The sequence below is a fragment of the Macadamia integrifolia genome, chromosome 6, assembly GCF_013358625.1.
Source record: "Macadamia integrifolia cultivar HAES 741 chromosome 6, SCU_Mint_v3, whole genome shotgun sequence".
Classification (NCBI taxonomy): domain Eukaryota; kingdom Viridiplantae; phylum Streptophyta; class Magnoliopsida; order Proteales; family Proteaceae; genus Macadamia; species Macadamia integrifolia.
The window spans coordinates 4,800,003-4,871,287 of record NC_056562.1 but is presented as its reverse complement, the minus strand read 5'-3'; the positions used below and the strand labels follow the sequence as shown (position 1 = coordinate 4,871,287).

Sequence of the window (71,285 nt, the reverse complement as noted above, 5' to 3'; positions counted from 1 at the left end):
GAATAGCTCGATGTGGAGGCATAGACTTGGGCACCCTCTCCTTAATGGCTAGTTTTTAAGAACGAGTTCTACCAAATCCCAGCAAGTGATATCAAAGCTAGGGTGTGGTAGCTCTCCTTAATGGCTAGCTTTAAAGGATTAGTTCTACCCGAGACTTTTCTGTGTGTGAGGTGTGCTTATCAAATGGTTCCATGCTTTTTTAGTTCTAAAGAAAAAATTATAAAAATGATTGGGATTTTCAGTCTTGCTTGTGGTGGTGCAGGTTATCCCGAGAGAGGCCAAAGAGTATGCGATTGGTGAGGTCAAGTATTATATTGTGTTGGTCACCAGTGCCATTGCTTGGCAGTTCCTTTTCACTGGGATGCTTGGAGTAGTCTATTACACCTCTTCTCTCTTCTTTGGAATTTTCTCCTCGGGTCTCCTTCCATTTGTACAGATTGGAGCTGTCATAGCCTTTCATGACAAGTTTACTAGTGAGAAAGGCCTTTCTTTAGGGTTGTGCCTTTGGAGCTTTGTCTCTTATTTCATAGGAGAATACAGAAGTGCACAGAAGAAGTTAACCATAGTTCAGGAAGAGGAAGAAATTGTATGATTTTGCCCTATCATAAAGTGTTAGTGAAGCCCCCTTTTGTGCCTCCCCTTTCTTTAGTCTTTGTGTTCTTTGCCCTCTCAGGCCTGGTCTTCCCCCCCCCCCTTTTCTTTTCCTTCCCCTTTGTGTATATTTCTTTCCTTTGTTTTACTGTATTATTTATTCATCCAAAAAAAAAAAAAGTTTTAGTGAAACCCCTATTAGTATCTTTATTATTGCTCAAGAGAACACAATATTACTAGAGAACCCAATTGTTTACCAGTAAAATCTTTTTCTTTTGGTCAAATGACTTCAAACTAATATCAATTTAATCAGTATAATACAAAGTCAAATTGCATAGAAGAAGAACAAGAAAAAAAAAAAAAAAGACACGCACACACCCCAAACAAACCATATCATGCAAGGCCTAATCAATTAAAATGTAGAAACACAAAGTTATTGCAACCTTACAGCCACATATAAATCAATGTCAATAGCCTAAACACAGGAGACTCATAAGAACCACAATTGCCACTAAACCCAGACCCGGATTGGCAGCATTTGCTGGTTGACTGCTTTTAGTTGTTGCCCCAGCAGGTGCAGTGGCAGGAGCCTTTGCAGTGACAACTACTGCCACCACTGGAGGTAGCGGTGGATCGATGACATCCGCCACATCAAGTGGCGGAGCAGGGGCTTCTGCAGGTGGCAAGACCTCTGGTGGAGCCAACCCAATCAAAGTACCGGCTTCGGCTGGTAGGATAGTGTAAGGGAGATTGGCGTCAGGATTGGAACATGGGCTTCCTGCAAATAATAATCAACCACAATCAAGATAATTGAAATCATAGAGAGAAACCTCGAGGGGACTTATAGAAGTTGTGATACTTACTCATGAATGCAGTTGCAGTTGCGGGGTATTCTGTTATTATTCCATCAACTCCGATTGCAGAAATATAGGTTGCTATCTCCACCATTGGATCTGAGAAGAAGTCAATGGCTATTGCTGTATACTCGTTTCTGAGACTCGAAACATAGACGGAGATATTACCAGCATGCATATCATCGACAATGTGTGTGAAACCTGTCGTAACGAAGTCTGTAGTTTGGACCATTGAAGGCCTTTGAAGGTTAACTGCATCTGCAAACTTCTTGATCTGCTCTACAATTGGCTTAGGTGCACTACTTGTTATCTCTTTTATGTAGAGGACTCTCTTGTAAGTTGGGACTTTTTTGAACTCTTGAAGCACTGCACTGTCATCTGATTGAATTAGAACTTGTTGAGTGACCTGCTTGTCAAAAGTGGCATTGCTCAAGGCCTTTGCAACAGCATCTGTTATGCTAAGACCCTTCTTTGATGCAAGGTAGGCAGCATTCTGAAAAGAAAAAAATTAAAAAGAAGGGCAGGGAAAAAGGGGGGGGGGGTTGATGTTAGTATTCTTGGCAAAGGTTTCTCATGATCAGTGGCCGGTCGAGATAAACTTGTCTCAACCAACCAAATATCTGTCATGTGAGATTGGATGAGACCCAAATTTTATGGAAGGGTAGATCCTAATATCTCCTGCCTATATGTTATTAAGGTATGATTAAACTCACCTCAATGCTAACCAAGATTCCGGTAACTGCCTTCGCCTTTGCCATCTCAAGGAATTCGTTGAGCATAAGGTACTTACCCTTCCCCGTGTTTGCTGGATTTCGGACCAAGCCATTATTAGCTGAGGGGCTAATAAATTGAGCTGAAATGAAAAAAAAAAAAAAAAGAAAAAAAAAAAAAAATCAAACATTAATTCATTTCCCTAAAACCTCCACCATGTTAGGAATCGATAAATTTCAGTTTTCTACACTACTCATGAGAGAGAGAGAGAGAGAGAGAGAGAGAGAGAGAGAGGGAAATGTATGAATCTATGTAGTTACTGGTTGGCCTTCTGTGTCACTAGGCAATAGAGATTGAAATCTACTTGTATTTTGCTAAGTATGCTTTATCTCTCCAAAAGTTAAACCAATGGCATCTCTACCCAAAATAACTCTATCGATAAATGGCTTACGTTGCAGAGTCTGAATCTCACTCCATGTGAGATCAAATGTGAATATTCCTTTCTGAGATTGAATTTCAGGAATTGTGGAAGCTCGAGGCAAGAAAGTAGTCATCACATTTGATTCTCCTGTGAGGTCTGCTGAATTAAAGCAGAATGCCACTCCATCTTTTGACATCTGAACTGAACAATCTATTATGTCTGCTCCATCATCAATTGCTTGCTGATAAGCAAGATCAGTACTGCCTGGGAAGACTCCACTTGCTCCATTTTTACTTATGATCAAAGCTTCACCAGAAAGGGAAAGAAAGTTAAAAACACAAATTATTGTAGTGTAATTGTTCCTTTTTTTTTCTTTCCCCTCCCATGTAAATTAAGCAAATCAGAAAGAAAGGCTAATGATTAGTAGTCACCTTTGCTGTTTCTTTTGTTTTTCTTGGTATGAGCGAAGCAATCTACAAGATAAAGGTTAAGTGTGAGAGCAGAAGAGTACTGGAGGAGTTCATAAAAGCTTCTTCCCTTCTTTAGTTACTTTCCAATGGTAATGAGCTAGGATCAGATTAATAACTTAGAAAGCTTGATTAAGGGTCACATATTCTATATCTTTTTGTAAGTGAATCATTCAGTAACATAAATAGTAGAAGAGTAAACAAAATCTCACCGATGGATTCGGATGCAGTGGAGGGGAAGTCAGTAAGAAACCCATCAACAGTGAACTGATTGTTGTCAATGAATTGCAAGTACTCAGCTATAGGATCATAAGTGTAGTTAAAGCTTGCAGGAAGATCATTTGCAAAACCAGAAGCATAAACTTCTAGTCCTAGTTTATGAGCATCAGTTACGAGGCTAGTCGGTCCCTCTAAATAGTGGTTAGCATCAACAGGCCAAATGTAGTCCTTGGGGACAAGTATACCAGACACCAAGGGCTTGATTGAAGACAGATCCGCCAAGATTGAACCATACTTTTGCTTTGTTGTGGGTTCAACTAGATCTTTATCTAGGAAGCTGAAGATTAACTTTGTCTTGCCTGCATTAAACTTGCTCATGCTTTTCAAGAAGCCAATTTCAGGGGATGATATGTAATCGATACCCCTTCTCCTTGTTGCCTTTTGAATGTATGATGCCACACTCAGCTTGTGTTGGGTATAGAACATGTCATACTGCAAAACCAAAAGATGGGGAGTGTGAATTATATAGAGAGACAGAGACAGAGAGAGAGAATGAAAAATGGAATGAGCATCAGTACCTGCACATTCAACCAAAATTGAGGGGGTTTAAGCCCTATTACATCTTCAACTGCACTTATTGGAAGGATACCATCGAATAGACTTGGTCGAGAGGCGAAGCTTTGAGTCACTTTGGAAAAAATAGCATGACAAAATAGAGTAGCTAGTCATTCTTTAGTTCAAATTTTTACTTGACTAAAATAAATATATGCAATGGTAACAAGAAATTCATAACTGATTATAGATATATTTTTCAAGAAAATTGATGGTTGGTATCACTAATTCACTGGATTCAGAAGGGAAAGAATCAGTACAAACAACATCTAACTTAACTTTGGTTTTCAGAACTTAGTGATTTAAAGATATTGAGAACTTTGCTAAATATCTGAAGAACTTGAAACTGTTTGAAGCTGTAGAACAGAAGGAAGACTAGACTTACATGTTACATTGTTAAATAACAGATCGGATGTGAAGTCCAAGGCAAACCACCCATGAAGATCTTTCCCATTCACATTGTAAGTTTTTCCTCCTTGGGGATACGTAGATGCTATAGTTGTGGAATTGTCAAGCTGTATCTCTGATTGACATAGTCCTTGGCCATCTTTTGTTAATTGTAAATCACAATACAAAATCACTTCAGGCAAGCTTGTTGACACTGCAAACTGGTAGGCATAAGAGCTAGAGTCAGGAAAAATCCCTGTAAATCCACCTCTTGCTATTACCACTGGACTATCACCTGCAATAAAGTATCAGCAAAAGAAAAAATCTTGTTATTTTAATGTATTACTTGGAATCCTAAGTTGATCTGTTCTTACTACTTTCAATTTATGAATATAGATACTGTTTATGATGAAATTGATGATTACAAGATAACCAAGGTTACCAAGTTTTTTCCAATCTATAGAGAAAAAATGAAATGCGATTTCTCAAATTCCTCAAGACTCATATTTCTGTTCTAAAAATGCCACCATCTAGACCAACCTTCTCTTGCATTAGATGGTTAAAAATAATCTGATCAGGCTAATTCATCGCGTCAGAAATTTCAACGGGAATTATTTAGAAATAGAACAAGGAGAAAAGGTGTTCTGGTCAGCAGAGCAGCAATGAAACATCATGTTCTAGAGCAATAGATCATGTAAATTAAATAAAACTCCCCACCCCGTCCCCTGTTTACAAAACGATCGAAAGAACCACCATAATGCTGTATTATTTCCTTCAATATCTCATGACGTTTTCTTGTCATGTACAATTGAAATAAGAGAAAAAAAGATGATTACTCTGGAAAACCCTTTATTGTACATGGTTGAAAATACCCATCCCCATTAAATTGCTGTAGCTTTAGAGAAGAATCATGTAATTTTTGGGAGAGGAAAAAGGTCATGGATTTTGGGGATGAATCAAAATTGAATGAAACTAAATGGGTTTATTTTCTTAAAGAAACATAAAAGAGGATTTTTTCAATCAGGAAAGAAGAAAATGAATGTTACCATTAAGTGTCTGCCAGTTTTGTGAAGGTGCAGCTGGTTGTGTCTTCTGTGAAGGAGACCTCTGTGCTGCAGCCAAGTTGATCACCAAAAGAATGAAGAACAATAACTGTCCCATTTTATTCCTGAAATCAAAATTAAAGAGGAAATTTCTGAAAGAAATCTCCCTCAGATCTTTTATCATTCCCCTTGTTTCTGCAATTGGAATCATAATTAAGAAAAAAACCCTTATTTCATTTCTCTGATCTTAAAAATGGGTTGATCGACTCTTTCTCTTTCAATCTGTTTCTGAAATTAAAATTCACAATCAAACAGAAGACAACCTAGCCTTAGTTTGAATCAGTTAGGGGGAATGAAGAACATAACCATTCCCCAGAGGAAGTCTCTCAAGGGAATGGATTAGAAAGAGAGTGAGAGATAGGTAAGCGAGAGGAAGAAGGAGCAGCTATGCCCAAAAACTTCCAACACAAATCTCGCGTTAATGGTTGGTTGGTAAGGATCGACTGTCAAGACCCAATTTTTATTGGGTTGCCGCATTTTTCTTTTGCCTTCAAAGAAATATCGGTTTTATGCGTTTGGCGCCATAAAGTGAAGCTGAAATTCAATAACGGCTTAACGGTTTTTCAAAATCAAACCCAAGTGTCATTACCTATACTGCACATGTGGCGCAATTTGATTAATTTGTGAAAGGAAAAAAACAACCATAATCCATCTAATTAACACTTTCTTTACCGTTTTCCTCTCTTTATGAAAAATTTGTTAGTTAATACTTTCTTTGTTAATTCGTTCTTAGATTTTTGGTACCCTTAGTTTTTTTAATAATTAACTATTATTTAAAAAAAATAATTTCTTTATTTATCTCAATATCTTTAATTCCTTTAAAAATCAATCCATTTATTTGTCTCAACTCTCAGTATCTTTATGACTCCTAAATTTTCTCTTTCAATGTATTTATTCTCTTTTATTCCTTTTCTTCCACAATTCTTTTTCTCTCACACACACCTCTCCCTAAATAGTTCGCTACAAGATTTATATCTTTTTAATAAATGAATCCTTAATAAAGTAGGAATTAATATAAGAAGTAATTAAAAAGGAATTCACCAACTTGGAAACCCGTCTCCCTATCCCTTAGCTCCCCTCATATATTACATGAGATTATTCCTTGACCTCAAGTTTGGGGAACAAAACGAAAAAGAAGCTATTGTAGGGAGACCTCAGGATTAAGAGGGTAGAGAATGATACCAGGGTCGTTTCCCTATTGGGCGTATTGAGGTGTGTGAGTTCATGCATAGGTGCAATTGTAAGTTAGTCTACTTGAGAGAGAGAGCGGATCGGATTCACGTACGAGAATGTTTTCGTACGCCCTTAATTCATGGATATGACATCTCGGATATGACATCTCTACTCCGTATCATCACAATTTTGTTATTATTCGATCATTTTCGGCATATAATGTCCTTGTCTTTTCGCTTTTGTTTTCTCAATGCTGGTTTTGTGTTAGATATCTCTCAGGAATGTTCACTTTGTACATGCCAATTCATTGGGACATTGGCATTTTCTGCCAGATTATGGTGGTCAGTTTGATGAAGCTTTTGAAGATTTTAGGAGATGCTGTGCTACTAACTGCCTCTTCTTACTATTTGGATTGTAGGGTCTTATTTACAGTCTCATGTCTCAGAAAAAAAATTGGTGGCATCTTGTCAGAGAAGAAGATTCTAGGATCCAAACATGTAATAAGTAATTATTTTCTTTATTTGTCTCAATATCAATCTCTTAATTTTCTTTTAAATTACTTTCCTTGTTTGTAGTCTATTATTTGTAGTCTCGCCCCCACTTCGCATATGCGGGAGCTTTGTGCACGAGTATGCCTTTTTTTAATTTATTCCAAATTAATCTCCTTATTTATTGCAAACTACCACACCCTCCTTTCAATTGATTAATCAATCCAATCAAATTAGGAGAAATAACGATTTCATCCTCCTCTTCCTTTTCATTGGAGCACCTCTCTCCCTCTGAGCAGCTTTGTTACGTCCATTGCATCTTCTGCTATCACTCCTCCCCCCTCATTTCTTGTCTTTCATTCATTCCCACGACCAAACCACTTACACCAATAGCACAATTAGGTTATTAGGGTTTCTTTCTTTCTTTCTTCTAATTCTTCTCTTGCATGTGAGATTTCTCTATTTGATGTAGGTAAGTGTTCCTTCCAGCAACTTGTTCAAAACGGTTATAATCCGATGTGGTCACTGCACCAACATTCTCTTCATCAACATACATGGTTTACTCCTACCTGCAGCAAATCAGCTTCACCTAGGCCATCCTTTCTGCTCTCCTTGTCACAATTTCATTGTATACACAAAAGGGAATAATCAAGTCTCGTCCAACACAGATCTCCTAACTGTCATAATTAATTTCGTGCATGATCGCAGTGGTGGAAGGTCGAGAAAGTGAACCAAACTAGTACACACTCTGGTCGAGCACATCCGACGGAGCGACAACTAAATGCATCTTGTCGTATATTTTTTTTATCCACGTATATCTTCAATCTATTATAATTACTAGAAACATTTGAAAATAGGTCCGTCAGGTGCTTTGATCTGCTTCTTCCTGTAAAGAAACATTCTTTATTGTTTCTATGGTGACTTTTCTGGAAAAGAACTAGGCTATTAACACTAACAACTATAATTCATTCTTCTTGTTGTTTTTCTATTTGTGACAGAACTCTCTGAAAAGAAAATATTGCGATAGCTTTGGATTTAAAGTGTTATTGAACCCAGGTTGGGTTTTTGCTACCTTACAAAGTTATACTTTACACTGGAACTACAACTGATCCGAATCTTGGTGATCAAAATATGAAGTGAATTGGAAGTTATCCATAACTTAAAAAATCCAATCATATTTTGTGTGTGCGTGTGTGTTTTACTGTTCATGATTATTTGGACACTTTTGGGAGAAGAAAAAGAAAATTTGAATGTGTTTTTCTCATTTATTGTTTAAAGAGTGAATAAAGCATTGTTTTTGTTGAGGAATTCATATCTATTATTTCATTTCTGGAAGCTACATATAATTGGAGGAGCCTCACAAAGTTTTTGGTACCAAGACCCAAATTGCAAAATCAAAAAACCACTTGCTTCATCTTAGAAGTGGTTTGTCGATTGATAGTATTCAATACTTATCGTGCATACTTATAAGTTTATTATAGTTTTTTTTTTTTTTGCTTATTTGGGTTGGTGATCAAACTGGACAAGCTTGTGGGAGAAGGGGTAATAATTTGCTTTTTCAACCAAATTTTTTGTGATGATACTAGTACTACCCTATTAATTTCTCTCTTGAAAAAGAAAAATTAATGTTGGAAAAGTATCTCAAAAATGGGCAAACTTATCTAAATTTAAATTTTCTATCATTATTTAAAATTTAAAATTAACATAATAATCATCTTAAATTACTAATTGCTTCAATGAATATCATATATGATTGACATACATTTAGTTTGATGTAGACATTTTGCTCTCTCTCTCTCTCTCTCTCTCTAAGACCCACACGTGCACTTATAAACTAAACAAATCTAATCATTTTTTTAAAACACTATTGAACTGATACACTACTTCAGTAGTAAACTTATATTATTGAATATGTTAGCAATGATATAAACTCAAAATTCATTGACACGTGATTTCCAGTTTTATATTTTTTTTCATATATTTATGTATTTTTTATTTTTTTTACCAATATATACATGTTATTGTATTTTGAAAAATAAAATAAAAATTGTGACTTGCCTTGACTAGGTTTGACCAGAATATCTATTTTCCTACTATGAACTAGGATAGAGTTTGAAACCCTTGCCAAGGAAGCTGGGTTTCGTGATGTTCAACTCATTTGTCGTGTAATTCACCTTTGGGTCATGGAATTTATTAAGTAAGATGTACAAGTTTTTCCTAGTTTTGATTAAGCACATATTTCTTTGTGTGATCAATCTTTTGGGAGATGATTTATCACTTCTTTGACCAATCATTTCTTGTATAGATGGGAATCCTTGTAGTATCATTATCTTTTATCAATGGCATGGTGGCAATGAAAACATCCAAATTCTCTCTCTCCCCTCCTTCTATGTTTGGGTGGCCATCAATCCTTGCACTCTTTTTCTTCCTCTGCAACTCCAAATTAAAACTTTAAGGTTATTTGAATCTCAGCTAATCCAACTCATAATGATTCTATTTCATCATTCCTAGCCAACTGAGCCATCTTTCTAAACCTCAACAGACAATTTCAATCTTTTCGACTATAGACATCTCATTTTGTCACCCAGAAGGCACTCACAACATTGATGACGCTATGAAAAAAATTTAGCTTTAGCAACGTTTTCACAAAATGGAAAGGCATGGAAAGAGAAAAAAATGGGACAGTAAGGTCATATATCAAGGATAGAAAGAAAAAAGAGGAGTATGATAAACAGGTAAAACCACTTGGAGCGGAACCAAGTTTTTTTTTTTTTTTGCTAATGACAGGTATCCAGGCCTTCAGCCTGACTAGTCCCGCGGGCCCATACTGACCCTACAACCACATGGACAGGATCATACCGGGGTTGAATGAGAACCATGTAAGATGATGGAGGAACCTAATGACCAAAACTAAATGCGGAATTAAAATTTTGGTCTACCTCCTCTCGGACCGTATTATCCTGCCATAGCTGAATATTGGTGAGATCTTCTTTATTTTTTCTTCTACTCTTTGACAGATTTGGTGTGAGAAAAAATTATCTCACACACTAGTCAAAGAGTAGAAGAAAAACTAAAGAGGATCTCACTAATATCTAACTATGGCAGGATACTACGGTCCGAGATGAGGTAGACCAAAATTTTAATTCTGCATTTAGTTTTAGTCATTAGATTCCTCTCATCATCTTACATTTTTCTCCTCTCAATTCTTGTCTTCTCAATGGGACGAGACAAGATGCGTTGAATAGAAAGAAGGACTAAAGCCCTTATTTATATTAACTATACTACCCCCTCCCATTATGGTAGATAGCCAGTTATATATAATTACATCACATTTGTTTTATTTAACATATTAATAACATATTAATTATGAAAAAATTTATTTAATTAATATGTTAATTATGACCTAGTGGCAAAGTAAGGCCACATCAGCCAACATTCTCCCACTTGGCCTAGATTGCCATATACCAAACAAATGATTAAGTTCCAAACTTTACGTATGGCCATACTAAACTTAATCTTATGGAGAACCTTGCATTCAAGATGAAAATTTTAACTCAACGAATCATGGCGGTCCAAGTTTTCAATACTCAACTTTTTCCTTCCACGTATCCCGATAAGTCATCATTCTCAACTTGAACCATTATGTGATTAAGTTTAAACTTTATAGAATTAATCCCATGATTAATTCTGAGTTGACTCAATGGTCTACTTTAATCTAAACTTTATTGCCTAATGAGCATAGACATCTGTTATTCAGAACAAATGTGCACTACTATAATTGAATAACAGGAAAATCAAACTAACAACAACTTTATTGATACTTTAGTCAGAATCAAACTTTATATTGTAATTTCTGAAAATTACAATTATATACACAATGATTTGCTTAAACCCATGTTCCTTACATGATCTACAAACACCTTAGGTGCAAGCCCTTTGGTAAATGGGTCAGTAATTGTTACTACCGAGAATCTGTATAAGGTTGAGCGCCGATCTTGCACAAGCATAGAAGGTAGAGGCCCGGAGGTGTCTTCGGGATTAGTCCTCCGATGCCCAAATTAGAGACCCACAGAATAGTGTTTTCACAGGAGTAATGTTGTGAGCATATTGACTTACCCGTTTTGTCTTTTAAGGTTCCTCCTTATGGGATTACCCCTTTTTTGAGTTCTATTGGGATACGTCTTCCTACTTTCGCGGGGAATATTTTCTACCCCGGTATCTTCTCCTCCTCACTTCATTAGAGTCCTCGCGACCTCTCTCAGTTGAGGGGGACTCCAGTCTCCCTCTCCTTCTGGTCTCCAGAGTTATGGTCATAGTGGATATAACCTCGGTTGGGCGCCATGTGTCTTTCCCTTGGATGCCGCGTGTTCTTGCTTCACTGGGTGACTAATTTGAGCATATCAACAACCCCCTTACTCCCACTAGGAGGCTCTTCCAGTGGGAGTAACCACATCTTCTGTCATTTTCCTTCTCTTTTATATGCTCCTTTGGCCTTCTTCCTTTGGCTTCAGCCTTTGTCCTGTCTGAGACAAAGACCTTCGGTAGGGTCTACTCGGCCTTGGCCTGGGCCCCCAACCGAGATGTTGACCTTCGGTCAGGTCTGCTCGGCCTTGGCCTAAGCCCCCAACTGAGGTTTTAACCTTCGGTTAGGTTTGCTCAGCCTTGGCCTAAGCCCCCAACTGAGGTTTTGACCTTCGGTCAAGTCTGCTTGGCCTTGGCCTGAGCCCCCAACTGAGGTGTTGACCTTCGGTTAGGTCTGCTCGGCCTTGGCCTGAACCCCCAACCAAGGTGTGGACCTTCAGTCAGGTCTACTCAACCTTAGCTAGAGCCCCCAATCGGGGTTTGGACCTTCGATCAGGTCTGCTCGACCTTAGCCAGAGCCCCCAATCGGGGTTTGGACCTTCGATCAGGTCTGCTCGACCATAGCCAGAGCCCACAACCGAGGTGTTGACCTTCGATCAGGTCAGCTCGACCTTGGCCTGGGCCCCCAATCGAGATGTTGACCTTCGATCAGGTCTGCTCGGCCTCGACCTGAGCCCCCAACAGAGGTTTGGACCTTCGGTCAGGTCTGCTCGGCCTTGGCCTGAGCCCCTAACCGAGGTGTGGACCTTCTATCAGGTCTGCTCGGCCTTGGCCAGAGCCCCCAACCGGGGTTTGGACCTTCGATCAGGTCTGCTTGACCTTAGCCCGAGCCCCAACCGAGGTGTTGACCTTCGATTAGGTATGCTCGGCCTTGGCCTGGGCCCCTAACCGAGATGTTGACCTTTGATCAGGTCTGCTCAGCCTTAGCCTGAGCCCTCAACTGAGGTTTAGACCTTCGGTTAGGTCTGCACAGCCTTGGCCTGAGCCCCCAACCAAATTTTTTGGGGTCTGAGGTACGGTACTTCGCTCATGTGCTTTGCTCGAGTGTGCTTCAAGAATCTTGCACAGATGACGTGTACTGTAATTAATGAGGTTGGGGAGTCATATCGATGCACCTTTGCCTACAAATAATGCCACTTTCTCTCATTTTGTCATCTTCTCCTCATTTCTTAGACCTTTCATCCTTCCTCCTTCGTCCTTCGTCCTTAACCGTCCTTCGATCTTCGGTTTGGCCAGAGTTATTTCATAAGTAAGTTAATGTCTAGCTCTTTAGGTAGTGGCCCCTTGTCTTCCGAGGGTGTTGTTTCCAGGCATTGAAGCCCCGGTCGGATTTGAGGGATGTCCTTAGACTCGTCCTCCACACCCACATCTTTGGGTGTTTCCTCTTCTTCCACCGCCAGTGACATAAGTGGTGAAGGTATCAGGGAGGGGTTCTTGAGTCCCGAGCCTAGGTAAACGAGTCCTTGGCAGTTAAGGCTAGGAATGTTGTGTCCACCATGACCAAAGAAGAGCCAGTGGAGCTTCGTGCTTCCTGTAGTATCCTGGAGGAGTTCGTCCTTTAGATACCGAGGCCCGAGGATAGAGCTAGCTACCGGAACCCTGAGGAGCTTTGCTTCTATCGGGATCCTTTAATGCTGGGCTTCGGCTTCCTCTCTATCCCTTCTTTAGCCAAGTTTTTCGACACTATGGCATCTGTCCAGCCTAGCTGACCCCGAATGGGTGGTGACAGGTTCTCAATTTCATAATCTTCTTCTCTCGGATGGGGAGACCCTCTCCCTTCCTCTCTTCCTCAATTGTCTATCTCTCAGTTCCAGTAAGGGGGATTCAAGTTGGTGCTACTTCTGCCCTAGGAAAGACCTCTGGCTTTTGAACCGATACTCGACCTCAATACATGGTTGGAAGTTAAAGTATTTTTTTTGTGAGGGTGCTCGAGGGGTTCCCCCTTGGTAATACTTGGGACATCCCTAATCTAAAGGATATGAACTCTGTACCTACCCTCTTTGGGACAGATGCAGAATCACTGTCAATGGCTAAGGACAAGACACTCCATTGGCCTATCGAGTTCAGTAGCCTCCAGTCGGATGCCTTTCTGTTCCTGTTCGGGCTTAGCCCAATGAGTCCTAGGTTTGTCCGAGACTATTTTTGCTTCAGATTATCTTTTTCTCATACTGATCTTGACCATCTTTATTGCAGTGCAACTCTCTAGAGCAAAAGCCAGGGCAGCCGCGACTGAGAGGCAACCCAGCTGAGGGAAGCCAGGGCCTGAGACGCACAACAAAGACAACTGCAGAAGGGGAAGAGAAGGGGGGCTTCTACTTCCAATGCCCTCTAGAAGAAAAAACCCAGAGCTGACGATCCCACTGCTGAGGCCGTTTAGGGTCTAGTGACCCCTAGTCGCGGTATATCCCCTCCCTGGGCATCTTCTCCTAGTATCGATTTTCAAAGCTCGAGAGTGAGCCAATCTCATGCTGAAGTTGGATTTATCCCTTGATAGTCCATCAAGGAGGGTGAGACACTTTCCATCGGGCGAGTTGCCCGAGAGCTTGTGCAGAAGGGGAGCCTACCATAAGATGCCGTCGAGGCCCAAAGCCAGGGGACCAAGGCCATGGCCACCAGCACTTGTGTGTTTATGGCAGCGGTAATCTTCGGCTTTCAAATTTGAATTTTTTCCTTTTTCATTGCATTTTTTTTAACTGTTGATCTCTTTCAGGCTCAGAATCAGGTGGGCCAGCTGACTATCTGGGCCGAGGCCTTGGCCAAGGACCTTGAGGTGTCCGAGCGTGAGAAGTCAGCCCTCAACAAGGAGTGTACTGTCCTCCTTGAGAAAGTAGAGCATCTAGAGGTCGACCTCCTCCACACTCAGTAGGAGTGTAATCATAAGCTTAAGGAGTTGGAGGCATAGATGGCTATGAGGCTAAAGGAAGCCGAAGCCCGAGCTGTTGAGAGCTATAAGTCTTTTGAGGACTTTCGACAGGTGGTCAAGCGTACCATCGCCCCTGGGTTTATCATGGGTGCTACCGACGTTTGAAATTGGGTCCTCGAACATCACCCCGAGATATCTTTCGAGGGGACTGGCCTCATCTTCAAGGAAGAGGGCGTCGGCCAGCTCCTACAGCCACCGAGATCACAGATGGTAGAACAGCGACAAAGAGGGAGAGGGGGTCTAGCTATCTCATGAGGTCCCTCCGACTCCTAGGCGTGGAGACTCTGACAAAGATGTTGCTGACCCTATCGAGGACAAGGCCACCCCCTAGTGGACGCTCCATAAGGCTCTTCTTCTTCTTTTCCTCTTTTTTCTTTTTTTTTTCTTTTTTTTTTACTTTGGCCTTCGGGCCTTTTTGTAACTTTGGCCTTCAGGCATTTTTGGAACTTCGGCCTTCGGGCCTATTGAATGAACTAAGAGATCTTGCTTTCCACATTGTCTTCATTCCCTTTCTCTTTCTTGCATTCCCAACATTTAGTCCCGAACCTATAGGACCGTCAGGGGGCCTTTGGCCCATAGCTATGGATGAAAGCCGAAGTTTTTATGTTAATTTTTTCCTAGTATAATTTATGCTTCGGGCTATCCAAACAACAGAGAATACCTTAGTATGTTTCTTAGTCTGATGAAAGCCGAAGCACCTTCATAAGTAGTTCAAGTCTTGGGTTTCCACTCGGCTTCAACCAAGAATATTTCTTTCGTGTCCAAAGGTTGAGGGACGCGCTGAGGTATGGACCTTTGATTAGGTTATCTCAACCTTGGCCTGAGCCCCCCATTTAAGGGAAAGACCATAAACTTTGGCTTGTACCTTCTGTCGGATGTGCTCGGCCTTGGCCCAAGCGCCCAACAGGGCCTTGGACCTTCGGCCAGGTCTGCTCGGCCTTGGCTTAAGCACCCGATCGAGGTACCCTTTTTTATCCATAACTATTACCCGGAATTGATTACCGTAAACCAACTTGTTTATAAAAAATCCTCTGAAACACTCAGGGATGGAACACTACAGATTGAAAGTGTTTAAGAAGCATCAAACATTCAAGTGTAAGAAAGAAAAACGACTAACAAAACGACTAGGCAAGTGTGTAAATATGCACACCACTGCTACTGATAGAATTTTCTCAGGTTCTTCGAGTTCCATGATCGGGGTACCTTTTCTCCCCCGTAGTCTCCAGGTGATAGGACCCTGGCCGTATTACCCTGGTGACTCTGTAAGGTCCTTCCCAATTTGGAGTAAACTTTTCTTGATGCTTCGGGTCTAATATCTCTGCCCTTCTGAGGACGAGGTCACCCATTCTGAACTCGTTCCTTTGGACTTTAGAATTTTAATGCCTCGCAACCTTCCGCTGGTAGACAGTGATCCTTTCTTGCGAGGCTTCTCGTAGTTCATTCAGGAGGTCTAAATTAGCTCGAAGCCCTTTATCGTTTTCTTCTTCATCATAGTACTAAACTCGATGGGTCATGGCTCCTACCTCCACTCGGAGCACAGCTTTGGTGCTGTAAGTTAAATTGAAGGGTGATTCTCCGGTGGTGGATCTTTCAGTCGTGCGATAAGCCCAAAGGATGTTGTGTAGCTCTTCTGCCCATAACGCCTTGGCATCATCCAGTCTTTTCTTTATTCCCTGGAGTAGGGTACGATTGGTTACCTCCATCAATCCATTAGTCGATGGGTAATTGATAGATGTTTTTCTGTGGTCAATGCCGAGGGCCTCACAAAACAAACCAAAATTTGGGTTAGCGAACTGAGTTCCATTGTCCGTTACTATCACCTAGGGGATCCCAAATCGATAGATCATTTCCCTCTCAAAAAAGTCCCTTATATTCTTCTCGAATATCGTAGCCAGTGTTTCGACTTCTGCCCACTTCATGAAGTAGTCTACCATCACTATAACAAACTTTCTTTGCCTCATGACTAAGGGGAATAGGCCTAGGATATCCATTCCCCACATGGCAAATGGTACCGGGCTTGACAGGGAGGAAAGCTCGGTAGCATGCTATCGAGGGACGGGGGCAAACATCTGACACTTAACGCACTTCCTGACGAGCTCCTCTGCATCTTTTGTCATGGTCGGTCAGAATAGGCCCTACCTTAGCACTTTATGGGCTAAGGCTCGGGCTCCCAGATGTTGGCCACATATCCCTTCATATACTTCTCGGAGTGCATATTCGACATCAACAAGGTTCAGGCACTTGAGGTATGGTGTGGTGAACCCTATCTTGTATAGCATCTCGTCCTTCAATAGGAACCATGCTGATTGCATTCGTACCTTCCTCCCCTCATCCCTATCCTTGGGGAGCACTCCTTCCTTTAAGTACTTTATTATGGCATCTATCCAGCTAGGGTTGTTCTCACCAACGGGTAACACCTCTTGGGGTCTTTCGGTGCTTGGGTGAGGTAACACTTCAAAATACACCGATCATCCGAGGTTCGTGAAGTCAGAGGTGGCCAACTACGACAGTGCATCTGTACTGGCATTCTCTGCCCGCAGCACCTGCCTTACCTTGAACTCCTTGAAGGCTGCCACTTTCTCTCGCATCATCTTCAAGTATTTGGCCATCCTTTGTTCCTTGGCTTCATAGTCACCATTCATTTGTCGCACCACGAGCTGCGAATCACTATGCACCACTAACTCTTGTATCATCAAAGCCCGCACTAGATTAATTCTAGCTATTAGTGCTTCATACTCAGCTTCATTGTTGGAGGCATTAAAGTCGAATCGTAGGGCACACTTGATCTTGAATCCTTTAGGGCTTACTAGTATGATCCCGGCACTGCTTCCCGCTTTGTTGGATGTGCCATCCACATACAATGTCTAAGTCTTTTCTGCCTGAGCCTCGACAAACTCCTGAGGTTCATTTGGGAGCGTTGTCTTTGCTATGAAGTCTGCTAGGGCCTGTGCTTTTATAGTGGTTCTCGATTTGTATTGGATGTCAAATTCTCCCAACTCTATGGCCTAGTTTACCAGGCGACTTGACATATCTGGCTTTTGTAGTATCTTCTTCAGGGGTTGGTCCGTGAGTACGCATACCGTGTGTGATTGATTTTAAAATAGGGCATCATCTTTCATGCCACTATCACCAGGGCGTATGCCACTTTTTCCATCTTTTTGTATCTTGTTTCTGCATCCAAAAGGATTCAACTAACGTAATATATTGGACATTGTTGTCTTTCTTCTTCCTTTATTAGTATCGCACTTACCACCAATGTCGATACGGCTAGGTATAACTGTAAGATATCCCCAGTGTCTGGCTTCGTCAGTAGCGGGGGCGTCGCTAAGTACTCGTTCAGCTATTTGAAGGACTTCTCGCATTCCTCCATCCACTTAAACTTTTTGGATTCTTTCAAGGTTTTGAAGAAAGGAAGGCACTTGTCAGCTGACCGAGATATGAACCGTCCTAGGGCGGCGACTCTGCCTGTTAGCTCTTGAACTTACTTCACATTCTACAGTGACCTCATATCTCGAATGGCCTATATTTTCATCAGATTAGCTTCAATCCCCCTCTCCAAGACGATGAAGTCAAGGAACTTTCCCGATGCTACTCCAAATGAGCACTTCGTTGGGTTCAGCTTCATGCCGTGTTACCTCAGTATTTGAAATGCATTTTCTAAGTCTCGGATATGGTGTTCTGCCTTCAGGATTTTTACAATCATGTCATCCACGTACACCTCCATGGTCTTCTTGATCATCCCTTTGAAGATTTTGTTCACTAACATTTGGTAAGTGGCCCCTGCGTTTTTTAGTTCAAAGGACATCTCTTCATAGCAGTACAGTCCCCCCTCAGTTACGAAGGATGTCTTCGGGACATCAACCTCACACATCTTGATCTGATTGTACCCTGAGTACGCATCCATGAAGCTCAGCGCCTTATGTCTTGAAGTGGCATTGATGAGAAGGTCTATCTTCGACAGGGGATAACTGTCCTTTGGGTAGGAATTGTTTAAATCCGTGAAGTCGATACAGATCCTCCACTTCCCGTTTGCCTTTAGGACCATCACCACATTAGATATCCACTCGGGGTATTGGATTTCACAGATGAACTTGGCCTTTAACAACTTCTCTACCTCTTCATCTATCTTCTGTTGCCTCTCGGGGATGAAGGTCCTTTTCTTCTGCTGTACCGACTTCTTAGTCGGGTCGACACTCAGATGATGCTTTATTACCTCTCGGGCTATTCCAGGCATGTCCAAGGCTGACCAGGCGAAGACGTCAGAATTGTCTCGGAGGAATGAGATGAGTTTTTCTCGTTGTTGCCTTGGCATTGTAGCCCCAACTTGGAATTGGCGAGTATTATCCCCTTCTTCGATGTCAACTTGTATCAGCTCCTCAGCCAGTTCCTCCCTCTAATAATTGATGCCATCTCGTAAATATTCTATCAGGAGCACCTCACCTACTTTTTCTTTTCCCCATAAGGTGGTGGCGTAGCACTTAAGGGACGCCTCTTGATCGTCAACCCCGTTCTTGGTTGAGAACTTCATCTTGAGGTTGGTGTGGAGACGATGACCTTTAGCAGGTATAAGACAACTCTCCCTAGTATGGTGTTAAATTCCGAAGTGATGTCCACTACCAAGAAGCTGATCATAATTGTTACTTGGCGGTCTATGGTGGTGGCCCTTATTGGCAACTCGATCGACCCCTCTACTATGATCGGGGCACCCGAGAACCCTTACAATGGGTGCTCGACCTTCTTTAACTTTCCTCTGTCTAGGCCCATCTTCTGGAAAGCTTCAAGGAATAGGATATCAGCTGAGCTGCCGTTATCCACCAAGATCCTTTTTACTCTGTAATCGGCTAGGGTCATGGTGATTACCAGGGTATCGTCATGTGGCATCTGCACCCCTTCCATATCATCATCCAAGAAGGAGATAATCGTTCCCTTCTTTGCCTTCTTGTTTGACCATTTAGCCACATGCACGCTTCTCGCATAGGCTTTTGCTTTTTTGGCTGAGATAGAACTTTCTTTAGTAGCCAAGCCTCCACGGATAGTTGCTATAACCCTGGTTGGGATTTTATGATCGTCCTGGGGGTGATGGTCAGCTTCCTCGGGTGTCCGGTCCCTTTTCCGGTCCTGACTGCCTTTGCGGGCTGGCCCCCTTCTTTCATAGTAGCCTCTGTCGTCTCTTTGGCGGTTGTCCTTGCGGTCATTGCCATCTTGGGCATCCTCCTTTTCGCAGTCTATGAATCAACCTAGATATCCTCTTTGGACCATTTCATCTATTTCTCCCTTGAGGTGCCAACAATCTTCGGTATCGTAGCCATGGTCCCTATGGAAGTGGTAATATTTGTCCATGTTGCACCTCTCAAGATGTCGTCTCATCTTCCATGGCCACTTCATAGCTTTGGCATCTGGGGAGTCTTTTATCTGTATTAGCACGTCCGTCCGTCTCTGGTTTAGGAGATATCTTTTAAACTTCTTCGGCAGGCTGGGTGCCCGATCACGTTCGGACTTTCGTCTCTTGCCCTCGAAAGGCTTGTTATCACCTCTTGAGGTCCTTTTCCCCCGCCTTCCCTTCAGCGTCTTTGTCAGCTTGAAGGGTTTATTCCATCTGAATGTACTTATCACACCGATCCCTTAACTTAGCTAGGTTCCTTGGTGTATGCTTCGCCAAAGACCTTTTTAGCTCTTTTTCTTTGACGCCTCCTAACAGGGCCGTGAACTCTTCTTTCGGGTTCAGACCTCTAATCCTGATCTTCTCCTACTAGAAGCGCTTCATGCAATTTCATAGTGACACTCCTTCATGTTGTTTGACGTTGGTCAGGTTCAATGTGGTCTTTTGAAGGGATTGGCTACTAGAGAATTCCTTCACAAAGAAGTAACTCAAATCACTGAAGCTGTGAATTGATTTTATCGGTAGGCGGTTGTACTATAGCTTTATCGCTCCTCTGAACGTCAAAGACAAAGTGCGACATATGATGTTTTTTGAGACTCGGTGGAGCTACATTGCGACCTTGAAGCCTCCCAGATGATCGACGGGATCCCCAGACCCATCGTATGTGTCATATTGGGGCAGATGAAAATTGACTGGGAGCGGATCCCTCATAACCTCATCTGTCAGAGTCGTGTCATTAGTGAGGTCTGGCTCGCGAGTTCCTGTCTGGTTCTCTGCTACCTTCTGAATTTCATCATTCAGGTCTAGGATCATCTGCTTCAACCCTGGGTCTTTATGGGTCTTTATGTCCCTGAGTGTCTCCTTAGCGCGGTTCTTTATGCCTAGCCCCTGTGGCATGCCACATCCTTTCTTTGGGTGCAGGGCCTTCCCTTATTGCTCGATTTTGAGGATTTCGATCGGACCTTATTGACCCTGAGCTACTCCGATCCTCGTCTTGAACTCGCTCTGGCTAGACATGAGAGCCTCGTGCTATCCCACTGGTCTTCTGAGAGATGGCCTTGGAGACCTCCTTCATTATTTTTGCCATTCAATCATACTTCTCCTGAAAGGCGTCGAACTGCTCCCTAGTCACATATTCCTACACCCTAGGAGGGGGTGGAAGATTACTGTCTCTACGCACCGAATGTCCATTAGAGAACTGGTCCCTCGTGAAACCTTCCCAATCATTATTTCCCTATTCTTCATTAATGTCCGCCGAGGGGGGAGAGATTCTGAAGGTCCCCCTCATTTATATCTATACTCGGCGCTGCTCTTGTTTTCTTAAGATTATAGGTTTTTCCCACCATTACTCTATCATTCCCACAGACGGCACCAATCTGTTACTGCCGAGAATCTGTATGAGGCTGAGCACTGATCCTGCATAGGCACAAAAGACAGAGGCCTGGAGGTGTCTCTGGATTAGTCCTCCGATGCCCAAGTTAGAGACCCGTAGAACAGTGTTTTCACAGGAGTAATAGTGTGAGCGTGTTAACTTATCCATTATGTCTTTTAGGGTTCCTCCTTATAGGATTACCCCTTTTCCGAGTCTTATTGGGATACATCTTCCTACCTTCATGGGGAATATTCCCTACCCTAGTAGCTCCTCCTCCTCACATCGTAAGAGTCCTCGCGGCCCCTCTCAATTGAAGGGGACTCCAGTCTCCCTCTCCTCCTGGTCTCCGGAGTTATGGTTATAGTGTATATAACCTCGGTTGGGCGCCACGTGTCCTTCCCTTGGATGCCGCGTGTTCTTGCTTCACTAGGTGACTAATTTGAACGTATCAACAATGTTACCATTGGTACCTATATGTTCGATTGAAACTTTGTGATCCTGAACATCTTCCTTTATGACAAAATACTTGATCTCAATGTGTCTGCATCGACTAATTGAACAAGTATTGTTAGAAAATCTAACTGCTATTGTGTTATCATAGTAAACACAAATTGGCTTCTCAATGGATGGCACTGTCTTAATGTTTGTGATAAATTGTCTTAACCATGATGCTTGAGAGATAGCCTCATAGCATGCCACCACTTCAGCTTCTATAGTAGATGAAGCAGTTTTTGGTTGCTTTATGCTTCTCCAGGATACTCCTCCAACCAGTAAAAATATGTATCTTGATGTAGATCTCTTTGTATCTTCACATCCAGCATAAAATAAATCTGTGTATCCAGTCAACTCCAATTCATTTACATGCCTGTAGGTTAGCATGTGACCTCTAGTGCCCTTTAGGTACCTGAATACTTTCTTTGCTGTTGTTCAATGTGACACACTTGGATTCTTTTAAAATCTTCCTAAGACTCCCATTGCAAAGGCAATGTCAGGCCTTATACAGACATGAGCATACATCAAACTACCCACCGCAAATGCATAAGGGATTTTCTCAATTTCTTTTAACTCCATATCATTCATCAGGTATTGTTCAAGATTAAGTTTGTCACCTTTTATAATTGGTGCCACACTTGGTATGGAATCCCTCAATCTGAAATGATCAAGAATTTTATCGATATATCCTTGTTGGGACAATCCTAGGGTCTTCATAGACCTCTTCCGTGGAATTTCTATGCCCAAAACATAGAAGGCTTCACCCATGTCCTTCATATCGAAATTTCTTATCAAGAATTCCTTGGTGTCATGTAACAATGCAAGATCACTGCTTGCCAAAAGAATATCATCGATGTATAATACTAAAATAATGAAACCACTTCCCTTAGTCTTGATGTAGATACATTGATTTGCACGATTTTTCACAAATCCATAATGGATCTCTTCAATTTACAAACAAATTCTTCTTTTTCCAATAAAAAACCTTTAGGATGTTTCATGTAAACATCATCATCAAGATCTCCATTAAGAAATGCAGTCTTGACATCCATTTGGTGAAGCTCAAGATCAAAATGAGCCACTAATGCCATGACAATGCGCATTAAATCTTTTCTTGATACTAGTGAAAAGGTTTCTCTATAATCTATATTTTCCTTTTGATTATAACATTTTGCCATTAATCGGGCCTTGTAATGCTCAATGTTATCATTGGAGTCTCTTCTGGTCTTGTAGACCCATTTACAACCTACAATTTTTGCTCCTTTTGATAATTTCATATGTTCCCAGACTTGATTCTTTGATATTGACTCCATTTCATCCTTCGTGGGGTTAAGCCATAGATTGGAGTATCGACTGTCCATGGCTTGTTTAAATGACAATGGATCATCTCCAATTCCAATGTCACTTTCATCTTCTAGGAGATAAACATAATAATTTGAAGGTATAGCCGACTTTCTAGCTCTTGAGGATCTTCTTAATCCTTGTTGTTCATTAACTACATCCTCAAGTTAATCAACGGGTTCAACAACAGACTGATCCATATGTGGTAATGGTTCAATAGTAGGTTGCTCATGAGTCAGATCTTTATGTTCCATATATCTAGGACCATATGTCATAGGTAAATGTATTATTCCTGATCCTTCACCTATTGATATGGAAAGTATCATCATAATCTATATGTTCTTCAAACCTTATATTCCGAACTCTTGAACTCCCACTGTTATTGCCATCCTCTAAGAATTTGGCTATCCTTGACTCAACAATATTCAGTCTATGTGAGGGATAATAGAAACTAAAACCCTTGGTATTATCTGGATATCCAATGAAGAATCCACTAACAGTTATAGAATCTAATTTATTGTCATGTGGATTGTTAACCCTTACTTCAGTTGGGCACCCCCAAACACAGAAGTGATTTAAACTAGGTTTTTGTTTGGTCCAAAGCTCATAAGGTGTTATAGGAACAGACTTTAATGGAACCCTATTTAAAATGTGCACAACTGTTTTTAGAGCTTCACTTCACAATGATATTGGGAGAGTAGAATTACTCACCGTACTCTTAACCATTTTCATTAAAGTTCAATTCCTTCTTTCAGCAACTCCATTTTGATCCTGAGATCCAGGCATGGTATATTGTGCAATGATACCTTGCTCTTGAAGAAAACATGCAAATGGACTAGGTTCTGTCTGAATTCCATGTACCTACCATAATATTCTCCACCTCTATCTGATCTAACAATTTTGATTATTTTATCAGTTTGTTTCTCTGCTTCTACTTTATAAACCTTGAAAACGTCTAACGCTTTATCTTTATGATCTAATAAATAGAGGTACATATACCTAGTGTGGTCATCTATAAATGAGATAAAACATCTTTGATCATTTAGGCATAGTGGAGAAAACGGTCCACAAATGTCTATATATATGATCTCGAGAGTTTCTGTACTCCTCCTTGCACCTTTCTTGGACTTGTTGGTTTGCTTTCATTTGATGCAATCCACACAAGTTCCAAAATCAGTGAAATCTAGAGTAATAAGTACACCTTCTTTCATCAATTTTTTCATTCTCTCAATAAAGATATGACCTAATATTTGGTGCCATAACATAGAGGGTTTTTCATTAACAATAATTCTTTTAATGCCGACATTATTGGATGTGGACAATAAACTACTTTCATAAGAAGAGTCTAAATTTAACAAATATAAACCATCAATTAAAGTATCAGAACCAACCATCACATTGTTTTTCAAGATCTTTAAAGTTAAACCAAAATGAAGAACAAATCCTAATGGTGCCAAATGTGACACCAATATCAAGTTCTTCTTGAAAGATGGAATATAAAATGTTCTATCCAAATCCATTATAATTCCTGAATGCAAAACTAATCTGAAAATTCCTACAACTACTACTTCATATTGCATTCTATTACCTGAATAGATGCATATTTCATTTTTCATCTGTAGCCTTATTTCCAGAAAGCACTGCAACGTAGTGGCAATGTGAGTTATGCAACCAGAGTCAACCCACCAATTATTGTTATGAAAATCAACTAATAATGACTCATAACATACAAAGGCTTCAAACATACCTTTCTTTTTCTAACCATTGCTTGTATTTGGCACAATCCTTCTTTTGATGTCTTGGTTTCTTATAGAAGAAACACCTTGCAGAAGCCTTCATGCCTTCAGTCTTTATAGGCAACTTCCCTTTGTCTTTCTTCCCTTTGGACTTGCTGGACTGTCCCTTATACTTAGTAGTTGTTAGATTTGCACTCTCCACTTTTGAATCTCTTTTCAACCTGTCTTCCTCCTCAATACAAATGTGAGCTAAGTCATTAATTGACCACTCACCCTTCTATGTATTATAGGAGGTCTTTATGCCAGTAAACTCCTTAGGAAGAAAATTCAAAACATGGTATACCAAATAATTATCTGGTAGAACCACCTTAAGTGCCTTTAGCTAAGCCACTATATCTCTCATTTTCCCAATATATGCCCTCACTCTTTTCATTCTGTCATACCTGATGGAGTTAAATTTTCCAATGAGGGTCATAGTTATGGACTTATCTGACTTGACAAATTACTCATCCACAACCTTAAGATAATCAACTACCATATCACTCTCTGGGATTGAGCTCTTGATGGTTTGACTTATATGCCCTTTTATTATGGCAAGATAGACCTGTTTGAGATTTTAAAATGTAACCGTAAGTATACGGATCAGCGTAGCTATGGGTCGAACATAGGGAGAGCAACCACTTTATTTTTTTTTCTTTTAATAATACGAAAGTGAACTGATTAATGATTGTGATCTAATTCTAACTACCGTCCTAAACATATGTATCTAAAATAACATCCTAACCATTCGTCATCTAAGAATTTAAAGACGTAAGCCACGCAATTAAAATTAAATAAATAAATAACTGAAAATAAATAACCCACGCAATTAAAAAGAACAATAAAGGAAAAAAATACTGAAATAAAAATAAAGTAAAAGAAAGGGGATAAAGCTAGAGAGAGACTCACAAGTAAGTTTCTCTACTTAACTCGAGGGATGCATTATAATATGAGCTTTCCTACTTGACCAGAGAGTCACTCCTACAAGGGTTACTCTACTTGGCTTTAGGGAAAGTGAGGCAATTAAAATAAAAGCAATAAATTGATGGTTCTATGGCTAGGAGGGGCAAAGCCAACACATACACTAGCCATAAACCTTGGGGGAAAGGGATATTAATAATATAACAACTAAAATTAAAATCTTAAATTAAGAAAGAAAGGGTAGTCAAAAGAGGGAATGAGAGGGGAGAGAGAAGACTACTGAAGGAACCTACTTACTTGAACTCCAACCCTTGAACTGAAAACTTAATCGATTTGAGATACTACCAGTACTAAAAATCAGATCTGGAATAAATCAAATCTAAAATTTCTAGTACTAGAGAAAACAAATCTGAAGAAAAAATAAATTGAACTTGAAAAACATGCTTCATAGCTTATTCTTGTCATCTAGAACTAAGCCTAGAACTAGAACTTGAAAATTACAACTTGAATTGCTTAAACAATAAAAATAAAAGACTGAATAAAAACAAAAGTGTTTGCATTAATTGAATAAAAAGAACTTACAAAAGTGTTTAAAGCATAAACCTAGAACTAGAGCTAGAGAAAGAGATAGAGCAACTAAAAAAAACCCTAGAAGAAGAATGAATTGCCTCCTCCCCTTGTGTTAATTCTATTATATAGAGAATGGGGAGGGAAGCTAAAGATTTTAGCTTCTAAAAAAAATATATTTTTTTTATCTTGTTGATAAGGTGGAGGAGAATTGTAGGAAGTAGGGAATCTCCAATGATTTTGTTTTTTTTTTTCTTTTTTTCTCTCTCTTCTTCAAACGTGGGTAGCATCTTGAATGATTTTTTTAATTATCATTTTTTCTCTCCTTTTTTTTCTATTTTTCTCTTTATTTCTTTTTTTCTCTCTCCTCTTGTGTAAGAAACCCTTTGGTCGACCTCCTTTGAGTGATGAGTAGGAAAGAGAAAATCTTCTAAAATAAAAACCTCAACAAAATGGAGGTTAAGAGGTTCGAACTTGAGACCTCCTAATAAGCAAGGGATTTTACACACCACAACTCACCAACTACGCTAGGTAGTTGTTGGTACCAAAAAAAAATCTTCAATCACTTAAGGATGTGGTCCATCGATCCTTGTTGGTATTTAGAATATTCCTTATACCCTTAGAACAACTGAAGATGGACTGGTTCTGCATCTTGGTTCAGTTCTGATCCATTATTTTTTTCTGACCTGAAAAGAATAATCACTTGTACGGTTAACCAAACGAATGTGTACTTGCAATTGAACACGTCCATCTTGCTCAAATTTTTTTTCTCTTCGGAACTATGAATACAAATAGGACCTCTTTACGTGTAAAATTGGAGATATAACGCCCGATAGTCCTTAAAGCCTTGAAAATATAAACCTACAAAAAGAGAATAAAACCTAAGGTAGCTCCATTCTAAATATGTAAAATGTATGTTTTACTACCCTAGATTTCACACATAAATGTGCTTATCAGAATTCCCCCACACTTAGACTCTGCTAGTCCCCGAGCAAAATAAAATAAAAAAGAATAAAAATAAAAAACCTAACTCACTTTTGTAGGAATCATGGTTGCACTTAGCATGTACAATAAGCCTTTAAACTCCTAGGTGACCCCTAGTGGACGAATTGTCTCATGAGTGTTTGTAGTGAATATACACCTAAAATTCAGAATAAATAAATCCCAACCTTAACTAAAGGTAAGGCCCATACCGATCCGGAGCAAAGATCATTTTTCTTATAAGGGACCCCCACACTTGAACTTTTATTACCCTCTATCAATTCCAGGCACTAGCATATTTCTTAATTTGGAACTCACCTCTTCTCTTCCAAAACATCTTTATCTTAAGGTAAAATCACTTGTAAAGAAATATAGAACCAATGACAAAGGCGTTAGAGTGTTTTTTACCAAAATATATTACCAAGCATTAATGATATTTACACATTTTTTTTCTTTTTTTCGCTTAATAAACTCTATTCTACTCCACTACTTTTGGCCTGAAAGATATGGTGGAGCAAACACCAGACACCAAAGTTACTATATAGCTTCGCTTTTTGCATATGCCCACAAAGACAGTGATGCTAGAGTTCTTTCAGAAGTTTCCTCCCTAAGAATTTCGATCAAGACACCACGCTTCCTGAGGCGCAATGATCTATCTAGTTACAAGGGAATCAACTCTTATTCTTCTTTATACCACATTTCACATTTCATTTAAAATTGTGCATTTGTCAACTCATGCCAAATTAAAAAGAATATCTCAACTCCAAATCAAAAGTTAAAGGAACCCACAGACTTACATCTGGTCCAACACCATAAAATAAGGGTCTCTTATTTTTCAAAAGAAAGTCTCATCTCAAGGCACATGCTTGTTTCTTTCTTCTCAACAGGGTTTTTATACGTTCAAAATAGGTACCTTAGTCAAAACTTTTATTTTCATACATGCAACCGAATGGTATGATCATTAGCTAAAAGCCAAAGTAGGACTTCATCCTTTAGCAAGCTCAAAAAAACAAAAAGAAAAACAAATAAAACAAAGTGAAAAAAGCAGAAACTGGTTTCCCTCCCCCACACTTGAGTCATGCAATGTCCTCAATGCATGAAAAGAATTAAAAATAAAGACAATGCAAGGGGGTCATACCTGATTAAAAGTTAATCATCAGTGTAAAGAGGTTCATAGAGATCCATGACCTCTTCACTACCAGTAGTAGGAAACTCGAGGAACGGTTTCAAACATTGACCATTAACCTTCGAAATTACCCCTGTTCCTAGATTCAAAATCTCCACAGCCCCATAGGGATATACATTATGGACAAGAAACGGGTCATTCCATCGAGATCTAAGCTTACCAGGGAAAAGATGCAATCGAGAGTTGTACAATAAGACCTTATCATCAATTGCAAAAGATTTACGTAGAATGTGCTTATCATGGAAAGCTTTGGTCTTTTCCTTGTAAATCCTAGAGCTTTATAGGCATCATTCCTAAGTTCCTCCAACTCAGATAGTTAAAGCCTACGATGAATTCTTGCATCAGATAAATCAAAGTTGAGCTTCTTGATGGTCCAAAAGGCCTTATGCTCCAACTCAACTGGTAAGTGACAGGCTTTCCCATACACCAAATGGTAGGGAGACTAGCCAAGGTCAGTCTTGAATGCAATCCGATGGGCCCACAAGGCATCAATGAGCCTAAGGGACCAATCCTTATTGTTGGCATTAACAATTTTTTCCAAGATTTGTTTGATTTACCTATTAGACACCTCCACTTGGCCACTAGTTTGGATGTGATAAGGAGTAGATAATTTATGGGTGATCCCATACTTTTTCATCAGGGCCTTAAAAGTGCGATTACAAAAATGAGTACTTCTATCACTAATTATTGCACGTGGTGCACCAAAGCGGGAAAAAATGTTATCTTTTAGAAACTGGACCACCACTTTGTGGTCATTAGTTTTACAAGGTATGGCTTCTATCCATTTAGAAACATAATCAACGGCTAAAATTATGTACAAACTTTCAAAGGAATTAGGGAATGGTCTTATAAAATCGGTGCCCCATACATCAAAGATCTCAACTACCAAATAGGGTTGAGGGGCATCATATTCCTCTTATTGATATGACCAAAAGACTAGTAAGCGGAACAAGCGTTATAAAAATTAAAAGCATCTCTAAAAAGAGTGGGCCAATAAAATCCACATTGGAGAACCTTTACGGCAGTCTTTTGAGGTCCAAAGTGCCCACCACATGCATAATCATGATAAAAAGAGATAATAGAATGTTGCTCATGATCAGGAATACATCATCGGATAATCTGATCTGAATATATCTTAAACAAATAAGAATCATCCCAAAAAAAGTGTCTAACTTGGGAATGAAATCTATACTTATCTTGGGTGGACCAGTGATCTGGAGTCACACCTGAAACTAAGAAGTTGACAATGTCAGCAAATCATGGTTCATTGAACATTACAAATAATTGTTCATTTAGAAAGTTCTCATTGACTGGAGAATCAACAGTCAAGGAATTGGGAAGCCGGGATAAATGGTTTGCAACTAGGTTTTCAACTATTTTTTTATCCCTAATTTCTAAATCAAACTCTTGCAAAAGTAAAACCCACCTAATAAGACGGACTTTGGCATCCTTCTTCTAAACTAAGTATCTGAGAGCAGAATGATCAGTATACACCACCACATGTGAACCAAATAAGTAAGACCGAAACTTTTTTAATGCAAATACAACCGCTAAATTTTTTTCAGTGGTTGTATAATTGAGTTGTGCATCATTTAAGGTCTTACTACATAGTAAATGACAGTGGGCAACTTATTAATCCTTTGACCCAAAATCGCTCTTATAGAAAAATCCGAAGCATCACACATCAGTTCAAAATGTTTAGTCCAAACAGGCGGTTGAACAATGGGTGCATTGGTCAACTCCTTCTTAAGTTGTTTGAAGGATTCTAGGCACTCTTTAGAAGATTCAAAAGTTTGATCTTTGGCAAGTAATGAAGTGAGAGGTCAGGCTAACTGACTAAAGTTCTTAATAAACCTTCTGTAAAAGCCCGCATGCCCTAGAAAAGACCGGACGTCCTTAACAGATTAAGGATGTGGTAAATTATCAATTAAATCCACTTTGGGTCTATCCACCTTAATTCCTTCCTTAGATATTACATGGCCTAAAACAATACCAAATTTAACCATGAAATGGCATTTCTCCCAATTCAAAAATAAATTCTTAGATATGTACCTTTTTAAAACTAGAAAAAGATGATGAAGACATTCAGATTAGGAATTCCCATGAATTGAAAAGTCATCCATAAATACTTTTAAGATTTTTTTGACCATGTTAGAAAAGATACTCATCATGCATCGTTGGAACATAGCAGGGGCATTGCAAAACCCAAAGGGCATATGCCTGTAAGCAAATGTTCCATATGGGCATGTAAAAGTGGTCTTATGTTGGTCCTCTAAAGCAATTAGGATCTGTTATAGCCAGAATATCCATCAAGAAAACAATAGTATTCATGTCCAACTAACATCTTTAACATCTGGTCGATGAATGGCAATTGAAAGTGGTCATTTCAGGTTACCACATTAAGTTTTCTATAGTCTATGCACACTTTCCACCCTGATTGGACACGGGTTGGAATTAGTTCATTATTGGCATTGGGAACTACAGTCACACCAGACTTCTTAGGCACTACGTGAACTCGGGCTGTTACAAAGAGGATAAATTATTCCATGATCCAAGCACTTTAGGATTTCTTTCTTAATGGCTTCCATTATCACTGGGTTAGCTCTTCTTTTGGGTCCCGTGGATGGTTTGAAATCCTCCATAAGATGTATATGATGTTACACAATAGAAGAGCTTATACCCTTGATATCAGTCATGGTCCAACCTAGGGCTTCCTTATTATCTTTTAACACTTTAAGTAACTCCTCTTCCTGGCTAGAAGTCAAATTTGAAAAAGTTATTACAGGAAGAGTCTGGTCAGGCCCTAGGAAAGCATACCTCAAATTAGATGGCAACTCCTTAAGTTCTAGCTTAGGGGGCTCAACTATGGAAGGTTTGGGAATGGAATTGGAAAGGGGTCCTAAGGGCTCCACAGGTGTGTGAAGACTCAAGACTTCAGAAAATAAATTTTTACTATCATCATCCAACTCATTCATATACTATTGGAATTCTGAATCAAAATCAATATCAAAGTTGGTAACTAAATCATCAGAAAAATCTAAAAAATCCTCTAGCATATTGATCTCTTCTTCCATATGTGGTTGCTTGCCTATCCTAAATATGATAAACTCAATAGTTTGGTTACCAAAATATAATCTTAGGAAACCATTATGGAAGTTGATTAATGCATTACTGGTAGCCAAGAATGGTCTTCCTAGAATTATTGAAATCTCATCATTGGTTAAGAAGGGCTTGGTATCTAACACAATGAAATCAACAGGGAAAATAAATTCTCCCACCTTTAGTAAGACATCATCAACCATCCCTTTAGGAATCTTAACAGACCTATCTGCCAATTTAAGAGTAGTTCCAGTGGCTTTTAATTCTCCCAATCCAAGTTGCTTCTACACATGGTAAGGTAAAAAACTCACACTTACACCAAGGTCAAGTAAGGCATGTTCAATGTAGGTGTTGCCTATGACATAAGATATGGTAGTGCTCCCTGGATCCTTATACTTGGCTGCTATAGGCTGAGTAATTATGAAACTAATGTTACTTGCCAAGAATGCCTTTTTGTGCACACTAGTGATACGTTTGTGAGTACACAAATCTTTCAGTACCTTTGCATAAGCGGGGATCTGGGATATGGCATCCAAAAGAGGGATGTTCACTTCTACCTTTTTGAAAACTTCTAAAATTTTATCTATAGAAGCAGTCTTCTTTTTATGTACCAAGCGATTAGAAAATGGGATAGGATGAACATAAAGAATGTTAGGGACTTACCCTTTTTCAGAAGAATCATTTTTTATTTTCTCAACTAAATCATCTTTAGTTTGAAAAGAATCTTTAGGTTCATCAGACGAACCTGGAACAAGAGGCACACTTGTGTCCTCAACTGAAGGAGAGTTAACAACAGTAATAGATGGGAAAGATTTAGGAACGCTTTATTGGTACTCTCTACCACTCCTAAGGGCATAAAAAATATTATATTGGTTAGAGGACCCTTGTTGGGTCTGACCTTGTACTATATTCAGTGGTGCATTAGTTGGTGTTTGTGAACTAACAGGCTGATGATGCCTAGGGTTAGGCTCTGGTTGACTGAGTAAAGTTCATTTCTCACTCTCACGCATAATTGAGACAACTTGGGTGAGTTCACTCACAAGATTTTGATGGCTTGTTATGAGGTGGGCCATATTTTTTTTCAAGTCACTTATTCTACTTGCCTCTCCAGTGTTGGTCGGGATTACTGATAAGATGATAGGAGAAGGGCCCTAGGAAAACTAGCCTGAGGTCCTACATTTAACCTAGGAAAAGTATTTTGGGAAAAATATTATTGTGCAAAGGGAGTCCTTTGAAGTCCAAGATGACATTGATTATGAAAATTGGAAGACCCTGCTTGGTTGCCCTGATTCCAAGAGAAATTTGGGTGATTTCTCTATTATGGATTGTAGGTGTTACTATATGGATTATTCTGGTATAAGGCATTAACACTATCATTAGAAGTGCCCCCAGAGGTGTGGGGCATTCTTCTATGACATGTTCAGGGGATTGGCACCAAGCACAAATCTTAACCAAATTGACTGATGATGGCTCTCTAGGAACAATAACCTCAATTCTCTTGATTAGGCTATCCAAATGGGCTTCCTTGGCTACTATCCTATCCACAAAATATCTTTTTCCTCCTATAGTTCTTTCACTCTTTTGGGTTGATTCCTACTCACGGGTTTTGTCAGCTAAGTCAAATAAGAATTCCCATGCCTTTTCTTCATCTGTAAAGGATGTGAATCCCTCAGGGCATATAGACTCTATCATTTGTTTAGTTGGGTAATCAATACCCTCATAAATTATTTGACATAAATGCCATAAGTTTAGGCCATGGTGAGGGCATTCTTAGAGTAGATCCTTGAATCGCTCCATAAGTTTGGAAAAGGACTCACTAGGCTTTTGCCTAAATTGAAGGATATCACTTCTAAGCTTATTGGTCTTGTGAGTTGGGAAAAATTTCTTAAGGAAGACAACTGTGAACGGTTCCCATGAAGTTATAGAATTTGTGGGTAACCCATACAACCACTTCTTAACTTGGTCTTTTAATGCAAAAGTGATAAATCTAAGCTTAACAATATCATCAGAAAGCTGTTGGATCTTAATTAGAACACATACCTCTTCAAATTCCCTTAGAAATAGATATGCATCCTCAGAGGTCAACCCATGAAAGTGGGCAACATAGTGATGTATTGAGATTTGAGTTCAAAGTTATTGCCCTGGGCTTATGGTAGAACTATGCAGGAAGGTTGGGCTGTTCTAGCAAGGTAGAACCTATCTTTTAGAGATTTAGCTAAAGAGTTGTGATGTTGGTCTCCCATATTGAAAGGTTTTAAAGAGAGCAAAACCTGTCTTTATCATACTGTGAGGCATGACGACCTTCACCGATACAACTATTAGTGCAAGTTGTTCTTCTCAGGAATTCAATAAAATAAAAGGAAAAACAAAACAAAACAAACAAAGCACTCCGATTTACCAAAAGAAAGTGAAAAATAACATGGAACTGTCTCCCGACAACGTCGCCAAAAACTTATTTGAGATTTTAAAATATAACCGCAAGCGTACGGATCAGTGTAGCTATGGGTCAAACACAGAGAGAGCAACCACTTTATTTATTTTTCTTTTAATAATGCGAAAGTGAACTGATTAATGGTTGTAATATAATTCTAATTACCGTCCTAAACATATATATCTAAAATAACATCCTAACCATTCGTCATCTAAGAATTTAAAAACGCAAGCCACGTAATTAAAATTAAATAAATAACTGAAAATAAACAACCCATGCAATAAAAAAAATAATAAAGGAAAAAAATGCTGAAATAAAAATAAAGTAAAAGAAAGGGGATAAAGCTAGAGAGAGACTCACAAGTAGGTTTCTCTACTTAACCCGAGGGATGCATCATAATATGAGCTTCCCTACTTGACCAAAGAGTCACTCTTACAAGAATTACTCTACTTGACTTTAGAGAAAGTGAGACAATTAAAATAAAAATAATAAATTGATGGTTCTATGGTTAGGAGGGGCAAAACCAACACATACACTAAAAATTCTAAATTAAGAAAGACAGGGTAGTCAGAATAGGGAATGAGAGGGGGGAGAGAAGACTATTGAAGGAGCCTACTTACTTGAACTTCAACCCTTTAACTGAAAACTTGATCGATTTGAGATACTACCAGTACTAAAAATTAGATCTGGAATAAACCAAATCTGAAATTTCTAGTACTAGAGAAAACAAATTTGAAGAAAAAATAAATTGAACTTGAAAGACATGCTTCATAGCTTGTTCTTGTCACCTAGAACTATGCGTAGAACTAAAACTTGAAAATTACAACTTGAATTGCTTAAACAATAAAAATAAAAGACTGAATAAAAAACAAAAGTGCTTGCATTAATTGAATAAAAAGAACTTATAAAAGTGTTTAAAACATAAACCTATAACTAGAGCTAGAGAAAGAGAAAACTAGAGAAAAAGATAGAGCAACTAAAAAAAACCCTAGAAGAAGAATGAATTACCTCCTCCCCTTGTGTTAATTCTATTATATAGAGAATGAGGGAGGGAAGCTAAGGATTTTAGCTTCTAAAAAAAAGATTTTTTTATCTTGTTGATGAGGTGGAGGAGAGAGAAGATAGAGAATTGTAGGAAGTAGGGAATCTCCAACGATTTTGCTTCCTTTTTCTTTTTTTATTTTTATTTTTTTCTCTCTCTTCTTCAAACGTGGGCAGCATCTTGGATATTTTTTTTAATTATTTTTTTATATTTTTTCTCCCTTTTTTCTATTTTTCTCTTTATTTCTTTTTTTCTCTCATTTCTTGCATAAGAAACCCTTTGGCCAACCTCCTTTGAGTGATGAGTAGGAAAGAGAAAATCTTCTAAAATAAAAACCTCAACAAAATGGCAATTAAGAGGTTCGAACTTAAGGCCTCCTAATAAGCAAAGGATTTTACACACCACAACTCACCAACTACGCTAGGTAGTTGTTACAAAAAATGAATCTTCAATCACTTAAGGATGTGGTCCATCAATCCTTGTTGGCATTTAGAATATTCCTTATACCCTTGGAACAACTGCAGATGGGCTGGTTCTATATCTCGGTTCAGTTCTGATCCATTATTCTTTTTCTGACCCGAAAAGAATAATCACTTGTACGGTTGACCAAACGAATGTGTACTTACAATTAAACACGTCAATCTTGCTCAGAATTTCATCCTCTTTACAACCATGAAAAGAAATAGGACCTCTTTACGTGTAAAATTAGAGATATAGCATCCGATATTTCTTAAAACATTGAAAATATAAAACCTGCAAAAAGAAAGTAAAACCCAAGATAGCTCCATTCTAAATATGTAAAATATATGTTTTACTACCCTAGATTTCACACATAAATGTGCTCATCAAGACCTTATTAGTTCACTCCCACTCTTTAGAGTAATCTTTTTCTTCTTGCCTACTTAATTCCGTGAGAGGTGCAGGTTTCTCTTCACAGATCGCAAAGTCATTGTCTATAACTATTAATGTCATTACGACCTTTTTCCTCTATTCTTGGTAATTATCCCTAGTTAGCATAGGAATTCTATAAACATTATCCAGGGGTACTGTAATTAATTTAAGAGAAGCAATCAATTAAATAAATAAAGCATGCTACTATTATACTAAAAGTTAACTAATGTTAATTTTAGACATCATATATTGATATCTACCAATGCCAATAACCAACAACATACTAAAGCTCATTGTAGCCCGTCGTTGGACTGCAACTACAATTTGCAATAGTTTGTCAAACGGTAATTTCATTATGAATTGTGTATTCCTTAAATGGTTTCAGTATCAAAAGGTAGTTCCATTATAACTCGTCGTTGGACTGCAATTGTAACAACAAAAGTTTGATTCTTATGTGGTAAAACTAATGTGTATCACATCAAGTCAAAACTGCACCGTTGGATGTAGTGCCTAGTGCTTATCACAATTATTTTACCCCAACTTATGTGTATGTAAAATAATCTCCTCCCGTCGGGGATAGAAAATCATCTACATACTTTAGTTGCAAAATAATGATGTAATTTATGTATTTAAGAAATGGCCATCACTTTATGGAATGCAACATAAGTAAAAATTACTTAAATGATATTTCTTATAATATTTACATCTAGACCCCTTATATGTTTTCATAAGCTTGATTCTTCATTCCATAAAATAATAAATAAATAAATATGTCAATTAAAATACATAGTGACATGTCTAAATGTCATCAACTTTAATGCATTTTACATTATAGTAATGTTAACAAATAACATCATGTGGAATAAGATTATAATAAAACAACATATGAAAACATGCATAATTAGTATATAGACAATATCAAAATTATAAAAGGAGATCCAAAACATCGTTTCATAAGCACACAATCCCAAATAATGAGGTCATTTACCTAAATGATATGGAATTCAATTCTAAAACCTAAGAAATTGGATTCAGAAGATCTAAAATGTGTAATCCTTAAAAAGACTGACTTTACAACTTCAAGGCGACAAAATGCCAGCCTTTGAAAGTATAAAAAATCTGTACTATCATGTATAAATTGAATAAGCAAAAACAAACGGTACTAGATCGAATCGATCCGATCAGGTTAACCCATCTAGGTCAGGTTACATGAACCGTGACCATATTGTGTCCACACCTCGGTCACCCATATGACGTTGATTGGGTAAATGGGTTATCCATATATCATTAATTGGATATTTTATTTAATACTCTATATGGGTTAATGGGAAACTCAACCCCCTTTATTATCCAAAGAATATTTCAATAACCACCAATTATTTACTTATTGATTTGAAATTTATAAAAATCATCACTATTGAGGTGTCATAATGGGCTTACAAGTTTCTATCATAATTAATCAAAGATAATAATAACTCCCATAACTAATTAACATTTATAGTTTGAAAGTTTAAATAACTCACAGATCTTTATGATGTGATGTAATGGGTAGTTATTATTATTATTATTATTTTAATTAACTTGATGTAACTTTATCTTTACGGAAAAAATAAATGGAATATTTCTTTTCTTTTCTCCTCCCACAACCTATTCAAATCAAATCACGATAGAGAATTAAAAGGAAAATATGTTCATGACCAACCACAAGGCTGCCTCGACCGATGGTCGGTGGCCAGAGGGGCGACGACCCAGTTGGCTTTTAGATCACTATTAACCACTTTTTTTTTTTGTTAGTATTGGATTCCGATAAAAATTTCAATCAAAATCCAAAAGTGTCAAAATAAAATTTTCAACTCCAAATCCAGAAGCAGTAAAAACCTACTTTAATACCAAATGTAAGATGATGAGAGGAACCTAATGACCAAAACTAAATGCGAAATTAAAATTTTGGTCTACCTCCTCTTGGACCGTAGTATCTTGCCATAGCTGGATATTGGTGAGATCCTCTTTAGTTTTTCTTCTATTAAAATAATAGAAGAAAAACTAAAGAGGATCTCACCAATATCCAGCTATGGCACGGTCCGAGAGGAGGTAGACCAAAATTTTAATTCCGCATTTAGTTTTGGTTATTAGGTTCCTCTCATCATCTTACATTTTTCTCCTCTCAATTATTGGCTTCTCAATGGGAAGAAACAAGATGCGTTGAATAGAAAGAGGGACTAGACTTCTTATTTATATTAACTATAATACCCCCACCCATTATGGTAGATAGCCAGTTATATATAATTACATCACATTTGTTTTATTTAACATATTAATAACAAATTAATTATGGAAACATTTATTTAATTAATATGTTAATTATGACCTAGTGGCAACGTAAGATCACATCAGCCAACAAACCATTCAACTTTTACTGAAAGCACTGAAGAGCACTAAACACCTTTGTGTAAATGGCCCAAGGTGTGCCTAGTGGGAGTCGAACTTAGAACGTCTAAATTTATGACTTATATCAAATTCGTTGCTCACCAATTGCATTGGTTAGTGGAACCAAGGTTAGCATACTACTAATATGAGGTGATATATATATGAGTAATTATCAAAGTAAAGAAGTAAAATCTCATTGCCCATGAGAAATCATGTTGGAAATCATCCAAGGAGAAAAGGATGGAAGACATCTAAGGCAATAATACTGAGAGAGGGGACTAGGAAAGAGCCAATCTGGGAATCAAAAGTCAATTGAGTGTCTATAGTCCACATGCCAATGAAGACTCATTTTTAAAATATCACCCCCAATTAAAAGGCCTTTCCAACCCCAAGAGGGAGTACTAAACAATTGAATGTCCCATATGGTGGATTAGGGACTAGATTGAGGCTAATTGACTGAAAAGTTGAAATCGATTATCAATCGAAATTGGACCTAGATCTTTTCAAGTGCATCAATTTCTTTGGTGTGCATCGAACGATTGAAAATGTTGGAGCATACATCTTAAGTGCCTTCCAATCGTGTAATGTGTGCTAAAAAAATTGACGCACTTGAGAGGATCTTGTTCTATCGAATAATATATGGTTTCGCTCACTCTTCTTTTTCTCGATCCAAACACATTAATGTTAAAAAATAAACATTTTGTCTACATACATTTCAAAACATGGAATTAGAGATTGAATTCATCAATGCGGATTCTAATATGAATCAATTAGAATTCAGATAGAATTCGACCATAATTAACCCAAATCGATAAAAGAAAATTAATCAAAATCAATGGTTATTACCTGGTCCCAATCCAAATCACTTGGTTCACTCAATTCGATTCCAATTTTTGAAACCTTAGCCAAGATGAAACATTGCATATTCTGTCCAATGGGAAGATGTATGGGAGCATTTTCAGCTCATGGGGTGGGGGTAGGGGTGTCAATCCCAAACTCGAACTGGTTGGCCTGACCAGACTTGATTGTTTAAAGACTGACCTGGCTTGCACCGATTATTAAACATGTCGAGCCTAAGCCCAGCCCGTTTATAAACAGATACTACACGGTGCAAGGCATAAGCCCGATGGACCTCTCGACGGCCCAACCTATTGACAAGTCCGACTCGGATTGACATGTTTAGCACGACCTTTTATATGTAAATTTTGATTTTTTTTGGGGATAAAATAAGGTATATATTGATATTTTTATTAATTATTAATTTATTGAGTATAATTAAGTGTAATATATTTTTAAAATTGTTGACGATATAACAAAATACATTAAAGTATCCTAAATCTAAGAAAAATAAAGATCCTTTAAGAACGTTTAAGGTTTTATTGTTACATTACTTCGTTTAAGGCCCGATTAAAGCCCAAAACCCAACCAAGTCCGACATGAGACCGATCGAGAGTCTGAGATCGACTTATTTCTTAAATAGGTAGGTCATGGTCCACGCAAGGTCTGACTAGGCCCGATCGAGACAGCCAATCTGACCGATTGACACCCCTAGGCGAGGGCAGCGTGGTTATTTGATTGGATCACTCGTCATTACTCACCGGTTCGGTGGCTACACGACCGGTTTTGATCTATATCCAATATACGCCACGTGCTCAAATGTTGTAGAGAATACTGGCCTTTAGATTTGATCAATGTGAATCTAGCTCAAATCTGCTGCCACGTCTGCATATAAAATGAGGTAGACCTTCCTTTACCTCTGATCGACATACACTCTTTAATAACTCTACCTCGGAAAGTGCGTGGATACCAATCTTATCTATCCACATGGGTTTGCTTTTGTCTATCCAAACCACTCTATAGAGCACGTGTGTACCTGAAACCTAGATTTTATGCCGTTAGATTGTAATCTTAGTTTATCTAGATACTGAATTAACGATCCAAGTGACGTGCGCACGAGAGCTTGAATCAAGAATTTTGCGTCATTTCTTATTTTCTAGAGAGTTATAAATACTTCCGAGGTATTCTCACTTTCCTTCTGAGGAGCGAGGCAGTGGGGGAGAGCAAGAGAGAGAAAAAGCGAATCTCTCGCTCGTTCTCCACTGTCCGCTCTGTTCGCAAACGGGGTTTGGGACTTAGGGTTTCATTTTTGTTGAATTGGAAGCTTGATTTGAGCTCCGGAGAATTTTTTTTTTGGTCAGAATTTGGAATTCTCTTGCGTTAGATTTGGACTTAAGTTGGTGGTAGGAGGTGGGGGAGATTGGTTCTGATTCCTTCGGTTTCTGGAAATGGAGATTTGTTGAATGGTTCCAGATCTAGATCTTCTTTACTTCGCATAAGTTACTGTGGTTTCTGTATTTTCTGAAGGTAAAGGAACAATTAACTACACTGTAATGTTCTCCCTCCCTCTCTCTCTCTCTCTTGAATGGCTTTGTTTTGTTAAATGGTGAGGAATTAAAAGTTTGTGTAGTTCTGCTTACTTGTATATATTCATTACGCTTGCATTGGCCTTTTTGTTTTGTTTTGTCTTTCCTTGTTAAAATGATTGTTTGGAATTGCATCGAATTTTTGTGACTTTGAATGTTGTTGCATTTTGATAATTCACAATTTTTTTATTTTTTATTTTTATTTTTATCTGTTTTTAATGATTGACGTTGCCTATAATTCTGTGATCGGTTCAGTTTGGTGCTATGAAAATGAGCAATTATAGAAGTTGATTTTCATACATTTCATGAAAGTTTTAATTATTGTGATTGTATGAATTACATCTTGTTCTCTCTCTCTCTCTCTGATTTTTGGAAACCAGAAATCTTTGAAGTTTCTTATTTATCCTTTTGTGATTTGTTCTTTGGTTTCTTATCTTAGTGTGTCCTGTGCAGTGGGGTGCATCAAAGGCGTTATCTGCGCAGTGTGGACTCTCTTTCTAGACTGCTTGTGACAATGAAGGATTCAAGGAGTTTGACGGAAGCAACAGAAGGTTTTTGTTTTGAATTTGGCTTGTTTCTTATTATTCGTGAAATGCCTTAGAGATACTAAAACATTTCTAGGAAAAAACATGACTTCTTTGTTATGTTGACTGTTCTGGTGGTGTTGTTTTGTCTTGTTTATGTTCAGTGGGGTCACGAGTGTATGAGAAGAATTTGGTGGAAGAGATGAGGGAGTTGGGGAAATTGAGAACAGCTGTTATGGTGGAGAAATGTTTGAGTAAGAATGAAGGGGTCATGTGTCCCAAACCAAGGAGACGACATATGAGGTCTGACTATCATCCTTACTCAGTTATTATCAATAATACATCACAGATTCACAATATTGCCTTGATTGACGAGTTGATAATATCACTTAGAAATAGGAAGCTTGATATATGGGATCCATCTATCCTTGTTTTTCTTACGTTTTCTTTTATGGATGATTAAGTCATGGTCACTACTTGGGAAGTGGAAATCTAGGAAGGATTTCGAAGCTTTATCTGGAATGATATTAATTGTCTGGTATGTAATGAGTTCTGAATGTGTATAATAATCAATTATGATTAATTCTTTGGTGGCTGCACTGAAACTGGTGCTTAGTTGCATGTGCATGTGCACGTGCACGTGCTTGCATGCACACACACACACACACACACACACACACACACGGTTTCTGGGCATCTGTGATGTGTTGGCTTCACAAAGTGCGTGTTTGACTTCATCTTGGAGCTCATATCTTGCATGGGGCTTACATTTAATTCTTGCCTCTTGTATTATCACAACCATCCTCGGTGTCTGTTGTGGATAGTCCTATCCTTGATACTCTGGTGCAAATCTGTTCATCTGGACATGTTCTGTTTCTATATGTGGTAACTGTTATCAACAGGTACCATCTCAAGAAATCATTTTCGTCAGGGTGGATAATCTGTCTTCATTTCTTCTTGGATGTCTCACTGCTTCCAAGTGAAGAGTGGTGTCCCTATTGTCAAGCTGAGGAGCTTGATGATATATCAATAAGTTATGTCCACATATGCTGATTGTCTTTGGTTTCTCTGACCAGTACTCTACTTTAGGATTCAATCTGTAGTAGATTGTATCTAGAAAACGTAATATAATTCATACAGAATCCTAATGTAATTCTAGGGCTTTTACATCCAGGAACTCAAATAAATGCATGCTCTCAGGAGTTGGGAAACAATGTTGAAGTTGTGATGGAGGGTTGGTAGGGTAGGGAAGAATCCCTGAGATGAACTCAGAGTTGCAGGGGTTTGGGGATGGTCATAATGTACATAGCCTTATCCCTGCTTCGCAGAGAGGTTGTTTCCTAACTTGAACGAGAAACTTTAATGTTGTGCTGAGGTCCACCCTCTTTTGGTGTTGATACACATCTAGGTGTCCCGCCTTGGGTCGCATAGGCGCCTTGACAACTATGATCCTCATTTCAGATGCCCTATGTTTATTTCTTATGCTCATAACCTTATTCAACAAATTTTTTACCCATATTATTCTAGTAATTTCTAAGCTCTTCCAAAGCTCTATGGAATACCATCTGGACCTACTGCTTTATCTGTTTTCATCTTCTTAAAGCTTCATTTACTTTAGTTACCTTAATTTTCCTTATCGAAGATGTGTTGTTTCTTGAGTTATAGTACCATCTAAAACACTATTACTTATATTGTTTTCAATTTCAAAGAAATGGAAAGACAGAAAATTGAAGTACACCTATGCCAGAATATGGAAGAAGTGCACCTCTGGAATTACATGTTGGTCATCAGTAGTCACATCACACCTGGATCAAATATTTTCCATCAATCCGTCACCCTAGCCTATGTTTTTGAGAGGGGGGGAGGAAAGAGGAGAAAGGGAATCCTGTTGACATTTTACAAATTGCCTGTTCTTTTCCATTCTAGTGGCTGAAGAGGGAGGTTTTCATCTCCCTTCCATTCTGTCCCTTTCTTGGTAATTCTTATGAGTGTCATTTTCAAGGTGCAAGTTCTAGTGATGGTAATTTTTAAGAGGGTAAGCATTGAATAGATCCATTGGAGTCCATTTGGTTTGTTGATGACCCGGATTTTAATCCAAAATCTGCCAAATCCAACCCTTGCCAACCCAAGGGTGGGCACATGTTGGAAGAACAATGGGGCTGGTTGTCGATTGTGAAGATTGATTCAGCATTGGTCATAGTTGGTTGTATTCAGAGTGGAGAGGTTCAGATTAGATGCTCATTCTCACCTGACATGCTGGAGCTTATGTCGCTTCGGAATATTGCCTCTTTTGGAGGATATGATCTGGAGACGTCTTTGCAGTTGAACCTGTGACAGTTGTACTCTATTTATATGATCTATCTTATCCTTTCTGGGGCTGGTGTGAGTTCTGTTGACCTTAGATGTTTGGTTCTTATTTATGTGTTAATCCTTATCCTGTTAGGGCTGGCAATGACTATCTTTCTACCCATTGACCTGCCTTCCACTACCTTAGTTTGGAGGATAAGGGAAAGAATTTAAGCGTAAAAACCCTTACATCCCTCGAGTGCAATGGTAAGTACATTACTGGAACACAGCACATTCTATGCCACCCCAACCTGTATGTAGGCATAGTTTTTTTCTTGCCAAGTGTCATACTGAACTTTGTTGCATTGTTAATGTTTTAAGTGATGTATTATTTTTCTCACTATTCAGAAGAAAAAGACTAGCATCAACATTATAAAACATATGCAAGTTGAACATACCATGTCTTAGAAAAACTTGCACCAAAAATTAGCGCTGTTAACTTGGTTATTTTGTGGCAGAATTGGCTATTGATTGCGTGGGGCTTTAGTCAATTTCAATTGAATCACAAGAGCTCTCTCTCTCTCTCTCTTTGTTTTTTACTTTGTGAGAATTCATTGTTATTATGATGGAAAATGAATGCTAACTGGTCCTGTTCCCTACGCCCTCTCACAGGGTCCTGCGAAATGAACCCCTAACCCCTGTGTGCTTTCCGGTGGATATCTATGTACGTTCCCCCATTTGAGGGCAGGGAACACGACCAGTTAGCATTCTTCATCACGTATTATTATTATTATTATCATCTTTTGATTCTCTGATCACCCTTTTAATAAAAAAAATATTATTATTATGCCCTAAATCAATAGTTTCGGAATGCAGGCATTTTGGAGAGCACACTGACATTAAAGTAGGTGGAGAGCTTTCAGATATCATCATAAACAAGGTTTGGTGAACTGCCTTGGTGCCTGCTTAGTCTGTATTGCACAAACTAACATATTAATGGTCAAAAGATCATAGTCTATGGTGCTAAACATTTTAAGAACTAGTATTTTTTTCCTCATACATGCGACATAGTTGCGCCCTTGTATTTTCCTGATTATGGTTACTTGAAGTTAAGTTTAAGAAAGATATAATTTTTTTTTTCCTGTAATAATCCATTGATGAGAATTGAAACAAGAAATAAATATTTACTACGTAGAGTATTGCAGGTTTCCCTGTTAAACCTCGGTTAGAAACAGAAAGAGAACCAACCATTCTTCCTCATATGTGTAGAATATGAATACCATTCCGTTAATCTGAACAAGTATCTGATATGCAGTGATGTATACAAGCGCACATTCGCTCCTAAAGCAATTCATTGACTCGTAACTCTTAAGACACCTAATCCTACTAGTTATCGATATTTGTTAAACTAAACCTTAATCTTACCTAAACCCACTAGTTCTCACTAGATAAGACAAAATAAGGGTTGAGAAGATAAATATCTGGCATAAAAATGATGATGGTGGTGGTGGTGATGATGATGAAAGAGTTCTCTGTAGTTTTCATTCTTGCAAATAAATTTCTTTGCTTGTGGAAAAAAAAGGGTTTTTTTTTCCAGTTTAGGGGAAGCAAAAAAGAAAAAATCTGAAAGATCAAGTTTATCTCATCCAAAAGAAACAAGCAACTAGAATCAGTTGACCAAAATTTAATAAAAAGATGTTGCAACATATATCCAAATCACTTTAAAACAGGTCTAATGCGATGGAACACATGTTGCTACCACAGTCCCAATTGTTATACTTAATAATTTTGAACTGAAGAAGATTCAGAAGAATCACTTCTTTGCCACAATGCTCCCAGTTGTCTGCTTTTCTTACTGTCCAGCGTACTACAATAATAAGAAAGAAGAAATCTATTTAATTAAACATGCACGATCATTTGGATTCTGGAGTACTGCAATAGACATTTTTCTAACAAAAATTTGCATGAGCAATCTATATGGAGAGGTCCAATCGTGGGTATCCATCTCAATATATGAAATATGTATGACAGTTCTCTGGGAGGGACCAACCGTGAATGCTGGTCTCTCGACTGGCAAAGCACCATCTTTTTTTCCCTTTTCTACTTTTATCTTTGTTTTCTAGTAGCGAGAGAGAAGGTCTTTTCTTTTAGTTTGTTTTTAAAAAGTGGATGAATGAGGGCCCTTTCTTATGAGAAAAGATGGAGGGAGAGGGGAATGGTGGAGAGAGTGCAAATCACAGGTGATAAGTCTGCCCACTTAATGTCATATTATCTTTCTTGTATAACTTTCAGAGTGGGGGCAACTCACAGCTGACAAGTTTGCCCCTCCTTGCTTCACCCATGATTTTTTTTTCTCTCATTTCATTTATTGGCTGCACACAATCTTGGTGGTGGGTCCTACAGGTTGGGAACAAAAATTTGATTGCTGCTGCTTAATTATTGACTATTGTTAATATGACCTCCGCTATGTTGGAGACTTGGAAGGCTGCCAGACACAACCACACTACATTCACCCTTATTACTTACATGTTACAAGTACAGAATTACCCTTCTTTTCTCCCAGAAACATCATATATTATTTTAAGACCACAAGTTCCCTGATGCAAGCAGAAATAGATGTGGAAGATGTGAGAAACAAGGTGTGGAACTCTCTCTCTCTCTCTCTCTCACACACACACACACACACACACACACACACACACAGTCATGTAGAGGTGACCCAGGAATGTTCCATAAGGCAGCTTGGTTTTGTAGAACAATTGCATCACCCAATTGGTCTTCATCACCTCTACTGTATTTGTAATTTCAGTCAAGACGCACTATGTAGGGTGGTGAAGTAGAGCCTTATTTTCTTTCTAGATTCAGAATTTGGTACCTCAATGGCTGTAATGCGAGGGAAAGGCTGACAACACAGGTCATACTTTTGACACAGATAGAGGACTTGGTGACCTTGATGAGCCTAAATCTCAATCCAAAAGCAATTTTACAACTTGATAAAATAAAAACCTAGTTTCCACACACACACAAAGTGCGTGCACGCATGCGCGCGCAAGCAAGCAAGCAAGCAAAGTTGGAAAAAAAAAAAAAAGAATAAAAGAAAAAACTATAACCTGAAACTCAATGGCTGCTATCACATAGGTAACAGATGGAAACTTGACATGCATCCAATCCAGAGGGCCCCTTAGCCAGTTTCTCCATGCATATTTATGGTTCTATTTAGGTTTGTTCATTGATACAATATGATATGCTTGTAGGGTTTTGTGGAAGTCAAGTTCCTAATTTATTACATTTCAATATTTCAACTAATTCAGCGTGTTTTTTGAGATTTCTAGTATATGGATGGAATTTTGTTGTTTCGTTACTTGGATGTCAAAACTGAAGTAAATCCACGGTTGAAAGAAACATGATAAATAGTGTAAGGACCAGTTGCTGGGTTAAATTTACTGTCTTTTTGTGATTTCATTTTCCTGTTTGTTGGTTGGCAGGCTTCACCACCTTGCTATTCAGTTTCCCCTCCTGTTCGTGCTAGCAACCCTCTCATTCAGGACGCACGGTTTCGTGAACAGAGGATCTCTCAGAGCTCTACTCCTGGTGTTAGACTTGAAGGTTTTGGTAATGTTGGTCACAGCCGAAGGTCGCAAAGCATCCCAACAGTGGCGTGACACTGTTTTGCACAGCCATCTCTCATCTGCCATTCTAAGATGGTGGAGAGAGAGAGAGAGAGAGAGAGAGCATGCTTATGCAACTCCTAATTGAAGGTTTGATGATTATGTACAGGGTTTTCTTTTGAAGTTTTAAAGTGTCCTGTTTCAGCCAGTAGATGGTTTGGTACTTGAAATGCTTGTAAATATGCATGTATTTTGGTTATGGTTGATGATAGGCTCTTGATGTATTTTAACTTGTCTCAAACATTGAGGGTTGAATAAGATCAACGATTTTGAATTCCAAACGATGCCTGATAATGTGACATTTGTCATCATGACCTCCAGTTGTTGAAGTAAAAGTAGGAGCTATCTCTGTAATATGAAGAATTCCAAGATCTCCGGAAGAAGGTTGAAGAGGTTTTCAGATGCTTGGCCCTCGTATAGGTCTCCAAAAATTAAGAACTATTCCACAGAATGATGAGAATTTCCTGGGTTTTGAGAATTTTTTTCCTGTTTATTTTTCCATAATGGAGCCTACCCATGGTTTTAAGTATCTCCGATACCGATACGATACCCTCCGATACGTATCTTAAATTTAGTCGACCGATACAATACACATCGATACGGTACATAAAATTTTTAAATCCTTTCGTATCGATATATATCCCCTACAATACATACCGATATGCATCAATACACCACCAATACACATCGATACGATACGATATGCCTCGATACGACTCTATGGAAAATATAAAATTGAGATAAAATGTACGTTTCAATATGTATTGGTACGTATCGGTGAGTATTGGTATGTATCGATCAGTACGTATCGGTATATATCGACATGTATCAGTGAGTATCGATATATATCGGTACGTATCGGTGAGCAACGATACGTATCGATGAGTATCGGTATGTACCGATACAGTGTGCTACGGTCATATAATGACCAAGATGGGTAATTTTTCAGTAAAAACACGAATTTTTGAAGGGTTTTTGTTCCAAAATTGCTGTCAACCATATTTCTCTAATTAAAGTGAAAATCAATGTTGGGAACAAGGATTTTACATTTATGGGACAACTACAAACCTTGAATTCTTAGTACGATACCCTCAATTTCGTGTTTATGCATAATACATATTATCAATAGCTTTTTTTAACAAATTCTTTATGCAAAAGTGTTTAAAAAATTGTTTCCTATCCATTTATGTGTGTATCTTTAGCGTATCTTAGTGTATCTTCGATACGATACGATACTCTCCGATTCGTATCTTAATTTTGACCGACCGATATGGCGACCGATACCGATACTTTAATCCTTGAGCCTACCTATACATTTGCTCCTTTAGTTTGAAGGAATAAAAATAAAAATAATAATTCAAATAAAAGTGCCATGAATTGACTACATTCTATAGAATTCCACAAAACCTTAGATGACCTCTTATATTTTCCTAAGCCCCTAAAAGATCAAATTTCCAGATCCCCTAAAAGATCATATTTCCAGATCTCCATCTCAGGCCTGGGGCTTTGAATCATTGATGTGCTTCATCCCACTGTTCAGTATCGCATCAAAGCTCTCATGGGCATCTGTCTGCAATCCTCAGCAGCAAGGAGTTCAGGTTGGCTTAGAAGAGCTGAAGGATGAGAAGGAAAAGGATTGACATCGAAACAGAGCAAATATTTGAAGATGAGGCCATCCCCACAACCTCTCCAATACCATCTTGATGGAATGGTGGAGTTCTCTCTTGAAATGCCAGTGGGGGTGTAGATATACCAGTAGACCGCCTTACCCTGCATACATTTGAAGATTATACGAGCCTACATAGGACTTATAAAACGTGCAAGAGATGTGGGAGTAAAAATCCCAGGACCTCATAGCTAAGACAGACACGAGATCTTCTTACCCATTGGCATCGGGACAGAAAGTGATGGTGTACTCGTAAGCTTTGCAAGTGAAAGTGCTTGTGCCATCGTCGAATGCGTAGCTGTAGGCCCTTGGACAAGCTTGCTTGAAGATCGTCGAGTAGGATGATGGCTTGCATGTAGTTGGGTTGGCAAACTCTCCACTGCAACAGTACTGATCCAGACCAAATGCCTCACAAGCACTCTTACATGCAACCACACCCCTTGATTCAGCACCATCCACAACCTGCAGCTCTTTCGGGCAACCTGATTCGAGATTTCACTGATTAGTTCATCATATGCAGCTCTCTAAATTGTGAAACTGCATCAAATTTATCTCTACTGGAATATCTACAGTGAACCACCATTGGAACTCAATTATGAGCTGATAGTAGATATCTAATTATAATGAGGCATGAGATGGAAGTGGTTTTGCCCAATATGCAGGTGTATCTACTGCATCTACCATTACCCAAATTGAGATCTGTAACACAACCCGTCGCATTACATACGCCGTAGACACCCTGCGGAGTGGCAACAAGTGGCAGATTGTAACCGTCGACGATGCTGACATCATAGAAATCTTTGTCATTGCCATTTCCGAGAGTGATCTCAAAGAGTGAGGCAGGTGGTTCGGCACCATTACCATTACATTCCAGCCTTCCTCCACAATCCCCAGTCTGGCATGTCCCAACACCTGAGTCATCAAAACTACAACCAGTTCTTGCCCAGATACGACCTGACCACCCAGGACTTGCTGGAATCCCAACACTCCTGCCAGACTCTAATACAAATCCGGTCATTGGAAGCTGTGGAGTCCCTGCACCGGCTAGTGTACCTGGCCAGATTGTATATGGACAGTTATTTGCTACATTGAAGGAGCAAGAAAATGAGCTATGGAAGAAAGAGAAGATGAAGATGAAGATGAGCAAGAACCCGATGGTGTTCAGGATTGAAGCCATTGTTGTCTTCTATCTCTATCGGGTTTCCGAAGGATAGGTTGGGGGAATGATCCAAAGGAAGGAGCCATTGCTAAATATTGCATGTAGTCTTAAAGGAAGGGAATTTCATATGTGGCACAAAGGATCGAATTGTGTGCAGACAATGGAAGCTCACTGGTTACGTTACTTTCATAACTCTGTCAGCCGTAGTCGACCAAGAGGGGTTTAGCATTGTTTCTAAATTTGGGTGGCCTCACTGAGAAGTGATACCTTTCTTTGTTTATTTCATGGTAACAGATTGAAAAGAGATTGTTCCCCCCCTATACGATTCCTCATAGGATCAGAAGTATCATCCTCTAGAGGCCTAACTTGGGAGAAATTCCCAACTGAAATGATGCAAGGTTCCTGTAAAAGAAGCCATAGTTCCATGAAGCCTAACTCATTTGTGAGAACTGGTGAACCCATCAATGGACAACCAATCAAATGGTTCCACAAAAAGGTCTCACATGAGAGTGGTGCCACTAAATCACTTTTCCCCAAAGAAAACAGAATTAAGGGATAAAAAATGAGAAAAAGAAAAAGATGGGGTACAAAGAAAAAGAGACCTGCTAGATTGTTTTCACTCCTAAAGGAGATTTTTACAATCACAGATATCATATGTAAATCACCTCAATCTACCCACATATGGAGCAAAGTATCAAATTCTCTAGCTAAACTGCAGAGCAGCAAGAGCATTACATGACCTTGTAAAAAATTTCGTCTTTTAAAGATCTAAGATTCCTTTAGCTCCCTAAAGTTTTCAATAAGAAAAATCAGATTACTTGGTCTGAAATCTGAGCAGGAATCAAGGCTGTCAAAGCCCCAGGAACACACAAACAAACAGGAGCTGAAGGAAACCAGTAATTGTAAAACAAACAGAGCATCACGGGTTTGATGTGGCATCTTCTGCATCTTTTTCTACACCTTCACTGCCTCCTGACTCATCAGCAGTGGAACAACCCTTTGGAGCAATGACACGGCCAGTTAAAGGGTCAATAGGACGGGTGTCTCGTGGTCCACCCTTTTGGCCCATTGCAAGCATTGGTGGTGGAGGAAGAAGCCCTGATCTGAAAAGAAGGCGCTCAACAGGTTCTGAAGGCTGCGCACCAACGGATAACCAGTATCTGTAAAAGACTGAAAGTTAGAAGCAGTCAAATAAATAACTACTCTTCTAAACAAAGGAGAAAGAAAAGAAGCATTGTATCTCCCTAAAGAACAACACAAGGGTCCAAGTTCCAATTAATTATGAATGAAGTACGGAAGAAACTTCATACCAAACAAAAATATGAGAAAGGTGATTCTTCTCATACATCACAAAAGCAAAAAATGAAGCCACAGAAAATAACTACCTCTGGCCCTTTTGGATTTATTAAAATGCCAATCCAAAGTAGGATATTTTAGGACACTACAGAAATTTTTTCCACGTACAATAATATTTGCAAGATGGCAAATGGTTGTGGCAGATGAGAAATGGAACCTATTTTTAGGAGGAGGATTGTTTCTTGGTGAGCCTGGTAAATCCTCCTTGTATCCCTTGAAGCATGGGCTATTGAGGCACAGATAATTGATTTAAGGTGGCAATTGAAAACATGCAATCAGCACCAAGATTTAACATCTAATACCGTACAATTTTAGTCAATCTTTCTCTTGAAACAAATAAATTGGGGTTATTACCCTATCACCTGTCATTTTGGAACAAGTTCTAGTACATTAATGAGAAGACATGCCTCATCAGTCACGAGAGGTGCGACTGTGCGAGATTATTTAGGCAAGCACATAGAAAAATTCTGGAAGAAACTAGACCTGGGTTACAATTTACCCAGTTAAAAAATTTATTTTTGATGGATTTCCCAGTAATTTTTTTTTTTGAACCTACATTGATGAGTAATTAATGGGCTTCAATAAGTAAACCTCACCAACTAAATGTCATTACCAGGACAAAGCCGGTTACACATTCACTATCCAAGTTACAAAGAAACTCTGCATTCAGAAAGTTATCCCTTCTCCCCTCCTCCTGGAGAGTTCAAAATATCAGTATGGAAGCACCCCTTTTTTGTTTTTCATAATTTCTATAAAAGATTTTCTGGACAGTGAAAAATCTATACAGAAATTTCAACACCTACCATCGGAATGACGAATAAAACGTTCGGTGCTCAGGATTAAGCATCAGGATCACTAATCAATAGGCAAAAGGACAACAATTAGGGAAAGAATAAATAAATAAATAAAATGGCGAGAAAGCTGTCAACATTTAACACATAGTATCCTCCTATATGAATGGCAAACTGACCTAAAATCTTTCCCTTTGTATTCATAAGCTCATGTGATTCAGCCATGAGCATAATTTGTAGACTACTGAGTTAGCTTCATCAGTACAAACCACCCACTTGTTTAGTCATGAATTCTTCGTTCTTATTTTTCATTAGCTTCCTTAATTTCTTTGGTTGTACCTTCTCTTGTAGGCCCAAATTCATAAATTTTGGTGTTATATTGTTGTTGCACTTTAGTAAAAAGTTTAAGATTTTCATGCACACCAACTTCTTCAGTAGGTTCTTCCTTAGGCTTTACTTCTTTCGTAGGCAACCTACAAAGATCAATTCAACGTGATGTGTAAGGAGACGTAAGAAAGCATAGGTTTATTTTCACGATCAAGCCTACCTTCACGTTCTTCTAACCATCACCTACACACTTAGATGATGTGCTTTGAAAATGCAAATGCATGACAACCAGCACCATCATAAAAACACTAAGGGATATAAATTGCAATGAAAAATTTCTGTTACCACCATCAAGGAATGAGCTCTTGCTATTCTTTGAGCAGCGCCCTCTTCCTGTTTGCGAGAGAGCGTATTTCGTTCTGGAGAAAAAGCATACGATCTCGTATAAGAACTGAATCGATAGCAGGCATATGTTCCCAAAACGCACCCAGCATTTGCTCCCGGTGGAGCTTCTTGTATTCATCGGTCTAACCTCATAAGTCAACACAGCTTATGAAAAAGTCATTTCCTCACGTTCATCCTCCATATATGGCATAACAAAACTGCCGTTAGGTAGTGAAGGAAGACATGAGCACATATCTGGCTAAAGTTTTAAGACCTTTAACTCTGAAACCAAATTATTCAGTTCAAGGATCAAGAAAGAATTTAGAGCTAAAAAACTTCTAATAGTCAAGGATCGAAGTTGAATCGATGGAATTATATAGGATCAGAATATTAAAATGGTACGAGAAATTATACAACTCTAAAACTAGTGGTCATAAAAATCTGTAATTCTGGTAGTGTAACAGTCGTATAGTCCTATCAATTGGTATTGAAATATAGAAAATCAAAGGTCGAGAAGAGTTGAAACCCATGTAGCTTAAATTTCAAGCCACAAGTGTAAGTTGAGAAAGAAACCAGAAATTGATGATAAGATTAAAGGAACAAATATGGAATGACATTAATTAGATCATTGATGTTCAGTTTAGCAAACTAGAAGTAGTAATCAACAAGTATAGTAGAAGAAACTAGATAATGAGAGGAAGTATTTAACAGATCAATCAAAGAATAAGGAAGAGGAATAGAGATTGGTAGCAATAGTCAGACTATGAAGAATAAAAAGACGTAGAGGAAAGATCATACCTCACACGAATCCTGTATACTCTGCTCAACAGCTCCAAGGCTCTTAAGAACATTCGATTTCTATTTTTCATGCTTAATTGATTAGAGGGGGGGGGGTGTATACGCATAGATAGCCTTTTAAAATATCTAACTAGACTCAAAAGAACCAATCATTCTCTCACACTAACTAGACTTAATAGACTCAAAAACAAAACTCTTATCTAGCTAAAAAGTATCCTAATCGAATTCAAACATTTAACTTAACTACTAATCCTGTATCCTAACTTCAACCCACTTTAGGGGCTTATAAATTAGGCACGTTAAAGTGAAAACCAAGAAAATGAAAGGCCCAAGCTATAACATAACTATTCAAAATTTGTTTTCAGCCCATTAGACTGCCACCTTCCCCTTGTGGGCCTTCTAGACTAATGTTTAGACCTCTGTACGAGATCAATGTCTAATGAAACTGCATCAAAATGTGAAATGTAAATGTATAAATGAAGTGTTAGACATGAATAGTTAAGCAAAAGGAGAAACAAAACTATCATTATACACTCAATACGACGATTATCTACGACAGGAGCACTGGGATGAGAAGCATTTGTTAATTCAGGTTAGGATAAAGGACAATGAAGAGTAATTTAAGGTATAGTTTGCTACTGTCACTGAAAATAAGTTGAAAAATTCAAAATATGAATAAAATATTAAATTTTTTAATCTATGATTTATTTAGAATAATATTTTCACAATAACATAGAACATTGTGAAATTCAGAAAAATATAGAGTAATAGGAAAAATAAAGCAAAATGTTTGCAAATAAATTGGGAAAACGAAATAAGTGCTTTACTGGCTCTTTGAAAATGCCACGTGATACATTTTTTCAAGAATTCGGTATGTATGCAAATTTACTATGGTAAATTGTGCCACAAGACTCAACATGTGAGGAATTCATCATAGGGTCCCCAAAAATTCTCAAGGCATGAAATTATGGGCTTCAGCTGATAAGGAAGACTCAGGTGTCACTTAGACAAATCTTGAACTATTAGCCCAACAAACCTTATGCAATGTGTGAAAGTTCCATCCACCATGATATAAAATCTTGTAAACAACTTTCCATTTTTGAATTTCAGGACTAAGAGGAGAAGCTATTCCGGCAGGACTTCTGAACTTCTACCTCAAAATCACCTCAGTTTAAGAGAGGTTCTTGAAACACTTAATTTGAGACTTGGAAAGCTAGATTTGGGTACTCACTCGATTAATGCTTAAAATCATACAATTCCATGAAACAGTAGTCTTTGACACAGGCTAGTCGTTTTACCAAATTAAGTTATTGCTTTAATATTTTGGTTCTATAATTTCAACTTCACCATAATTGGCTGAAAAAAATTGAGGGATACTACATATAATATTTATATTTAAGAAGAGGCAGGGGGAGAGTATGGGAAAAACAAATCACCTACTTAATTCTGTCGAAATTCAGGCCCATTCGTTTGCCCCCATCCTGACCTAAAAGTCCCAAAGAAAGAAAAAGAAAATTAGCAAGAAACATAGTTCACTACTAATAACATGAATTAAACTTTGCAATATGTGAAAATGGAAAAGTAAACTGATATGCTTACAATGGGAAAATTTTAGAGCTAGAATTGAATTTGGAGAATGCATGTAGCGAAATTCATAATTTAGGATGAAATAATAAAAACTTCCATTGAGCCAATCAAACTACCTGGCAATGGATTGTAGTAACCCAAGACTTCCAAATGCTTCCCATCTCTTGGAGATCTGCTGTCAGCAGCCATGACTCGATAAAATGGCTTGTTTTTGCATCCAAACCTCGATAAACGAAGCCTAACAACCATTTTCTGAGCTAGATTTTCTTCTTTTACTTCAGATTTTGATGGATCTGCAAAACAGAGGAAAGGAAATCATAAAAAAAAACCACATCCTTTGAATTTCTCCATAACAACTGCTGTCCTTGTTCAGCTCCACAGAGAGGCAGATCTAAGATAGTTGATGCCTTGATGGATACAGAAGCTGAAAAACAAACAAATCCTCTCTCCTCCCCACCACCAAAAAAAAGAGAAAAGGAAATGAATGCAAAAGGAAGAATTTTTCAGAAAGAGTAAAAGTAGACAGATCACTATGTTGGGAGAACTAATATGCCACAAAAAATTTTCAACTATGATTCGTATATTGCAATCTATTTTCACAGATTACATGAGAAATTCAACAAGCTATAATACATCAGCAACTTATGAATGACTTGGGCAACAGACATCTGACAAGGAGTTGAACTGGATCTCGAAGACACTTCTTATACCAAGTACGACCCCTAGTGATGGTAATTTTCTATCTATTTTGAAATGATCAAATAAGTTGACGGCAGAAAAGCAACTAACAAGTAAACTGAACAACTGGAAAGGGATGAACTGGAACATAAAGCAACTTTTTCCTGAAAGGGAATAAATAGGGGAAGTTTGGATATCCTTCATCTATGGAGAGAACTTCACAAGTTCTGTTGCCAAAATACTGCAAAATTCATGAACCCGATCAACTATGCAATTGGCAGCAAAATTCAAAATGCTGAAGACTTTTTAACAATAGTGACAATATTGTAACGGAATGGAGCTACAAGTGTGTAAATGGGTTTATCAGGAAAAGAAAAAATATCAATGCAGGATCAAGCAGTGTTAAATGGGATGCAGATAACTTGAGAGCTGAATAAAAAATAGTAATGGAGATGGATTCAATGGTAATCAATTAGGTGTTGAATGAGAAGGTTGATGTCAACTGACACTTATCAGTGTTTTGCAATTTCCAAGCCAATATGGATAAGCTCTAGTAATGTATATTTCAGACAACACAACAAACGAGATCAGGGTTTATGCTCTTACAAACAAGGAATTCAACGTATGATTCAAATATTAATATTCATCAAACAGCAGAAAAAAGCAGGAAACCAACAAAAAATATAATGAACAAAATTTCATGAATTGCAAATCAAATACATGAAAACCCAGAAGAAAAAAAATAAAAAATTCAAGAACGTAGCCGGTTGTCCTAAGGGAAGGTTAAGTGCAAACCCCAGTTCTAAACGGAAACGGAAGAATAACAAAGAACCCAAAACCCTAATGGTTTACAGAGGGAACTTATCAAAGATGGAAGAGAGGCAATGCGACTGTAGCTATTGAGAGAGAGAGAGAGAGAGAGAGACTTACCAGCTTGATCGATTGTGCCTGTATCCTGTACCCTGCTGCGGCCGAGACTGGGTTGGAATCGGTTAAGGATGATGGGTTTATAGCGTACGACTTTATGGGCCCAAATAGCAATAGATAAAAGTTCAGGGTCAAAAAGGGAAAAATGTCGAAACACCCAGCAAAAAGCTAGGGTTATATGAAGATCAACTTTAGAGATAGACGAGGAAAGAAAGAAAGAAAGAAAGAAAGAAAGGAGGGAGAGGAAGATGTGAGCTACCGGAAGTTATAGGGATGGGAGTGTCGGTATGAAGTATGAACAGCCGTCCTTCTCAGATCTCATCTGTTCTTTCTTACCGAAGCCACCCATGCCCATGATTTCCGGCGGTTCCTCCCTTTCCTTTTCTTTCTTATTAGCTCAACAACCCCTTCTCTCTCATGCCGATTGTTTACATTTCATCCATTTCTCTTCTTTAATCTAGAGCTTTTTAATGTTTTGTGTTTTATTAACTAACTCTCAGATGGTAACAGAGAGGAGAGGAAGAAGAAGAAGAAAGAACTGTGCTCTGGAACTCAATCTTGCATATGGTGAGTTTGTTTTTTCCCTTTTTTTATGTTTTGATTCGATCTGGATTTTTTTTTTTCCTGATCGATGATAATTGAAATATGGGTGATCGATCTGATAATCTGGTAGGGGTTTTAGTTATCAAATTTGTGATGAAAAAAGGGGTATCTGAACAGAGTATTAATTTGATTTGTTTCTTTCTGATAGTTATGATGTTTCCTTCCCTTTTCTGAGATGGGAATCTTAGAACAAGGTGAACGGTATTATGTAGATCTACATAGGGATGTCAAAATGATAGGGTCTTTGAAGAACTCAATCCCATAAATTAACTTACAAGATGAGAGCATCCAAGATCATATCAATCTTCATCAATTTCCATAGGAAATCGATGTGAAATCAACCCCCATAAGCTATTATGGGATTGTAATACAAAACTGTAATTGAAACCGATCTAAGAAAATGGGGCTCTGGTATGATTGGACTGATTGAAAATTAGATCGCGTCGAGCACACTGTTGACCAAATCAAAATCGAATTGAATAGAATGAAACCGATAAAAAAATATTGATTATGAAGTTAGAAATAGGTGAATTCTTTATTCAAAATATATCATTAACATCAATTCTAAATTCATACATTATAAAAAATAAAAAAAATAAAAAAAAAAGGAAAAATCTGAAGTCCTGATGATGGATGTGGCTTGGCTATAATGTTTGTCCATTGTTAACATAACTAATACAATCTAAGACACTCTCATAGTGATGCATTTAGAGTTGGGAGTCATCAATTTAGTAACCCATTTCAGTAGATGCATATACTTATAGATTGATTTCAGGGTTTGTGCATTGAGCTTGAGTTGAAGGTGATGCCGTGAGAAGTGTAACCCTTTGAGTTAGCTTTAATTCGGCAAAAGCAAAAAATAAAATAAAAATGTTTGCTGTACATTCTCCTTTTCTTTAGTTATTTTCTGTTATTCATTTGAAAAATAATTGGAAGGAAACAGACATTTAGTTCAGGATCTTCAAAAAATGAAATAGTATTTCACATTACAACAACACAATTCTTTAGGAGATATTGATTTTGATACATGTATGATCTCTCAAAGAGAACATTCCATTATTGGAAGATTTGGTTCAATCTATTAAACTGAAGATCATATAGCCTTGCTTCTGATTCTATCAACAGGTGCATGTTGCAGTAAGTAAAGAAGACTTGGTGCATCAATCAGAACCTATCATTTTTGAGGGTCGGTCCCACGACCTATATTTGCTTCTGGAGGGGAAGGCTGTGTATATCCTGTTCTTGTTCCCAACTTCCTTACTTTTGGGTCTGCAAAACCAGGCAAGATATGATATAAGTCTATCTAACCACATCTACCTATTAAACAAAGTGTGTTTTTCTGGGGGGAAGGGGTTGAAGTCAGTAAATGAATATTATTAAAATGAAATGAATACTCTATACCCTTAAATACATCTTGTGTTAATTTGCACAGGTATTATTGATGACGGGAAAAAATATTGAAATCACAATTAAGAGCCTTGTCTATGGGATAAAGCAAGCTGAAGCTGATGGATGGGAGGTGAAAGAGACATGGAGGGATGCAGATGAGGTGGGAACCCTATTTTCTAGCAATAGTACCAAATTGTAGCCTTGAGCATCATACCTCTTTTCTTGAATGTATATGATTTTTTGTTCATACCCAATTTTTGTCTTGGGCCTACAAACGAATTGGTACAATTGCTACTTAATCTAGCGACCATGGCTATGAACAAACAGTCTGATTGGCACATTGATATTTTGAGAAAAAAGAAAAAAGAAAAAAGAAAAAGAACATTGATATTTATGTAATTTGAATTTTTTTTTTCATAAAAAAAATAATTAAATGAATGAAATACAATCTAAAAAAAATGATAAATGAAAAATGAAAAATGAAATAGAACAAGCTAGAACTCAACATTCGGCATTGCCATTAGTAGAGCAATGACCCACCACAAAAATAGAATCCCAGCCCATGCCACTTGGAACAAAAATAGGGGTTTATGATCAGAAAATGAACAAAAATAGGGGTTTCTGATCAGAATGGAGATCTTAGGGCTCACCTTTTATTAATTTTATGCTTTCCATCCAAGAAAATAAGACCCCAATTATACCTTTTTGGATAACCAAACATATTCTAAATTACAATGGCAATAATACCTGCATGAACCGTTCCCAAATGCATCTGCTGTACACTAACGAGATAGACCCATCTTCATCTTCTACTACTATACCCTAAGGAAATGTATCTCCTCTCACAGAGCTTTTCAGCTACTTATAATGAAATTTCCTGATTAGAAAGAGAGACCAATCTCTTTGCATCCAATTAGAACCCATAAGCGTGCTTTCCACTAACTCTAAATTATTCAAATTAACATTAATTACTCACTACCTCCCACATTATCTGAAGTGTTATATATGTTTCAAGACTAATTCAGCCCTTAAAACTTATTATGCCACACAAGTTCTCTTTCTCAAGTAATTATTTTTCGATTATTTTATTAGCTGATTTGGTCATTCTGATAATACGTATGTAATACTAGTACTATGGATACGTAGCTTGCAAGAATCTACGTACTCTTCGAACCAATCCTCCAATTGCATGTGTACCCTAAAATTTTATTTTGATTTTATAGTTTTTTAATGTTTGCATGGTGTTTATAGCATAGAAATTGTACCTTTTTTTAAAAAGAAATTCTCATTGTGTTTGGCATGCTGAATCAAGAAAAGATTCTTTTTTTTGAGTTTCAAAATTCGCTTTGGGAATGGTGAAGTTTTCTTCTCTATAAAAAAAAAATCTTGCTTAAAACACAAGAAAAAAAAAAAAAAAAACTTTTCTTTTCTTCTATTGCTAACCAAACAAACATATTTTTTATTTTCTTATCATTTCATTTTTTTTTCTATTCTTTTCTTCTCTTGGCTACCAACCACAGCCTAAGGTATCTTCTAAACAAAATCACATGATTATCCTCACTAGAAAGGGTATTTGTGATCATGGATAATCAGGTGTGAAAATTAATGAGGGACCAAAAAGTCTAATTATAAAGTCACGTTGCTAGTGGACTCTACTGATGAAAGAATACTTGATCCATAAAACAGTGATCCAAAAGTTCAATACAAAAATTACATCCTGTCCAAAAGAAAAGACTATCAATCAGCTGACACTTGACATAAGGGTGGGAAAACCTTAAGCCATCCATTGCATAAATTTTTTGGCACTTGGTCTACCATATCATGTATGGTAGATGTCAAGGAAGTACAACTATTGATTTTACATTAATTTTCAAAAATTGATTTTGATTGACATGGTAAAGTCTGACTTAAACTGAAACGTAATATGAGTATCAAATAAAAAATATATATAAATTATAGTTTACGTTTCGAGAAGTTAAGTCCAAGGTGCATAACATTTCACATATTATGTTTGAAGTATCTAAATAAGGATACCCTTAATTTTTTTGGTGCAAGGATACCCTTAATTAGTTAACTAGATTTTTTTTTCCTACTTTTAATTTCGACACTAATTAAGTTATATCATGGTTTTTCCTTTGATCCTCAAGCACCCTTCTTTAGCAATAGTCGAATCTCCTCTAGCTGAATTATTGCGAGCCAAAGATGGTGAAACATTTTTTAACGGTGAACTTGCCATGACTGTGAATATGCTGGAATCCAATAACCTCTAATAGCAACAAGTGTTCATGTTTCTTGCATTTTTCAAATGTGGAAGAGCAAACTTCTTGTGAAGAAACTATTTCCTTCTCATTAAATTTTTTACTATGAAATTTGCATTTAAGAAGAGATTGATTCGACACCCATCGGATTAAATACCCAACAATTAGGATCACTAAATTTATTTTTCGTTGCATGCCCTCGTGAATCCTACAATTTGAACTGTAAGCACCCTTTATCTCTTTCTCACATTAAATAACCTCATTGCCCTCCTATGTATCAAAAAACATTATTATATCGGAGCTTCATAGCATTTTGGAGCATGGAGGCTAGTTTTTGTGCAGATTTGGAAAACATGTTGAGATTGATTCACAAGATTGATGGCCATCTCCATCCCCATTGAGACAACGATTAAACACGACCAATCTATAAGTGATATATATCATCATAGGACTAAAATAGTAGTGATACTCCTATTAATATTCAATAGCCAAGTGATATATATTGAAAAAGGGAGGGCTTCTCGTTTCTTAGCTAATAAATCACCTACATTGTTGACCTCTTTGTAACAATGAGTTATTTTTCAAAAAATTGACATCTAAAAATGGGTACTAGTGATTCCATTTTTGCAGACATCTTCCAGGGATAACTTGAAAAAGGATGCAACATAATTGCTGCGGAACCTAATTCAATCCATAAATGTGTAACTTAATTCTCTCTGGAAGTTCTCACACCATAGGGAAGGCTACCAAAAAGAAGAAATGAAAAATCTAACGTATCTCCAAGTAGTAAGAGAAGCAAACTCTTAGATCTAAGCAGTTACTGAATATGCCACCTAAGCTTACATGGCATAGATTCCCATGTGGGAAGCTCCAAAAGCACTTCCATTATTCCCGATGGAGGACAAGGGAAAGAAATGCCGAGTTGATTAGCAAATTATGAATGTGAATGTGCACCCATTTTAACTGATTAATTAATGGACGGAGTGCTTATCAATTTATCATATAGCATTCTCTTATGTTGTATCTTTATTATACCAAATCATTTATGGTAACAAAGACTATTATTCACTTCAGCTATCTAAACCTGAATTAGTTTCTTTATCTCCTTAAAATCATTGATGAGCTCATGTTTTCACTTTTTAATTAAGCTGAGATTTTATGCGATGCATTGTCGTTTGGCGCTATTCAGTTTGTAAGAGTTAACATTCTCATCAATTTAGTAGAGATGCTAATTAGTAATTTACAGTAACAGTACCGAATGCATGATCATTAACTTGAAGCTAGCATTGCTCCACAGCCAAAAAAATAATTGTAAATTTTTATAAATAATTTTTTTCTCGGGTGGATAAATGATTGAGTCATTCTAAAAAATGAATAGATAAAGAATTTGTTAAGGTAAAATGCATGGCATGCTGGGTTGTTTATCTCAACCATGTGCCCCTTTGGTCTTAGTGTTTTTTTTTTCAAACAAAGGCAACTTTTGTAAGACAAATTCTATAACATTATATTCATACAGTAAAAATTCCAATGGGTATGAGATTTTATATATAGTAGTTAATGACGTAGGCAACATGTCCCTGTAGGTAACGGTTGATTTTTTTTATTATCACAACTTAAGACTAAATAAGTGCAAAGGAGGAAATTATATGCAGTGTTTCTCCCATTAATGAAAGTAGACTGATTTTAACTAATGAGTGAATCTACCACCCCTTTAATTTTTCTGGATAGAACCTTAGAGATAAATTTATAGAGCATATTACAAAGGGCTATAGCCTATAGCACTGAACTCAGAGATGGAATTAGCCTCTTTAGACTTTGGCACAAGGCAAACTTTTGGTTGATCTCTTTTGATGTGGTCTATATTGGTTAAGAAGCTTTGCACAACAAGGATATTTTTTTTTTTTAAGTGCAATGCATGGCGAGGATAAGATCACACTTTGCCTAAGTGATAAATAACTTTAAATTAAACTCATCTGGAAGGGGGATTGAAGGATTTCATTTTTACTAAGAATTAATAAGCTCTCTAACACCCCCTTGGGTTGCCATAAGATCTAAATTATGGAGAGCAGACAGTGACACAACTCATCCCCACCTTTTCTCCTAACAACAATGAGTTCTTCTGATTGTTATAGATATGTATTCATGTTAATGATTGTTTGTAGAAGTTCTCCGGAACTACAGTCGTAACAATTTTAGGTTTGTAGCCATTTGTACAAGATAAGTCTATCTCTCATAATTTCAATTATTGCTTTTATTACATCCAGGCAAACAAGCCTTGAAGGGCATTTATATATTTATGATGATTATTAATATACTTTTGCTGACCTTTAACAATAAAAACAAACAAGCTTTTAAATCAAGTAAAAAAAAAAAAAAGTACAATGAAGAAGATGAAGAAGATAGTGGTCTAGGTGATGCTTTTAAAGATGAATAGTAGTAACTGCGTTCCAACACAATTCTTCTTGATAAGCTTTTTGATAAACTTTTCTTCTTAATTCTCTCTAGTAACAATCTCTTCTGCAGTCATCAGACACAGTTGGTGTTGATGTTAATGTTGGTGCTGTCCCTAGAAGAGTTGAGGTCCCAACAGTTAAATTTCCGATTGAAGAGGGAGGATGAGTACATCCATGTCGATCTCGCAGATTCCTTACTTCTGGATTTGCAAAACAGAGATGGAAAACAGAAGAGAAAGTACGTAGTCTCTGATCAGCAAAACCGATCTTAGGGCTGACCCTTTTTATTGTGCTTAATTTCCATCCAAGAAATTAAAACCCTAATTATATCTTTCTTGACAACCAAAAATAGTCTAAATAATAATAATAATAATAATAATATCATCTGCATGAACCATTTTCAATTGCATTTGCTTGGAGGACAAGATGAGAACTATAAGGACCAGGAGGCAACGAGAAAAGGAAGAGAGACCCATCTTCATCTTCTCTACTATATGTCTTCGCTCATTGAGTTTTTCAGCTACATATAATGAATTCCTTACTAGAAAGTGAGAATTTGGATCCTTTCCATTTGGCTGTACCCTCTAATCCATCTCTCACCATCCAGCACGTGTGGCTTCCACCTAGAAATAGACACATTTCTTGTCGGATGAAAATTTTAGTTATCTTTTTAGTAGCCAATGAAATGAAATCTCAAGGGGTATTTTGAAAAATACAAAAACAAGTATTAGGGAAAGTGAATTATTTCATGTCTTTGACTATGAACCCCAGTGGGAAAGTTCCTATAACTCAGTTTTTTTTTTTTTTCATCCAATTAAGATAGACATGCATGCATTCCACTTATAATACTAAATGATTTAAAGTAACATCAGTCACTACCCCTGTTGTGGTCTTCATTCTTGGCTGTTTTTGACTTGCGCTGGGAGGGCTTTCCTTCTATTGAAAATCTATTTTCATGGTGGAAAAGGAAAGAAAATGCCGTCCATTGTGGCAAGATTTGGATGCCTCTTCTCACAATTATTCCTTTCCATATATGGACTGAGAGAAACAAAAGAAGGTTTGATAATCGAAGTTTGTCGACAAGCTATGTGGTGCATTATATTATGAAAAACATTAAGGATCTGTCCTTCCTTGTTCCTATGCATGTCAAGTCAATGGTTAATCTCCTCATTTCAAAGAAGCTTGATATTCATAGTACCACAAGGGCAGCTTCAAATCACATCTTGGAATTAACTTGGGAGGCACCTCCAAGGAGTGTCTGGAAACTGAATATAGATGGATGCTCTATAGGAAATCCAGGCAGCTCAGGCGCATGTGGTATTCTTCGCAATACATCTTCTCAGATGGGTTGTTATGCGATCTATGAAGGAATTGGAACTAACTTCATGCTGAATTTGTTGCTTTCTTCCATGGAATACACCGAGCATCTTTGAAGGAAATCAGAAATATGTGATTCTCAGGCTGTTGTTTCTTGCATCAAAAGACAGAATATTCCGTGGTGCTTTTTACAAAGATGGTGGTACTACAAAGGTTATTTGGACAATATAACTTGGACTATATCTCATTGCTATCGGAAAATAAATACTATAGCAGACAAGCTAGCCAAGCATGCTGCTACTACTCGTACTTCAAAGATTTGGGATGCTTCTCCATCTTTTATAACTTATGAGTTTGATTGGGACCTTCAACATAGGTCTATTAAAATTAAAATTAAATAAAATGAAGTGGATGAAGAAGATGGTGGTCTTGATGATGCTCTTGAAGATGAAATAGTAGTAACCGCATTTCAACACAATTCTTCGCCATAAGCAAAAAATATGTACGGATCACTCAAAGAGGACATTCCCATTATTCAAAGACTGGGTTGTTGAATCAATTGGATTTTTGATAAGCTTTTCTTAATTCTCTCTACCACCAGATCAGTCTCTTCTGTAGTCAGACAAAATAAGTTAGTGTTGGTGTTGGTGTTGGTGTTGGTATTGGTATTGGTATTGATATTGGTTGGCTACCAAGAGTAGCTACCGTCCCACAAGTTGGATTTCCGCTTGGAGAGGGAGGATAATAACTTCCATATCGATCTGATCTCAGATTCCCCACTTTTGGATCTGCAAAACAGAGTTGGAAAACAGAAAGAGAAAGTAGTTTCTGATCAGCAAAAGCAATCTTAGGGTTCACCATTTTTATTGTGCTTAATTTCCATCCAAGAAATTAAAATCCTAATTATATCTTTCTCGACAACCAAACGTAGTCTAAATTACAGTAGCAATAATAATAATACCTGCATGAACCATTCCCAGTTGCATCTGCGTGGAGAACAAGATGAGAACTGTAAGGACCAGGAGGCAACGAGAAAAGGAAGAGAGGCCCATCTTCATCTTCTCTACTATATGTCCTAAGGACTTGGATATATGTCTCCACACCGAGAACTTTTCAACTACTGATAATGAATTCCCTCACTAGAGAGAGAGGTTCACACCCTCAGGATGGTGTGAGATCTGAGACCCAACTAGTCAGATGAAATGTTTTTTGTTATCTAGTTCTTAGCCAACGAAATAGAATCCTTGAAAGATATTTTAAAAAATATAAAATTTAAAAAAAAAATATATATATATATATATATTATAAACTCGAGAGAAGGTGAATTATTCTATTTCTTTAGCTGGATGACATAAAAGTTCTTATAATTTTTTTTTCTTCTTCTTCTTGACATCCAATGAAAATAGACATGCATGCCTTCCACTTAATATAAAAAACGAAAAAAAGTAAGATCAATCATCACCACCTCCCACGATGTGTAGTGTGTCTTATGTTCAGCCCTAAGAGTATTATACCATCACCTAATCGTAGAGATGGGATTTTTATTCTAGGAACTCTACGAACCAGTCCTCCAACTTACATGTGTCCCTTAAAATTCTTTTTTTTATTTCATATTTATTTAAAGCACGGTGTAAGGATTTGAATTGGATCGGATCGGCTTAAATCAGTTGGATTAGATTAGTGTCAAATGTGTTTGGTCATGATTCATGGCCGATATTATATCGCTAGATTAGTATGGATGAAGCACGTTGGACAGGGTTAGAGCCCTTACTAAATCCGCATGAATTCATACCAAATGACCTCATCGACAAGAGGGTTGTGCCTTGGAGAGATTGTCGGAATTCAAGAAATGATGAATGATGATTGCATAGCTGCAATTGAGCTAAAAGAAGAGAATTGAAGAAATTTTCAGACACCAAAATTGTAAGTAGAGATACAGTGAGTGAGTGTGAGGATCTGACGGCTGAAGTGCATGTCAAGACCAATTAGGTCTTCACTACCACTCATCGCAGAGGATTTTGATCTAATTTCAGTCAGAAAAACTATCAATAAAATTGTACCTTCACAATTCAGAGGTACTTTTTCGTGTGATTCTAGTATCTTAATTAAACCATGAATGGGAGGAATGGCTTGTACGCATGTGCTTATACTGCCATATATAATTCTCTATCACCATTGGATAAATAAGATATTTTTAAATTAATCACATGTAAGATATTAGTAGGCATTTTTCCTTTAGTTTCTAAAATCTAATAATCTAAAAGGTCAAAGGGAATAGATTTTTGTAGTCTTTTATAAAGAAAGCTTTTCCTTGATGGTCCTCCTAATTAATGCCACATGGTTGAGTATGCATTCAATGATTGGCACATGTCACTGTACTTTCCACCGTATGCATGTTTTTGTAAGCATGTTGACGATTTTTTATTTTTTTTATGGAATCGAGTTTTCCTAGGACCACGGTGAACAGATTCCTTTTGTTACTTGGTGAAGGAAATTTTTTCTTTTCTTTGATGGTTCAAGAATGGAAGGAAAAAAATTTCATATTATAATTCAATAAATAGGTTGAACTTGAAGTCAACCATTGATCTTTACAACAACTCAACCTTATCTTAACTAAATAGGATCGGTAGTGTCAATCATTACTCTCCAACAAGCTCCAATGAAAGTCATGCATGATATAAGGCCTAAGTTATGCATGTCTTTCACTTCTGTAAGTCTCATTTTATGTATGATTTATCGTGGCCTTTTTAAGTCTTTCATTTTGAATCAAATCTCTCCTCCTTACTAAAGCGTCTAAAGGGCTCCATTGTAAATGTTCATTCTACTTTAAGAGACTTTCTCGTAGCTTATCATGTATTGGAACTACTCTCAAATTAACTTTAATTTGTTCATTCCTTACTTTGTATTTCCTATTTTTATCACACATTCATCTAAACATCCTCATCTCAATTACATTGGTTGATAAAATTATACTTAATCAACCTATACTATACCAAACCATGTTCGATAATTCAAAAAAATATTAGAAAGATTATAACAACTTCCTAACACATACATACATTATTTTCAATTAAATGGGGACACTACATTATTTTCAATTAAATGGGGACACTCTGTGAGATCTTTAATGTAAATGTAGAATTTGTTAGAAATTACTTAGTCGTAGCCTGCAACTACTACAGATTCTGCTAGTTAGATTGCACTGATTGGCGCAAGTGATCCCAATTGTGCAAATCATCTGAAGCTTTATGGTTTAAATTGATATCATTAAAACAAGAAATATGAGGCAAATACATCAAACCAAATAATTTTTCTGTTAAATCTTAAAGCATTAGGAAACCTACGATGGGCTGAGTCAACAAATCTTTCAAATTGTAAACCAGACAATTCAAGGTAAGGTGGGCGACGCATGGGCTTGCATGGAATAAGGGCCCAAATCAGAAGGTCCCCAAGCTCTGAATCTAGTGCTAATTTTAAGGGTAGTTATTCATGTAACAGTGGAAAATGATGTCTTGGAAAATCTCAAAATAAATCTGAGTTTTTTTTTTTTTTTTTTTTACTTAGAGTTGAGAGGGTGCAATAATATTTTAATATTTTAGAGTACTAGTGGTACACATGAACGGACATACATGGGGTGTGTATCATACAATGGTACTTGATTGAAGGGAAAAAGAACTCCGTCTCGGAAAAGTTCTTTCCTATGCCAGACACAGGGTGTAGCGAAATAACCACCCTGCCCGCATTGTTGGATGCCCGTGCATGCCCCCTCATTATCCCTTGTGCTAGAGCCACACAAGCACATAGCTTAACAGCAAAACTTCCCCATTGATTGATTGAATTAGACTCTAAAATTTGACACGTGATTAATCTAGACCATATCCCCTCTATCCAATGATCTTAATAGACATATCATTTGTCCATGTGACAAAATAAATGCTTTATAATGTTTGGAAAAATAACAAACCTTTCTGATAATAATAATTTAACTAATTTTAAAATGAGAAAATGAACTTTGTATAGGAACAAAGCCTATGTTAGTGCTCCCATGAATCTACGTCTCTCCTCCTCCTATAAGAAGGCATCTTTGCCCTTCATTGGGGGAGAGAAGAGAGATAGACACAGGGAGTGCTTGCGTAGATCGCACTCTTAGACAGAGAATCACTTCCCTTTTAAAATATGGGAAAAAGAATGCAACTCACTTGTGTGTGGCTACGCCTAGACACACCAGGCGCAAAAAAACCATACTACTCCCATCCTACAGGATATTGAAGATGCTCCCATGTGCCCTCACGTTGCCTTGCACGTTGGGAAAACATAACTTTGCCATCTCCCCTAGTTTTAGGGAATCAGTGCAAGATGTATCACTCCATCCAATATATTTCCTTCTTTTCCTCCCTATGGCTCCGTTTCTCCAAATATTATAAATTATCTCCTTGAGCTAAACGTAAACCAGACAATTCTTAACAGCTGACTGGTGTAGCCGTGAAGGTAGCGGAATTGGACTTTCAGGTCTGATTTTGTAAGTTGGGTCATGGGCTTCCATGGGTATGGGCCCAAATCAGAAGGGATTCCAGGCTCTGTATCATAAACTGATAGTCTAAAAACGAGAAGCTAAAGTTAAGAATTTTTCTAATGCTAATCAAAATATGGGAGAGGGTTCCCACGCTGTCAGTGTAGGGAGGAATCTGAAGGCATTCATATAGAACCCACACTTCCAAATTAGGTAAGAGAAAATAATAAAATTCATGTGGGAGGAAAACTATACACTCGGTGTCGTGGCAATCTTTTTCCCTCAAAATGTATAATATTAATGGAAAAGACTCCCTGAACATGAGGCGTCACACAATAAATAATCTCTTACCTCAAAAACAGTGAATAAAAATTCCAATGTTAATGGATGTGTCCTCAGCCTCGTATTCAGAGAAAGGGAATTGTTTTCTTAAAATTATTTTGTAGTTATAAACTATATTTGTATTATTTGTTTTTTGTTTTTTTTTTCAAATTATAAATGATAAGGAAGTATATATTTAGCATGGTTGATCATGGAAATCTCAACATCTCAATTATTGTATAATTTATGGAAGAAATAACGTTATCCGATGTTGTTAACCTGCATCAAGACATAGCGGGTGTGAAAAGATCGTGTTGTCCTAAAGATGCTTATAGGTGCCCTTCCATTGGCCATGGGCACTGATGTTTATGATCGCTATCGGGTAACATTCTCTCACTGTATGAGTTATATATATATATATATATATATATATAAGCTGCAGCAATTGGAGATAGGGTTACTCTTTGGGAAATGCCTGAATTTTCAGCATGTGGTTATTTCATCGAATCATCTATTAAGTGGTTATGGGCATAAATAAGACTTCAACAGCGTTAGATTAGACAACAAATCGGTTGGTGGAACATTCGTTCTTTAGCTTCTCTTTTCACTTATGTATATCTTTGTTATGTTCTTTGTTACCTTGATGTTGAAGTTTGACAATAATTAGCTTCTCGTGCTTCCTTCCTCCTCTTTTTTTTTTTTGGCTATTATTAAGGTGCTAGTAGGACCTAGGGCCACCTACTCGTACACACATCCACCCACTCGTACACACCTGAATATGCCAGACTTCGTTTTCATACAAAATCATTTTTGTACGCCGCCCCTTGATTTGGACACATAGGTTCCATTGAATCTCTCAACTTATGCTAGAGAGAGAGAGAGAGTGTGTGTGTGTGTGTATGAAGTCCATTGTAAAAAGCATGTGTCCAAATTATGGGCATACAAGAATGTTCTCGTGAACCTGATCTTCACTACTCTATGTTTGGTGGTGACCCCTCCCCACTTTATTTCTCCTTTCTTCTTCTTCTTTTTCTTTGGTACCTTTTCTCCAGCATACGAACCTCCATTCGAATTTTGCTACTTAATAATGGTTTTTTATTTTATCAGAATAAGAAAAAAAAAATTATTAAGAATATAAGTATCTAAGTAAATCAATGTCCAGATTAGTTATGTCTATCTTAAAGAGTTAGTTAATGCATGTTTCAACTTTCATCTATAAAACCAATCACCTTGACTGACAGTTTGATTGAACAAAAATCCCCCAATTTGTCGGATTTGACTCATTTTTAATTCATAATCGTCCAATTCATGTTCAATTTCTCTCTGTGTGTACAAAATTTGTATATTTTTAAAATCCAACAGTTACGAAAGTTTGAGGCATTTGAGGGATTAAAATGATTTTGGATTTCCAAAAATTTCCACATCCTTTGGATTTTGAAAATGTAAAATGTCACTTGCACAGAGAGAATAGGACAAAAATTAAACGACTAAGAATTTGAGAAGAGCCAAATTCTACCAACCACTTTACATAAAATGGACCAAATTAATCCGACTCTAACCAATTACTTAATCACTTCCCGAACAGGTTTGGCAGGTCAATGATATATGGGGAAGTGTTTTCTCTCTATGAGAGGCCTCTATGCC

At 37.7% G+C, this 71,285-nt stretch overlaps 5 protein-coding genes, 1 long non-coding RNA gene and 1 other non-coding gene across 10 annotated transcripts in view; 4 read left to right on the top strand and 3 right to left on the bottom strand.

Annotated features, from left to right (window-relative positions):
• LOC122080999 (purine permease 3-like) overlaps positions 1-645 on the top strand; it is a 3,173-nt gene extending 2,528 nt beyond the window's left edge. For both annotated transcript variants that reach the window (XM_042647927.1, XM_042647926.1), the window contains exon 3: positions 263-645. In XM_042647927.1, coding sequence (XP_042503861.1) covers positions 263-592 — 330 coding nt within the window. In that variant the 3' untranslated portion in view covers positions 593-645. The remainder of the gene's footprint in view (positions 1-262) is intronic.
• Positions 646-987: 342 nt separating this feature from the next.
• LOC122080998 (glycerophosphodiester phosphodiesterase GDPDL7-like) lies at positions 988-5,769 on the bottom strand. The gene is made up of 9 exons (XM_042647925.1): positions 5,309-5,769; positions 4,261-4,557; positions 3,842-3,951; positions 3,257-3,755; positions 3,009-3,050; positions 2,608-2,883; positions 2,159-2,298; positions 1,455-1,938; positions 988-1,369 (listed from the first exon to the last, which is right to left on the bottom strand). Exons 1-9 carry the CDS (start codon positions 5,514-5,516, stop codon positions 1,059-1,061), a joined length of 2,367 nt encoding a protein of 788 aa, XP_042503859.1. The 5' UTR covers positions 5,517-5,769; the 3' UTR covers positions 988-1,058.
• Positions 5,770-33,175: 27,406 nt separating this feature from the next.
• LOC122083010 lies at positions 33,176-33,282 on the top strand. Its single transcript, XR_006141538.1, has one exon. It is a non-coding gene; the product is annotated as a small nucleolar RNA R71 (small nucleolar RNA).
• Positions 33,283-40,243: 6,961 nt separating this feature from the next.
• On the top strand, positions 40,244-47,398 carry LOC122081361. Of its 2 annotated transcripts, none has more exons than XM_042648453.1 (5): positions 40,244-40,580; positions 41,093-41,190; positions 41,328-41,466; positions 44,326-44,389; positions 46,935-47,398. In XM_042648453.1, the coding sequence occupies exons 2-5, from the start codon at positions 41,154-41,156 to the stop codon at positions 47,109-47,111; spliced, it is 417 nt and encodes a 138-aa protein (XP_042504387.1). In that variant the 5' UTR covers positions 40,244-40,580; positions 41,093-41,153; the 3' UTR covers positions 47,112-47,398. The 2 variants fall into 2 exon arrangements, with proteins under 2 accessions (XP_042504387.1, XP_042504388.1); XM_042648454.1 differs by having other exon boundaries at positions 41,079-41,190.
• Positions 47,399-48,445: 1,047 nt separating this feature from the next.
• On the bottom strand, positions 48,446-50,377 carry LOC122081359 (pathogenesis-related thaumatin-like protein 3.5). 2 transcript variants are annotated; one of them, XM_042648450.1, is made up of 4 exons: positions 49,935-50,377; positions 49,471-49,836; positions 49,001-49,265; positions 48,446-48,887 (listed from the first exon to the last, which is right to left on the bottom strand). In XM_042648450.1, the coding sequence occupies exons 2-4, from the start codon at positions 49,799-49,801 to the stop codon at positions 48,722-48,724; spliced, it is 762 nt and encodes a 253-aa protein (XP_042504384.1). In that variant the 5' UTR covers positions 49,802-49,836; positions 49,935-50,377; the 3' UTR covers positions 48,446-48,721. The 2 variants fall into 2 exon arrangements, with proteins under 2 accessions (XP_042504384.1, XP_042504383.1); XM_042648449.1 differs by having other exon boundaries at positions 49,471-50,377.
• Positions 50,378-50,527: 150 nt separating this feature from the next.
• LOC122081360 (30S ribosomal protein S16-2, chloroplastic/mitochondrial-like) lies at positions 50,528-56,948 on the bottom strand. The gene is made up of 4 exons (XM_042648452.1): positions 56,794-56,948; positions 55,302-55,478; positions 55,039-55,084; positions 50,528-51,102 (listed from the first exon to the last, which is right to left on the bottom strand). The coding sequence occupies exons 2-4, from the start codon at positions 55,432-55,434 to the stop codon at positions 50,862-50,864; spliced, it is 420 nt and encodes a 139-aa protein (XP_042504386.1). The 5' UTR covers positions 55,435-55,478; positions 56,794-56,948; the 3' UTR covers positions 50,528-50,861.
• A 66-nt stretch (positions 56,949-57,014) lies between these two features.
• On the top strand, positions 57,015-60,155 carry LOC122081362. Its single transcript, XR_006141069.1, has 2 exons — positions 57,015-57,357; positions 58,519-60,155. It is a non-coding gene; the product is annotated as an uncharacterized LOC122081362 (long non-coding RNA).
• The last annotated feature ends 11,130 nt before the right edge of the window (positions 60,156-71,285 follow it).

Bases quoted from the DNA above. Each gene is read 5' to 3' on its own strand.
- LOC122081359 (XM_042648449.1), bottom strand. From the start codon at position 49,960: ATGGCTTCAATCCTGAACACCATCGGGTTCTTGCTCATCTTCATCTTC. The intron at 49,266-49,470 runs GTAATGGTAGAT...ATCTCGAATCAG, and splicing joins TGTTACAGATCTCAATTTGG to GTTGCCCGAAAGAGCTGCAG. The intron at 48,888-49,000 runs GTAAGAAGATCT...AAATGTATGCAG, and splicing joins TTCTGTCCCGATGCCAATGG to GGTAAGGCGGTCTACTGGTA.
- LOC122081360 (XM_042648452.1), bottom strand. From the start codon at position 55,434: ATGGTTGTTAGGCTTCGTTTATCGAGGTTTGGATGCAAAAACAAGCCA. The intron at 55,085-55,301 runs GTAGTTTGATTG...TGGGACTTTTAG, and splicing joins TTACTACAATCCATTGCCAG to GTCAGGATGGGGGCAAACGA. The intron at 51,103-55,038 runs GTAGGTGATTTG...AGTCTTTTACAG, and splicing joins CTGAATTTCGACAGAATTAA to ATACTGGTTATCCGTTGGTG.
- LOC122080998 (XM_042647925.1), bottom strand. From the start codon at position 5,516: ATGATTCCAATTGCAGAAACAAGGGGAATGATAAAAGATCTGAGGGAG. The intron at 2,884-3,008 runs GTGACTACTAAT...TTTCTGGTGAAG, and splicing joins AAACAAAAGAAACAGCAAAG to CTTTGATCATAAGTAAAAAT. The intron at 1,370-1,454 runs GTAAGTATCACA...TATTATTTGCAG, and splicing joins AACTGCAACTGCATTCATGA to GAAGCCCATGTTCCAATCCT.
- LOC122081361 (XM_042648453.1), top strand. From the start codon at position 41,154: ATGAAGGATTCAAGGAGTTTGACGGAAGCAACAGAAG. The intron at 41,467-44,325 runs GTCTGACTATCA...TTCGGAATGCAG, and splicing joins CCAAGGAGACGACATATGAG to GCATTTTGGAGAGCACACTG. The intron at 44,390-46,934 runs GTTTGGTGAACT...GTTGGTTGGCAG, and splicing joins CAGATATCATCATAAACAAG to GCTTCACCACCTTGCTATTC.